This window comes from Ursus arctos, unplaced genomic scaffold (assembly GCF_023065955.2).
Source record: "Ursus arctos isolate Adak ecotype North America unplaced genomic scaffold, UrsArc2.0 scaffold_4, whole genome shotgun sequence".
Lineage (NCBI taxonomy): Eukaryota > Metazoa > Chordata > Mammalia > Carnivora > Ursidae > Ursus > Ursus arctos.
Window position 1 is genome coordinate 70262575 of NW_026623056.1, and position 72089 is coordinate 70334663.

Consider the following 72089-nt stretch of genomic DNA (forward strand, 5'->3'; position numbering starts at 1 on the left):
CATAGAGGCAGGCCATCTAGAATATTGTAGGTGCCTCCTCAGTGATGTGTCCTTGGCCATCACTGCCCTCTCCAGAGTGACCTTTTATACAAATGCGGAGTCTCTTCTTCTAGTGGAAGTTTTAAGGTCATCAGTGTTGTAGTTAGCAGTTTTGAAAAACCTTGTTAAACATCTTGGCCAGAGAGCTTGTTACTGGCTCTGTTTGCACAAGGCATCTGAATGAGACTTGGGAATTGGCAACTCATTAGCAGTCACGATGGTTGCAAAACCAGGAACATGCCTCCAAAAACTGTACATTTTTGTTAATGATACTAGGTTTTCATCACTGACCACAGTCAGCATTGGATTTACTGTTTTAGTTCTCAAGACTTCTGCTCTTTTCTGAAAACAAGAACGTGCTTTTACCTTAAGGGCAAAATGTAAATGTGTGACATGTGCTTGTCCCCAGGCAAGTGACTCACTGCAGATGTAGTGACAAGCTATCCTTCAGTTTGATGGTTGATCAGTGAACTGGATGTGGAACTGTAGGAAATTTGCAATGTTAGGAAATTAGATAAGCAAGATTGTCGCTAAAATAAACCTCTACTTATTAAAATTACTACTGCAGCCAAAGTTAATGGCTATCAAAATTGGGAAAGAGTGTATTCATAGATCCAATTCATTCCCTTAACATTAATTTAACGAGCATTTACTACCCAGTCTCTGTGCGAGGGCGGAGGATACAAAGACGAGGAGGTACTGTCCTTGCCCTTCGGGCATTTTTTAGTCTTTGGCTGAAAGCGATCCTAAATAAACGCTTTCCAAAACAGAGCCATAAGCAAAGTGTTAAGGGAGCACAGAAATTTGGAAACATCTTTTCAGAAGATTAAACACTTAAAGTGGGTCTCAAAAGGTAAAAATAATTTCTGGAGAGAGAATGGAGGCAGGACATTCCAGAAACAGTCAGAGAGCATATTTAGAGGCAGAGAGAAAGGGTTGCACAGGATGTGCTTGGGGACTTAGCTGGAGGGAACATTTCTTTGAAAAGTGTAGTGAGAAATAAAGTTAGTAAAAGTAATTGGGTCCAAATACCCTCCTGATGGGTTTAAACCCCACCCTAAGGCAACATATCATTGCACATTTTTAAGTATGAATGTGACTTGGATAAATGTCTTTGAAAGCTGACTTGGGAGATAGCCTGGACTGTGGATAAAGGTGGGGAGAGTCTGGGTATTGGGGAAGTATGTTGGTCAGCTCAGGCTCTATAAAAAAAACCCACAGACTGGGTGGTTTAAACAACAAATACTTACTTCTCACAGTTGTGGAGGCTGAGAAGTCCAAGATCAAGATAAGGTGATTTGGTTCCTGGTGAGGGCTCTTTTCCTGGCCTGCGGATGTCTGCTTTCTCACTGTCTTCACAAGGTTGAGGCGGCTGAAGGAGGAAGGGGGTGTATGTGTTGCAGGGGAGAACACTCTGGACTCTCTTCTTAGGAGGACACTAATCCCATTGTGGGCTCCCTCCTTCATGACCTCACCAAAGCCCCCCCCCTTTCTGACACCAATGTATCATCACATTGGGGGTTAAGTCTTCAACACATGAGTCCCAGAGGCACACAAACATTGAGGGCATAACAGAATTAGAAGGCCCCTCAATAACCAAGACATTAAATAGCAGGGTTAGAATTAAGGTTGAGACAGGGTGTCAAGAGAGCTCCTAAACAATGTTAATAGATCTTAGATGACCGATTAAATGTGAGGGGGGATAGAACTAAGGGTTAGAGTTAAGAACTAAAACTGCCTGTGTAATGATTAAATTCATAGGCCTAAGACTGAAACTACCTAAGTTCACTCTAACAGTGTGATGTGGGGCTTGATTCTTAAATTCTTTGTACCTTGGTTTTCTGATCTGTAGAGTGTGGCTAGTAATTATACCTACCTCTTACAGAAATTTTGATAGTTAAATGTCAGAAAGTGTATAAAGCACGAAGAACAACGCTTGCTCTTTAGGAAGACACTACATGTCAGATAGTACTTTATTACCCACAATAACAAATAATCATATTCACTACATTTTTGAATGGATTCCTTCAGACTGGTAGCATTTGAAACTGCATCAGCAGCCCCCACACCCGGCTCTAACACCCACACCAGCAGGCCCCCTCCCACCCTCTGGGCACCTACCTTATTTGTCTCACCTAGTAGTTCTTACACCGAATTGCTCCAGAAGGAAAGGGGAAGAGGCAACACAAACTTCCTGAATTTTCTTAGGGCATTTTGCTCATGCTATTTCTAGCATCTCCAGTAATGATATTTCACCTAAATTGACTGATCTGAACAATTCAGCACACACAGACATGTGGCCAAGTGAGGGCTGCTTTCAGACACCAGTTCTTGCTTCGTGGCAGTCTCTCTCTCTCTTCCTGTCCATTAGCACAACAGGAAACCAAGCAGTGAGTAATTGGATAGGGCCTCCTTTTACTTCTAATGAGCATTAAGTTAGTGGTAAGGACTAAGAAGAGGGTTGCTTACCTAACAGTTTCAGATCTTGTTCTAAAGTTTCTTTGTATCTAACTAAGTATGGGATTGGAATTTGGTTTAATGAGCTCTGCTGGTCCAACTACTTAAGCCTTCTTCTCACTGGTTCTAGGGTGTGGCTCAGAAATACACCATTTCTGCAAAAGAGATTAATAATAATATAATATAATATAATATAATATAATATAATATAATATAATATAATATATATATAGAATATGGAGCATTTGCACTTCAGACATGCTGTTATCATTTCCTTCTGTTGACAGAGGAAATTCCTACCCACATCATGCACAGTCCTTTGAACATACAACTACAGTAATATATGACTTTAGCACCTCTGTTTTGAAGAACCAGTTAGGAGCAACGGGGTATATGTTTTCCTTTTTTTCCCTAGGTGATAGCAATGGGCATTTCTAAGTTTTCCTTTTTCCACGGAATGAATTTTGCTGAAACTGGCTTTTTGATGTAAGGAAGGCACTTGCTGGCTTCAGGTTCCGATAAGAACTGTTCCTGGAGCCTATCTTGGTTGCCTTCCAGAATGAGGACATCTAAGATACTTTCTGGATTCACTAGCAATTGTCCTGGTTCAGACAAAACCTTACTTTACTTAGGGAAAATTTGCCCGATTTTTTTTTCTTTTCCCTGTGTTTTCCATTCCTGGTTTTTCCTGTGGTCCATCAGAGTGTGAAGAAATATCCCACAGAAATATCCTTGACAGAAGATCTTGTGCAATAGAAATAAAAAGTAGGAGCCCAGGTATAGGTGGTATTTCACAGGAACTCTGGAAATGGAATCAGGAGATTTGGGATTTGGTCCTTGCCTCTGTGGCTAATAAACTCTGTAGAATGTTTGGAAGTTTCTTAAGTGATTTAGGCCACTTCAGGAGGCGAGACTAGACCAGCAGTTTCTTACAGTGCTTTGTAGATACCCGGGGTTGTAGTCATCAGAGCTGACCTACAGCTTTGGTACAAGTGACAGTTTGGGGGAACTGGCGGGATAGTCACTGAGAAGGATGTGAAGGGACCTTTGCCCCAAGAATCTCCACTGTCGTTCATGTAGAAAGCATCTCTACCTTCATATGTGTTACAACTTATGTTCTTAAAGAATCTTTTTGTTTTGAAGGGCTCTCTTACAATGAAATGAAATCAAATCAAAGCTGTGAGACTCTTGAAGGCCCCTTTAGCACCACATGTTTACTGGTTTTCTATGATATTCATGTATCTCATAGGCTGGGTCATTTTGTTCTCGGAGATGAGACCAGTCTGTGTTGATCTGAGACCGAAATTCCCTGCATACTTTGATAAAAAGCAGGGTAGCCCAGCAGGAGGTGAACTTCTATTTGCTGGAGCTTTGTTCACACAGGTATGAAGATGAAAAGAGAGGGAGGCAGCAAAGGAAATGTGGTTTTCCATGTTAGTAGCTCGACTTCCCCTGCATTTTCTTTTCTGTTAAGGGAAACTCCCCCAATCTCTCTGAAGGGCAGCAACAGTTCACAAGGCACCCACATTTTTGTCTGGTGCTTTTCTGAGAAGCTGTGTGGCAGCAACTTAGCAGGGGGCCCAGAAGCTGCATTTTCTAGTCTCAAAACTATTTGATCAGGACAGAAAGGAACAAACTCCCCACAGCGAGATCGCCAGAAATGTAGTTATTTACCCCATTAATTGTGGGGAGCACTAGGGCTCTTGTACCCACCAGGACTAAGTAAATTTGTTTCAAGAATATTTGCTTTGGGGTGATGGTGGTTGAGATTTGGTGGTATCTTTCTCTGATACAACTAGCTCTCTAGAGAATTGTATGGTGAAGTTAGCAGAGAGCAAAGATAAGAGATGTACAAACCAACATTCAATATTCTAAAACCTTCAACAAGTTATCTAACATTATTGGGTATTGAATCTACTAGGGGCTATATATAGCTTTTGCTTTTTATAGAACACTCAGTATTCAAATAATTTAAGACCAACACCGTATTAAGAGGAAGCATATTGGTAGATAACTCTCTTTGTTCCTCAAAAGATTATTTAAGAAATAATGAAAAGTGGTTCCTCTATGCTGTCTTGGAACACATGGAAACATTCAGAATAGTAGAAAAGACTGTTGGGTGCATTTCCTTCTCTGGAGATCATAACCTAAGCTGACTGTTTTGGGGGTAGTGCTGCTTAGTGGCACCTGCCTGGACGAGATAATGTCAGATCCATGGTTTTCAGATTTATCAAATGAATGCAGTATTGAATAAAATGAAAAATAGTGACCAACTGTGATGGTTGAATTTATGTGTCAGTTGGACTAGGCCATGGTGCCCAGTTGTTTGGTCAACACCAGGCTAGGTGTTGCTGTGAAAGGATTTTTTGATGTGGTTAATATTTAAATTAGCGGACTTTGAAAAAAGCAGATTATACTCCATAGTGTAGGTGGGCCTTATCCAATCAGTTGAAGGCCTTGAGAGAAAAGACCGAGGTTTGCTGATGGGAAGAGGATTCTGCTTCCAGATTGCTTTTGGGTTCAAGACTGCAACATTAACCTCTTTCTGGAATTTCTAGCCTGCCCTGCAAATTTTGGACTTGGCAGCACCCAAAACTGTGAGCCAATTCCTTAAAATCAATCAATCTTCTTTTCTGTATCTATGTGCATGTGTGTGTACACACACACACATATACATATATATGTACATATTCATACAAATATATACACATATACATATTCATTCAAATATATATGAAAAAGTACATATATAAAAAATATACTGGTTTTGTTGTTCTGGAGAACACTAAGTTAATCACCAACATAAGATTATAATTTTAACTTTTTACCAAATAAGGACTCAAAATTAAACAAATAAATAAAAATAAAAACCTATCATCTACTGCTGCTATCACTTTTTGAAAGAAAGAACCACTTTCCACTGCCATAATAGGAAAGATATAATCTCAGAATACATGGCAGTTCTGATGGAATAAATGATATCCTACCACACAGATTATCACACTGCTTTACATTTTTTCTGTGCACGAGTGCAAATGTCCGAGCCAGGTATCAGGAGCTGAGCTGCAGGTGACCCAACTTCTGCTTGTGTGGCAGAATCATCCCACTGTTACTCCTAAGAGAAATATTTTCTCCTGCTACAAGACTGGGAGAGCAATAAGGTGTCAAGACTACAGTCTCCCCCTCTTTCTCCAGACAATACATACAGAATCGTATAGCTGTTTATGAGCCCGGCTGATTCTACTGTCTTTTCTCTTTGGTCACAGATGATCATAGAAACATCTTGCTGTAAAAGCACCTCACAGTTTCTTCTTCAATGAAACCACACTTCCTTTATGTTCTTTTCAGCTCAGATCTGCTGTTCATGCCGGGGGCTGGGGTTTTCCATCGCAGGCTTCTTAAAATTTATGATCCTTTTAGGGTATGAGCTGGCAGTTCCCCCAAAGAGCACCGAGTTCAATGCCACTCTTCACAGATGAGAGCACAGAGGCTAAGAGAAGAGAGGTAGAGTGGTGCCCAGCAGAGACAAAGGAGGGTTAAAACCCAAGTTCTCGAATGCAGTGTAGCAATGGCCTTCCTCTTTAGAACTTCCTCTTCTGCCCCCATCACTTCCCATTCTGTTGTCTCTTTTCCCAAGAAGTGCCCTCCTCCTTTTACATTGCCTTCTCTTTGCTTCGAAGTTGCAGATCTGAAACTGTGTGTAGCTGCGCCTTGGCTTTCCTTCACATTCTGGATACTGACTACTTTCTTATAAACTGCCTTTCGTGTGGGTTAGACACGTCCCTCTTCCCTCTGCTGAAGCTTGATAACCAAGGGACTTAGAAGGGCCTGGCCTTCACAACAGAGTCTTAGTCCACTCTTCAAATGAAAAGAATTGCTTGGAAATTTTGCTCGAGTTAAAGCTACAGAATTCATTTTTCCCCACTACACACTATTTGTAGTGGCTTTTCAAATTTCTCATTTTTCCTATGTTTGAAATTTTATCTACTGGGTAAGGTTTTTATGAATTTCCTTTTTGAGCCACAAATTTATCTGTGTTTCAGATTCGATTTTCAGTAGTGCTTTCTAACTCCAATTGCAAAAACAGCCCTACCCTGTATTTACAGCAACAAAATCTGAATGCAAATGGAGAAACTCAATCAACGGCAAGTCATGGACCCCAATCTCTATCTCCTCTATGTCTCTTGGAACCAGGACCTCTCTCACTCCTCAGAAAGCAGCTAAAGAGCTGCTAAAGAGCACTTCACCACTTCTGCACCTCTGACCCCATCATCTTTTCCTTTTCTCTCAAAGAAAATAGAATCAGCCAGGTGGGGGCTTTCTCAACTTACTCTTCAGTGAATCTCCCTCAAACACATTTATCTGCAGTTTTGCTTTCTCTCCAGTGTGAAAGCCTGAGATGATCCTAAACTTCAAAGACAAACTATTCTAGATGTGCTATCGTATTCTGCCTCTTCAGTACTTTACTCCTTTTATTATGACTACTTCTCCATCTGTAGCTGTCCTGTTAGCATTTACTCATGATCAAATACTTCTCGACTTAGTAACTTTGGATCCACATCCTGACTTCATTTATGGCTGAAACTCTTAAGGGATCACACGCCAGGTCCACTATCCTACCTCTTTACCCACACTTCAATTCACTGTGATCTGCTTTTGCTCCCATAGGTTTATTAAAACTGTTCTCATCGAATTTTTGGTTGCTAAATCCAATGGACATTTTTCAGTCCTTATTAACTTAACCATGGGTGAAATCCTTTTCAGTTGACCAAGAAAGTCTTGTTGGCTTTTGTATCCTTTTGGCCCAAAGCCTACAGGGCTTGTAAGAGTTCCTGGCACATAACAAAGTCTCAATTTGATGAAAAAAATCTAAATGGAAAATAGGCAGAAGCCAAATGGTGAAGGCTTTTAACACTGAGCTCTGAGGATTAATTTTGATTTTATGGGCAATGGTCATCTAGAAAAGTATAAGCAGGGAAATAACATCACATCTTTTGGGAAGTAAACTCTGGGGCAATGGATAGTTTAGAGCAGTGGTTTGCAAAGTGCTATGTAGACCAGCAGCATCAGCTTCACCTGAGAATTTGTTAGATAAAAATTCATAGGTCCCACCCCTGACCTATTGATTCAGAAACTCTGAAGGTGCGGCCAAGTGATGTACATCCCATAAAACTCAGAAGAACCAGTGATTTGGAGAAGAAACAGAGACAGAACAAGTGTGAGTTATCAAAGGCCTGAGATAGTCATGGAGGTGTTGTTAAGAGGGGGGTACATGGAGAAATGTAGTCAATCGCTGGATGAAGGCCTTAGGCATTTTTTGGGTTAACTACTGATTTAGTTGACATGCAATCCTAGTGCTGCCTCTGAAGTCTCATTCACACATTCATTCAACAGATGCTTACTGGGCTGAAGGTCCTTTAGTATAATCAGGGAGCACACAGGCAAAGCCCTGAGCTAAAGTTATGATCTTCATTGTTTCTATTATATCATCTCTTCCAAGATCCCGGTAGGTACAGACTGTGAGCACTTTGAGTCACTAGTGGAGAACAGTGAGAAGATCTCCAATGTCATCCCAAGTGTGAACAACGAACACGGTTAACAGGAAAACGGACATCTACATTACCAAAAGGTTTACGTTCTTTTCAGAATTTTCCCATCATTTTCAGGTGACCCAACAGGCAGACCATGTGGTCCTGAGGGCTCTCAGCAGTTCACTTTTAGAGACCAATTTTATTAAGATCTCAGAGCAAGAGAGCATTGGACATGGACCCAGTGGATGAAGTGAGGAGTAACTGAGTTTTCAGTTACAAGCCAGGGAAAGCAACTAGATGACTTAGGCTGAAAAGGAATTTATTCAACGGGCAGAGATCAGCCAAGAGGCTTGGAAGCCAGCAGGAACAAAACCTACAAGATTCACGGGCATATTTACACAGAGCAATGGCTACTCAACACCAGGTGCCAGGAACTTACCTGCTGCCCCCCCAGATCCTGGATACTGGATGTTTCACCTACTGATGGATACTGGTGCTCTCAAGATGGATCCTTCCCCACCCAGATTCTCTGCTTTGCCATTTAGGGTAGGGTGTCTCAGATGCAAGAGAGGTTGGGATTAAGTTTTTGCTTCTAGAGTTAAAGGTGGTTTGTGCCATTTGAACACTGGAATGGAATTCAGATGCAGAGCACAGAGAGAGAGAGAGAGAGAGAGAGAGAGAGAAAACCACTAATACAAACTTACAAGTCATGTGTAATTTAAGATAGTAGTGATCTAAGATATCATCTGTATCAGATCCCAGAAGTAAAACCTTCTACGAATAACTCAGAATACCAATATATGTGATATAAAAGGACATTATTCTGCCTGCTGTTCTCCCTCCTTTCTATCCAACACATGCACACCTACTTGCTAGGCTCTAAGATACCTGCAAAGAATTCTGGGCCCTATAATGACTTTTAAAAATGAGGAAGAACAAATAATTTTATAAGAATTTCCATGAAGGTTTGGAAACTGGGCAGGAACGAAGGTGATAAAGGAGAAGTAGGCTTGCATTTTACCAACTATTTGCTCTAGCTTGGTGAATGCAGGCTTGGAAAAGTGAAGTGACCAATTTCCCTTAACATCACAAGGTAGTTAATGCTAGACAGGAGAACAATGTCATTTGTGGTCTGGTGTTTTCCAGCACTTTCTCCAAACCAGACTCTCTTGATCTTCATTGCCTCCTCTGGAAAACAAAGTGGTCTGACTTAGACTTTCAAAAGACCTTCAAGGATGATTACTGTTCTCATAGCAACCCATTAAATGTTCCAGTTCTCCAACATCCCTTGTTTGTATTCTGCCTCTGATCTTTTATACAATTGTCCTTGTTTCCTAGTTTCAAGCTATCACAAAAGCATATACATTACTTTAAAAATCATTTGTGGGGAAAAATACTAATTTATAGTCAGATTCATGATGCTAACCACAACTGACCTTGAATAATTTTTATTTTTAATATTCTTTTCAGAGCCAATTTAAACATATTCATAACAGCTTTATTCATATTAGTCCCAAACTGGAAACAACTCAAAATACATTCATACAATAAAAAAAATACTAGTCAGAAAAAAAAAGAGGGCACAAACTAGTGATCTTTGTGTTACTACTGAAGAATTTCAAAGCATCCAGTTGAGTGAAAAAAGCCAGAGGCAAGTGACTATAGTACATCCTCTATGATAACATTTATGTAAAGCAGCCAAGTGCAAGTTACGGGGCTAGAAATCAGAACAGTGGAAGGGAAACGGGGAGTGCAGACACTGGCAAGGGGCACAAAGGTTGATGGTTATCCAGTTGTGTATATTTGTTAAAACTCAAACACCACACTTAAAATGTGTATTTGTTGTATGGAAAGTACACTCCAATTTAAAAAGTTACGCAGACATCTAGTAAGCCACAGGAATCTTATTTCCTGTTCTGGGCTCTTGGGACAGAGGCAATAGCAACTATCAAAGAGAGATTTTCACAAAACATTAAGATAAACTGTTATATAATGATGGTTAAGTATAGATTCCCTAAGCCTGCAAAACCAGACCCTTCTTACAGGTCAACCATTTAAGAAAAAAAAAAAAAAAAAAGGGACATTTAAAAATATACACTGAAGCTCACAGATAACAAAATATTTATTTTATTGTTGTAAAATTAAAAATAGTAGACAAGCATATGTAGTTACAGTTCCAAGGCAGAACAATACAAATATATAAATTATTGCAATTTTAAAAGAAAAAATAGCCAAGTAATGTCTAAAACTCTTTTAAAACCAACTTGTTTTTCACCACTGCAGTTTCATTTTCTTTTCCCAAAGACCCTAGCACAATTCTGTAAAATAAATTTCTAACAGCAAAGAGAGATCAAGTTCAATGACTATAATACACGCTACTCAGATTTAAAACAAGGTAACACACACACACGAACTGTAAAAGTAGGGATGATGGCATTTAACAGACATCACTAGGGAACGCTTTCTAAACTGCCTCTTTTGGAGGCAGCAGAATGGAAATAAATATTCTACACATTTGAAGAAAAAAACACATTTACTAAAATTCCTTTTTGAGGGGTGTGCAGTGGAGGGAAGTTCAACTAACGTTTTTGGGGTGTGAGGGCTCAATATTCATCTTCATGATTTTTTGGTTTTACTTTGGTAAGCTTAAAATAGTATACAAATTCAGTATTACTAAAATGCATTAGTAATTTGGACTCTTTTTAAACTAAAAAGAATAGGGAAAGTATATGTTACAAACTAGGTGCTAAAAAAAAATCTTAGTGCTAGAGACTTGCTATGATTGGTTCATAGCAAGGTGACCAAGTTGCTAAAGGGGTTAGACTAAATTATAACAAGCAGTTAGGAAGGGATGAAGTGAACGCAAATACTGACGTGTAGGACAAGACCTCGTTATTCCACAGTATTAGAACCCTCCTCCCAGATCCTGTTGCTAGTGCCAGAGCCCTAGTACCTTATTATTTTGGTAAATAAACTCTTTCCCACCCTACCACCACAAAACTTAATGTGGCAAGAATAACCTGTTGAAGGTTTTATCTCTTACTGATTCTCACCACAAATTTCCTCAAATAATTATTTCAACCAAGCCAAAGTTAAAAATGCAATTAAACACTGAAATGAAAAGCAATCGCCCTTGCTTTACAGCTGTAGTTGAACAAAAGATCTTTAAAAAGTTTGTAGGGTACTAAACTTTTTATTAAGTACTTAAAAATACTCAAATACTCAGATATCTTACTTTAGCATAAGCAATATCTGTCAGTAAATCAGAAAAAAAACACTATAAGACTTTTACATTGTACCATTTGAAAATTCTCATGTCACAACCTAATTTTATGGTCATCAACTGAACCTCCTTCTAAGCTACACAAATAATTTACTCTTAAAAAGTTATTTAAGTTTAGAGAATATACATTTTGAATTGCATTTTACAATATTTAGTAACACAAGCAGATTTCTTCTAAAACAAAGTAAAACAAAATAAAGTAAAACCAAAATTGGTAAACATTAACACACACAAATAGATCCTCAAAAATTAACTTAAAAAAACCTTGCAAAAATTGACAAGCTTCAACAGTGTAAACAACAAGGTAAAAATATATAGCAACAAAAAAAAGCATTTTAAGCCATTTTCAGTGGTAAAGAATGTGATCAGATGAAAAACTCAAGAAATCTCAAGATGCCTGTCGAGACGCCAACAAAATAGAATATAGTTGACTGTATTTTTAAAATCACTTTCCAACATGAACTTGTTATTTTAAAAATAATTCTTAAGTGTATACAAAAATGGGCACTTTGTGGTGAAATGAGCATAAAATTTGAAGAACTAAGAACGTTTCTTTGCTCCAACATCTAAGAAACTACATGATGGAACAAAACGGCACTATTCTTCTGTCTGCATCACCTGTTACTGGGTCCTAAGTGCATGCCTTATTTTTTTCCTTTAAAAACAAAACAAAACAAAACAAAAAAGACTAATTTGGATATTAAATGCTATGATCAAAGGATGATAATCTCAAATTAAAATAGATTTTTAGCTTAATTAAAAGTCTGAACAAATTTGAAAATTTTAATCTTGAAAGAGAAGTCTTGTGTGATGCAAATGGCTTTTGACTTCAAATTGATTTTTTTAAACTCAATTTGTCTAATTATGAAATCTAACATGAGAAAACATTAGTCTTATTTCACTCCCCTTAATCATACAAGCTCTGAAAATGTTAGTAACAGCTGATTGGCAGTCTTCTACCTCTTGCTGTTTTTGAAACTGATGGTATGTATGAGAGTTTCTTCTAAACTTCCTCAGAAAGTACTAACAACTGTACAGAAGAATAGCCAAGAATGGTAACCAATATTTGTAGTATTTCATGTTCCCTTAAGATAGAACTTAACTCTGTCCCTTATTCTTATTTTAGCATATACAATAATTGCATATTCAACCAAGAAAACATAGGCATCAGTTTACCAAATAGTTGGATAAACTGCTGTACAAAATCCTTCAAGAAAAAATTCTTTTACTACAATATTCATCCAAATAAAGTACTAATGTGAGTACCAGCACCACAGATTTTTTTTTTTTTTTTTAACAGCACCTTTCCTTTGAAGAGCTTAGGTAGAAATATCTAAATGGAATACATTCGAATCCCCAAAGACCTTGGTACATACACAATCCCGCCCAATTGTTCCAAACTCATTAGTAAAGCTACATATTTGCCAGAAACAAAGCAAACACTTTTCTTTGGATTAACACTGCTGCATTTAGGACTGCACCATATGGCTCATACTCTGGAAATATGCTACTACTGATATCAAATGCAACACATCCCAAACTTTTATGACTGTCCCTAAGTGATCTAAATAGAAGCACAAACGTGTGCAAGCACACTGGCTAGTAACATTCTTGATGAATTATGCCAAAAGACAGTAAAGCCAAATTAAAAATTGTGACCTAACAACTAAGCACTTACTAAGATATTTACTGGCATCATCAGGAAATATTTTTATTCAACTTGTAAATTTATAAAGATTTTGATATTGCACACATTCAGTTTAAAGCTTATCAAAACTAAGGCAATGTATCCCCACTCCCTGGACTTTAAATTCATTTTGGATGACTCAAAAAAATCAAAAGAAATTGAAAACATTTTTCAAAAGCTCCAAAAACAGTTACGTCACATACTTAAAACAAAACAAAATCAATTGCAGTATCAATTAATACTTTCAGGCAAATTTAACACATCTAAGCATTACAGAAAGTTGTTTATTACTAGATCAAGGCATTTCTTTGCTTAGTCAAATACTGTTTGTGTTCAAGACTAAAATCTGACCCAAGCCGGGGCAGGCTGCCAGATTTAAGATAGAAGTCATTCATATCTTTATGCATGAAGCTGCCAAGTTAATGGGCTTTTCTTGCAGGTTCTTTCAAGCAAAGTATCTTACCTCATAAATACATTCTAAGCACCAACTAAAAACAGAATTTAGAGCCCATTTTAATTCTTCAGTGGTTATAGCTTTTACTACATAATACATTGTTAAAAAACGTATCAAGCTGTTTGAGATGACCTACTCGTTCAGAATTCTTTGCAAACATCACAGGCAACTTACAAGAATATCCTTTTGAAATGGGCCTATTTTTTTGAATCAGTTTTATTTTTCTGTGTCAAGCAGTCTTCTCTTTACTTTAAATTCTAAAGTTTAGAAAAATACCTCACAATGTTTTCTTTGGGCACTAATTTCAGTGATGCTGACAGAGAATTTGGACAGTTTAAGGATTCCTGAACCTGTATCTGAAGTGGCAAACAGAACTTAAACTTTTTTCAAAGATAGGACAACAATTCTGCAGCACATTCAATTTGACAGATATTACATTTGACTTGGAAGTGAGGCTTGACTTACTCTGTCCAAATTCTAACACATCAAAGTCATTAGATGAAAATAATAATGAAGTAGAAGAGGATTTTTACTTCTACAGAGACAAGGTGACGTATGAAAACTAGATTAGCATTTTCTTTCTGAACTAACTCAGAACTGCTTTTGTTAGAAAAAAATAATGTACTTTTTTTCTTGGATACTTGCTTTAAAAAGTTATTAATTCCTCTTTCATAAGAGTTATTAGAAGTCAAAACAACTCAGCTAGATAGATTTCTACTCCAAAATACATTTATCTTTGGAAAACAAGATAATAGTAAAAAGAGTATTAAGAGAATAAAATGCAGTGATCTGAAATATGGATGAACATATTCACACGGAAAAGTGTAAATATAATATACAGAGGCATTCAAATACACATTTATAAAGAGAATGGAAAGGTACCTAAAATAGCATTTTTATATATAAAATTTTCATATTAAAATATTGCTCCTAATAAATAAGAGGTGTATTATGAATTCCACTTCCCTCTTAAAATTATCTGTAGTAGCTCAGACTAAGGAGTTTTTAAATTTTTCTATTGTTTTGACAGGTGAATTACATTAAAATATGTTTAATAAAATCACATTGTAACAGTAGTCACATGTGGTAAGTTAGGGAGGGCCATTTAGTAATTATGGGAAGAAAGATTCCCAAAATGATTAATCCTAGAAGACTAGAGTGTAACGATCTGCTTTATTTGACAAAGATGTTAAATACTGCCTTCAGCTTTGCAAATTTAATGACCATAAAAAAAAAAAAAATGGACCGTAACTTTCTTCAACTTCTTCAAAATTGGCATGCCTGGCAGACCAACAAATGGTAGGGGCATGAGGGCAAAGGAAGTCAAGTGTAAGTTTAGTTTAGTTGTTTATGGGTAGGTGTGACTTCGTTCCTGTTCGCCCTACTTGTAGACATGGTAACTTGGAATAGTTCTTGAGAAGCTGTTCGATGGCAATGTGGCGGACATGGAGCTCTGAGGCCAAAGAATCTTTTTCTTGAACTTGTTGTGTTAACTCTTCAAAAACTTCTGTAAAGATTTAAAAGGTAGTTGAATACATAAATGGCTTCAATCGGTATCTACTATGGCTTACGGACAGGAAGTGCTGATTAATACCCAGGTTTGGAAACCCCTCTAAGAGGCTTTAGAATCAGACTACCTTCGTTTCTGCAATTCTTGTTCCTACGCTTTTACGAGTCTCAGGCAAGTAACTTAAACTACATTTTAACTTCCTCTTATGTATAACCTCGATATTGACAGTAAGCACCTCACAGGGCTACTGTGAGGAGTAAATGAAATCATACCTGTTAAGTACTTTCCACAGAATAAGCCTTGATAAAAAGAAGTTGCTATTACTATTTACTATTGTTATTGTTACATCAGCTGTTAAGGAAGGGGTAATGTAATCCTTAATCTGTTATTAACCAAATGCGTGATCTCCGTAAGCACCTTAATGTCTCTGAAGTGGTTTCCTCACCTAAATGGGAATCAAATATTAAAAAAAAAAAAAAAGAAACAACTGGGGAATTTGAACATTAACTGTTGTTAGTGTTAGCATACTATTTGATGATGTTAAAAGAATTCCTAGCTGTTTTTCCTTTTTTTTTTTTTTTTTTTTTGGTGTGATAATGGGTTGTGATTACCTTAAAAAAAAAGTTATGTTTTAGAGAAAATCCTGACGTATTTGTTGTATATGTTGTCTGGAATCTGTTTCAGAATAATCCATGCCGGGGGTGGGGGTGGGGCGAAAGGAATGAGTGCAAGGAGAGATGAGAGAAAATTAGCTATGCTTCTGATAATAGCTGAAGCTGGTGAAGACTGGTCAAGGGGTTCACTATGTTATTCTCAGTACTTTTGTTTTTGATATTGTTTATAATTTAAAAAACTTCACAAAGCAGGGCTAATACAACCTTGTGGAACTGTTAGGAAGCGCATGCATACAGTGCCTGGCACAATAAACTGTCAGTAAGAGTAGAGGTTCAGCTCAGAGGTAGAGGTCTCCATTTTTACTGAAAAAAGAAAAACTTATTTCCTCTTGATTTCATAAAGAAGTTGTTTTCTTATTCTTTTTGCTCTGGAAACTCCCAATAGGTTCTAATTCCATTTCCAAATTTAAATGCAGACAAAGCTAATAGTGTCCTGTCACAGGGATTTTCTGTATCAACATTTTCACATGCATAAAACATCGACACTGATTCTTTACCCTGTATTTCCTGTCGGAGCTTTGCTTTCAGTTGCTTTACCTCACGAAGAGTCATCGAAGTCACTGAAACATGAAAATATGTTAATTATTACCACAATAACGTGGGAAAATAAACCATCTACATCACTAATACAACATTCTATTTTTAAAAAAACATTTGCACTTATCTGCTAATACAGTATTCACCAGTATTCTAGGAGTCATTCATTAACTCTGGCACTGTGGAGGACGTGTTCAAATCCTGACCACAACCCACAATAATTTTCCATCACTCCCAGTACACCTCCACCTGAGAACTTTTGCCAGAGAATACTCAATATTACAGCCATTGGATTCTTTTATTTCCCTCTGTTGCAGTTTTTAAAAAAGTGCTAGTAGTCACCCCTCATCAGGCTGATTATAATTAAGCACTACATAATTCATGATGCAGTTAGAAAAACACAGAAGTACCGTGGAAATAGTTCGAAATACTGATTTGTCTACCTCGTTATGTAACCTTAGATCATTCATATGTAGAATCAAGAAGCTGTATAAAATACACCCAAAGCCCCTCTGAGCTCTGAAATCACCTGACTTAGAGTCAATTAAAATTATCTCAGCTTCTGTGAGTTTTTGCAGAAATAAATGCAAACTGAAAGGCTCACTTTTTTCCAACTTGGAAATAAGTGCATACATTACCTTTGTCCTTTAGTGAAATGTCAGATTTTTGCTTCTGAAAAGCCAGCCCCCAATCAATCAGTGTTGTAGGGATGAGCAAGGGAACAGTGTGTGTGAGCCAATTCTTGAAGCTGGACTTCTGAACTATATGAACTCTGAACTTCCTTTTGTCAATTCCATTTAGTTTAACAAATTTAAAGTGGCAAAAGATATGACGGACTGTAGAATTCAAATGCTTTATGACATAATAAGCAGTATTTCAGAGAACTGATAAGAGAATTTAAGACATCTCATTGTGGGGGGGGGGAGGACAGAGGGAGAGAGAATCTTTTTTGGTAGGGGGAGACTCTTAAGCAGGCTCCACACTCAGCATGGGCCTGATGCAGGGCTCCAACTCACAATGCTGAGATCACGACCTGAGCCGAAATCAAGAGCCGGATGCTTAACCGACTGAGCCACCCAGGCACCCGAGACACCTCACTTTTGCTAGGGTGAACCTGTCATTTAAATATACTATAAAAATCTATAATTCTACAGCAAAATTCTTGACATATCACCTACATAAAAATGTAAAAAAACAAAAGCCAACAAAACTGCAATCTTTACCTTTCTCCCCATTTTACTTACATTCCTCTCTGCTGTAACGTGGATGCTGGGCTGGGACATTAGCCTCTGGATTAGAGATTATCTCTTCTTTTTTCTGTGCCTGGTTGTGACTATGAGGCCACAATACACTATTGTGGCACAAAGCGGCACCTGAATCTTGCAACACAGCAAGCCCAAAGTCTGTATTTCCGCTCTGCTCCAATATTCTTTGTGAACAGTTTGAAAGGCTGCCTGCACTTCCATCTATCCACTTTGCAGAATACTTTGGTACTTGGGAGTCAAACTGTGGGAGTAACTTTTTATCTGGCTTATGCCTGAAATTTAACAAGTGATGCTGGGAATTTTTAGAACACTCGGAATCAGAATCCAGATCTTTATTTTGTGCATATTGTACAATCCAGTTTATCTTCTTGCTCAAAATGGTTTTAACTTCTTCATAAGTACTTTTTGAAAGTTTAGATCGAGGACAATCCTGGTTTGCAATCAAATGGTATTTTTCAAAGCAGTCTTTATGGCCCCTTAACGATTTGGTGTGCAAGAGATTAGATTTTGGTACTCCTATAGGGAAAAAATAAGAAACACAAGACTTAATATTTTGTTTTTTAAAAGCTACAATGCGTATACAAAAATCTTAGTAAAACGCGGATATCAGTGGTGGTTTGTAAATTAGTGGAAAAATGCTAAACAATATATGTTATATATATATATATATAAAAACAATATGTTAATAATATAAAATATGGTCTAATAATTTCTGCTTCAACTGAACTATATATTCAGTAAAACTTAATTCTTATAAATAATAAAGGCCTTTCCAAGGACGTTGGTCCAGAGGCATGTTATTGCATACAATTATAAAAAAGTACTACCAAACCAGCAATTAACATTTACAAAATGTTGGCCTTTACAGTATAGTGCTTTCTTCACTACTCTTCCTGAAGCACACACTTGCAAAAATCTCTATTATAAGGCTCAATAACAGAAATGCTTGACAGTTTTTTTCCAATAAATACATAGTCAATCATGTTCTTAAATTACTAGTTATGTTTCACTGGGGAAAGATACACCAGAACCAGAAACATACACGTTAATAAAAGCCTCAAGAAGTCAATGAACTGGTTAGATTTATTTTTTTAAGAAAATGAAAGATCTAAAAATGTTTTCACATTTCTGTTTTAGCTTAATCAAACTTTATCAAGATAATTTTATCTTCTGGAAGAAACACATTACACACAATTATTTTTCATACAGCAGTGAAGTCAATCTGCTAAGATACAATAACCAGTATAATTCTTTAACTCACAAATGTTCATTATATACCGTAAGTAGCAGAAATATTATTACACTTTTCTATCTCCCAACTTTTTTTTTTTTTTTTTTTAAGATTTATTTATTTATTTTAGTGAGAGAGAAATTACGTGAGAGGGGAGAGGGGCAGTGGGAGAGAGACAGGCAGACTCTGCACTGAGTGCAGAGCCCAATGCAGGGCTCAATCTCATGACCCTGAGATCACAACCTGAGCCAAAATTAAGAGTCGGATGTCCAACTGACTGAGCCACCCAGGCGCCCCTCTATCTCCCAAGTTTTAAAGAGAGCTTAAGTATGTCATTTCAATTGTTTTTTAAAATACAGATTATAGAATACATTTTCAAAACACCATACATTTCTTAACACGGAATACATTCATACATTTTCATAAATTCAAGCTATATTATTAAAGTCAAACAGCAGTGCTTTTTATACTGAAGGTGAATAAGGGATGGGGAGCTGAAAATTAATGCCTGCCAGAATTAACCAGTGTAAATCTGCTTAGCTTTGAAAACAGGGTAAGTGGAGAGCCACTCAGGTACTAGGTTAAAAAAAATGTTTTAGCTGACTCCTCAGAAAAAATTACATTCTGCATTTATCCTTTAAAAATTGAAGCTGTAACAATTTTATTAACCGAACTCTAAACTCTGGGCCTACGAGTAAGATAATGAAGTATCTGCCCTTTAATGGTATTAAATCAGGTATAAAAGTGCTTGTATTAATTTGTTCTAAAACGATGTAACATCAGCCAATGGTGGGACCTGCTGAGTTTGCCAAAACCAGTGCTAAATGGCCTTTCGGTTCCTTCGTAAGTAAGCTATGTGAGTACACCTCCCGAACAGCGATAATGTAATAAGCATATGGGAACAGCTGATCTCAGGAGGTGAACTCAAAATATCTCAGCCTTGTGTCTTCCGCGGAGCACAAAAACTGAACTTAAACTGACTTTCATACACATTCTTTTTATGCCTTTGCTACTTGTACTGCAGTTGTGTGTGTCTATGTTTTTGTTTTTTTACCAGTTAATTGTTTGACAGGGTCAAATTTCCAGCAAAATTAAGATACTTAAAGTGCAAACTCTCAAAACTCTACTTGATACCACAGTGTACACTCTGAAGACTGGGTAAAGTGACACAAAAAGGAAGTTCACCAATCTTTACAAGTTTTATTATATGTGTTTTAGACCAGAGATAAGATAAAAAGTAGCTAATACAAATTACAGACCAAATAAATAGCTCCAATCTGCTGTTTGATTCTAATCCTACTGCTCTGGGTAGACAGTAGGGAGGCAGAGAGAGCTCGAAGTTGCTTATTTTACTAAGTGGAAGATCTGTTGAAGAGCCGCCTTACTCTGCAGCCTCCCTCCAGTCTCGCCGCCAGCACATGGCCACGGCCAATCCCTGAAACGGTCAACGGTCTCAGATAGCCCGCGGCCACAGCTCTGATCCACGACGCAATGGTTTAGTGGAATCTAATAAACTGAGTAGATTACAAGTTTCTCCTTCTGCCTATATGAAAGGAAATTCTTTGGCATATAAAAAGAGTTCTAAATTATGCTACAGAAAATACTTTTTTTGCTGTGAATTTTGTGGGCTTTTGGTATTTATTCAGAAACTTCAAAAACTGTATTGATAAAAACTTAAAAATTATATGAAACAACAAATTTTGTGATACACCCAGAGCTTCAACAGCAGCTCCATAGATGTCTATTTGAAGAATAACGTGGGCTTTTGAAGTTAACGATTTTTCTTATCCAATGTTTCTTCTTAGTAATTTGTGGAATATAACTTTTCTTTCTTCAGAAATAATTTTTCTTTGAATTTTTACTTAAATCCCCCAATGAATGCTAGGAACCCAGACAAGAACATGATTACATGCATATAAATAATCTTTTGAGATGAACAGCAAATCAGAGAGCTACGATATTCAATTTGCTGTGCAAATATATAAATGTAACAAATTTCAGATTCTTTGAGACATTCAGGAGAAAAAGTCACCTATAAAAGATATGAAAAAAAGTGTCATGGGCAAGAAGAGTTCTGAATACAGCGAACACTCGCACTTAGATGACCCACGGGCTCCTCAAACAAATGCCTCTTCCTCCACTCTCAGTACCCAAATCCCAAACCTGCTTCTCCTCCTGAGTCTGCACCACCAACTGCTCAAGGAAGAAACCCAGGGGTCCTTCCTTGACAGCTCCTCCCCTTACCCATCCCAAATGTTTTGCTGTCCATTTTAATAGATTTTTTTTCCTGCTGTAAAATCCAGCAGTACAGCATCCCAAATCCTGCTTCACCCACGTATCACCCCTGCCACAACACTGTCGGGTCACCCCCATCTCCTATCTAGTTCTTCCTCCAAGAAGCTTCTTTTAACCAATATACCTGGGTTAGCTGATCAGACCAGATTTCTCAAGTGCCTCTTCACTGGTCTTTATCGCCGGCTGTTAAGTTCTGTGAGAAAGGGGACCGTATCTGTTTTACATGTATCCTCAGCATCATGCCTGGCACATGGTGAGTACTCAAGAAAAAGTCGTTAAACGAATAAAGGAAAATTTAAATTATATTTAAAAAAAAAACCCAAACAAAACTTATTACCAATTATCATTCAAGGTCTACTACAATGAACTTTTGCCCATCCTAGGCAAGGGAACCCGGCTGTGCAGTTTTGCCAGGGTACTCAGAGGTTAATGAAAGAAAGCCATCTTCCAGTGAAGTTACTCCTACATTTCGTTTAATGGGCCATTAGTCTGAAGAACTCATGAGTGGCCCTGATAGAGCGACGGCAATCTTGTGGCATCAATCTGCCAGGCAAAATCATGAACTTCTACTAAGTTGTATAATTTTAATAGAATTTACATGCAGTGAATATATAAGAAGTCTGTTTTATGCAAACTGTAGCTCATTAATACATTTCATTTCTTTAAGCTCCCTAACAATTTAAAACTTGACTGTTTTAAGGCTCAATTTGAAAATGTTTGTTTTATAAACACAGTTTAAAATATCCCACGCAGTAGAAGAAACAAAAAGTATAATACACTGACTACTTCATATTATTTGAACAAATTACTTTTTAGTCTAGCAAAGAATGTTGAGTAGCCCACTTAATTTGTATCCACGATATACATGCCATTTTATAAACTCTTGAAGCGATTTTGTTTTTTCTACTTCATCAGTTCGAATTATTGTAAGAGAAACAACCATCGCTATTATCAGAGATCCCAGTGAGTTTCCCTACTGACTTTTCGATTTTAATTGCATTTACAAGTGTAAACAGCTCTGAGCACTAATTTGTTTCCTCAGCAGCTTTTGAAAGGGAATGGATCTAAATGCAATTAAATGAGTTGATATTTTTGAGGAGCTGAGTTATAAGGAGTTTCCAAACCAGGTCAACAAAAATTGCATTACAACTTCCTTACTAATAAAGAAGTTGAAGGCCAATGTAATTGACATCCTTAACTATTATGAAAATTTCTTTAAAACATACTTCAAAAATGTCCTTGTAATTTTTACTGCCATGAGGTCAATATTAGAGAATCAAACACTTAATTGGTAAACATAATTGCTTTTATTAAAGTACTAGTTTCTTCTGGATAGAGGCCATTTAGAAATTTATATAGACAATATATTTCTATATGAACAGTGGTATTTTAAAAAGTTAAGCTCTTCCTATTCAATAGTTTTCTTTTTTTTTATCTTTTCCCACTTTCTCTCTGATTTTGTTATACCATTCTCACATACTTTGAAAACCCTCCCACTAACCCATCTGGCATGCTATCCCCATTTCTATTCTTTAAATCCCTCTTTAAGATCAATTTACTTTTAAGAAAACTTGGTTAAACCCACAGAAGAGCAAAGCCACTCAAATATAGATTCTTTTTGTCTACCTACCACAGTGGCCCTTTTAAGACAAGGATATTTCCATGCTTATATTTAATCTGCCTTTCGTAGTAACATATTTTTTTCCCTAATAAGGTGATACTCTAAATGGCGCTACAAAAGAGGTACAAAACCCAAACACTTAAGTCCTATTACATGTCCCATCATCCTTGGATTTTACCCCCAGCCTCCTGAAGATCTTATTTGTGATTTGGTGGTAATGAGGTAAGCTAAGCAATCTTTTCTTAATGGTCCACCAGCTGGTCCTGTCAAATAACACGCTTCTCAGCCGACTACACTGATGTTACATGGCTTTATACTTCACACATTTTTGAATCCTATCATCTGGCTGCCTTATGCGTGCTTACTCTCTGTCAATTAGACTTCATTTTGAATTTGATTACTTATTTCATTTCCCAAGCAAAGGGGCGGCTTCCTGCAATTTGCTGCTCCACAGGCAGAGCGAACAAGCTACAACTGGAGGTTGGATGTGGAGCCGTAGTGCGCAGCAGTGGCAGCCTGGACGGCCCGAAGGGAGCGAGCACGTCAGCTTTCACTCCAAACATGAAATGGAATTAGAGAACTGGCAGTATTGGTTTTCCAAACTGTGGGTTTGTGTGTTCTCTCTTAATATTTAAATAAGGCAAGAAAATTTAGTTATGAATTTAAGTTCCAGGCTGTTAACATGCTGTGAAGAAATTTTAAACATATTGCCTTCAAATATGATCAATAATTTCGATTTTATTCATGTAGTACTGCTTTAAAATTTTTTATTTGGAGGCTCACATTTTGCCCAGTTTAAAGAATATTCCAAGAGTTAAGGTGTTTTTATTTGGTGATCTTCTTTGGTTGCTAAGAAAGGGAGGACAAGTAGCTGCACGTTTATATGCTGTCCATATTAAGAAGTAATCCTGAGCTTACGTGTTCATCACAAAAACAGGAGGGGAGCTAAACTCTGTTGTCCTAAGGAAGACTAAAGGGATTAAGAGGTAACTTCTTTGTGAGGACCAGATTCCCATTTCTGACCAAAGGAAGAGAGGAAAAGCTCTAGAAGCAGAGGTAGCACACCCACAACCATACTGCAGACAAGTTTTGTTTAGCTTACAAGTGTTTGAAAAGAAAAAAATCATATCCACTTATAATCTGGTTTCTCTTAAAAACCAAATCAGAAGATCTGGCAGCAACTGGCTAGTCATGAGAAGCAGCTACCATCTGAAAATAGGGCAAGTGCTCTTTAATTCGAAACAGTTCTTATCATTTCCTTCATGAGTGTGTAGGGTTCCTGTGACCTCTAGCAGGCTGTGCAGCCATGTTGGTTAGTGACACTCGTACTGTATCAACACTATGCAGTGATATAAGGTCTGGACTGCGCTGGTATAAAAACTGCTTCTTCCAATGATGCTTTCCTTTTTTCCCCCAACGATGCTTTGACGTCTAACACGACCAGGCTATTCTCCATCTGCTGAGCAAGCAGGAGCAGCCAAGCTAGGATTCAAGAAGAGTTATTACCATTGTATCTACTGCCCATCACAGCCACTCACAGTGGGAAGATGCTCCGATTGTCTATCCTGTCATGGGACTAAAGGTAGGAAATTAGACCAAAGGCGGGAAGGCAAGGAGAGAAAGCTGGAGCACCTGCTTCCTTTCCACATCCACCACAGGCTAGGCTTCTATTTTACTGGTTGTCCTATGTGCCTTAGTGAGTACTGTGGTTATAACAGTGTCTATTCCCTCCCACCTCATGCCTTTAGCGAACTGAGTAGTCACTTAAGAGTGTGTCATATTCAAGTACCAAACATACTGTTTAAAAGTAACAGGTAATTTGCTTATCTCTGCATTTAGCAGATGGAACTGCTAGCAACCACAATACGCCAATATACAGATGGGTTCAGCAACTTGCTTTTCCACATTTTGAGAATCATTGCCCTAAAGAAAGATATACCAACAGGTGGTCTTTAGACAGCAGATTGCAGCTTAAAGATGTTTATTCCATTCTAAAGTTTTGTGTGTGCTAAGAGAAGGATTAAGCAGTTAAACAGCTTAATCCAGTAAATGAATTATAAGGGCAAATTTCAGTGAGCAAGAGTTCAGAGAGAGAACGTTAAAAGATAAACCGCAATCTCCAATGACCAAGGAACTGAGGTCTGGTACTGAAAGGAGATATATAAACTGCAAATGACTTGTTAAAAAGACAACCTCTCAGTGAATTTTACTTTTTTCATTTTAACAGTTGGAACACTGGGGAAACACACCTACATAACAACTGTTTATTACTAACAGTACAAAAAATAACAATCCACACTCAATTCTATTCCCTAATTTAGCTACCTGTTTTTTAACTAGCAGTGTCCAATAGAACTTTCTGTGATGATGGAAAGGTTCTGTATCTGTGCTATCCAATATGGTAGCCACTAGCCACCTGTAGCTATTAAGCATTTGAATGTAGCTGAATGACCAAGGAACTAAAGTTTTAACCTTATCTAACTTTAAGTTTAATAACCACATTGTGGTGAGGCTAGCAAATTGGACAGGGCAGTTTGTCCAGAGGTAATTAAGCAAAAGGGTACTTGGAATGAGAACATGGATGGAAGCTTACTGATGGTTTCACATGGGATACGAAGCTCACAGTAGCATACAAAAAGCTAATACATTAAAATATGTCAAATTTAGACTATAATTTTCAAGTGGCACAATTAAAGGTGCATCATAAAGTTTTAAGTCAATAATCCACTGACCCAAGTAAACCTCTACTTATTCCATTTCCCCCAAAAGAGCTTTAACGGAGTGTACTGACGTTTATTCTAAAATTGTTTTTGTACACAAAGCTGTCATAAAAGACTCCTAAAAAGCTACTCAAATTACCTGTAGTATGACTGAGTTATCAGTTTTAAATATCTACTTATATGTGACACAAAGAGACACTAATTTGCAGAAAACAAAACCCCTAACTTTCCTGAAGTTAAAAAGATACATGCTACTTAAATAAAAGAAACACTGAAAAAACCCGCCTTTATAGTAATACCAGATAAATGGGGGAAAATCATTATGACAAAGTAAAATTATAAGTTCAAAAGCAAGAAATGTGATAGGCATATGAATTCTTTGCCCTTTATCTCCAGAAAGCTTGTCTGCCTGGTTAAGGTTCTGAATGATTTATTTTCTTACAAATAAGAAAAGCAAAATGAAAAGCTGTCCTGCAGCTATTTTAAAGCCTCATTTTTGCATCTCAACCTTCTGCATACATTTGAATCACAGTTCCTGAAATTCTAGTTGACTATTCCTTAAATAAATGCTAAATGGCAGCATCTGGCAGAGACGTATTAGCTAGTGAATTTGAAAGCATGTATAATTCACTCACTACTCTAGGTAGTAAATGGTAAAAGTTCAGTCTGATGGGAAACAATCATTACAATTCACTAACCATTTCATAAAAGAAACAAAAGCTAAAAAAAGCAATAATAATTGATGAGTCATACTGCAAAATGCTAAAATAGAAATATTGTGACTACGTGTTATAATTGCATCATAGTAATTCTAGAGTAGAAAGAACTAAACAAAGGGGTTGGAGAACTGACATACAATAAAATTTTCCTATCATGAAACAAATAGTTTTTTTTTTTCTTAATTGGAAGATTACATGGTATTAATTCAGCAGTAATGGAAGCCATTAAAACAAATGATAGGACTGCAAATTGGAACATGACTCTGATTTAAAACTCTTACCTCTGGGAATTTGAGCTACAATGGAATGGGGATTTAATCAGACATGCATAAAAGATGTACATATAAAGATGTTTCAGTACTGGCAAATTGCAAGGAAGCTGAACATTCATCAATGGGATAGTGGTTAAATAAATTAGGGTACAATGGGATGCAACCTTAAAGAAAAAGTGATAGAATTTTACCTAACATGAAAAAGATGTTCCTTATATATAGTGAATGAAAAGGCTGATTATTAGTTGGTAAATACAGTTTGATTTCATTTTTTAAACACAATTTACTATACATGTGTACACACAGATACGCATACATAATCTACTGCAGAAAATAATTTAGAAGAACATACCAAAAGTATCAAGAAATTGACGGTAGATAGGTGGGACTATGAATCTTAATATTCTTATGGCTTCCTGTATTTTGATTTTTCTGTAATAGGCATAATTTGCTTTTTCAATGAAAAACATTTAAAAAATGCCTGTGAAGAAATACATTCTGGTTTGGGAAAGAACACAGCATTCCTTAGTCCAAGACAAATTATGCTTTAAGTATTGTACTGTATGTTCCAATGGACTAAGTGAAACAATAAAAACTGAGATACTGAAATGGTAAGACACACATGCCTAAAATTCTCAAGTTTTACCAAGACTGTGAGAATTTTAGACTAACAATGTATGTAGCAAGGAAGAGTATTTATCTTCAAATGAAAGCAGTTCTCCTGCTCCAAAGAAAATCATAACATTATAGTTTTATCTGGCAATCCTTGGTGAAGACCCAAAGACCCAAAGTAAGGAAAAAAGACACAGTGAACACAGTTTATATAGGTGATAAAAAACAAATTTCTGTGGTGAAATAATTTTCTGAGCAGCTGCTACACGAGGGACGTGATGAAAGCTAGAGCAGAAAAAAACCTAGTGAAATCAAATCACAGAAAGGTAAACTCAGGGGTACCTGGGTGGCTCAGTTGGTTAAGCATCCGGACTTTTGATTTCAGCGCAGGTCATCATCACAGGGTAGTGAGACTGAGCCGCACCAATGGGCCCCGTGCTCGGCGTGGAGCCTACTTCAGATTTTTTTTTTTTTAAAGATTTTATTTATTTATTCGACAGAGATAGAGACAGCCAGCGAGAGAGGGAACACAAGCAGGGGGAGTGGGAGAGGAAGAAGCAGGCTTATAGCGGAGGAGCCTGATGTGGGGCTCGATCCCAGAACGCTGGGATCACGCCCTGAGCCGAAGGCAGATGCTTAACCGCTGTGCCACCCAAGCGCCCCTACTTCAGATTTTCTCTCTTCCTCTCCCTCTGCCTCCCACCCCCCCAGAAAAGGTAAACTCAATAAATTCAAGCCTCCTCAATGTACGTAAAACATTAAATTATTTTGTCACTCGAGAAGCTGTTCAATATACAAACCAATCACAGGAATCTTTTCAGTAGTATTTCATCTTTTGAAATGAAATGCAAATGAAATCCTTCTATATTTGAATTTAATACTAACATTTGCATCACGTATCACAGGGCTTCCATATTCATCATCTGTGTGATCTTCGCAGCTGCCCCTTTAACACAGGCAATGATGTTATTTATCATTACCTCTATTTGATGCATGTACTCCCAAAAGTTGGGCCGTTGCATACTGGGAGAAAGGAGAAGTAAATGGTGTTCAGAACAGAGGAAACTTAGACAAACAAAGACATGGAAGTGGGAAAGAAAGGGAGGCAACCGGAGTGAGAAAGACAAAGATGGAGGGTAATGAAAGATGAAAGTGACCAGTTGAACAGATATCATAACACATCTTAAATGTCATGTTAGGGAGCTAATAACTTAACCTGAAGAAAATGGCAAGGAGTCAGGGGACAGTTAGTTCTATGACAATGAATGACATGAAGAGATCTGTACTTTAATGACCTTTCTTGACACTGAGAGAACTGGGGGTGTAGGGCAGTGATGGGGATAAAGGGATTAAATTTATGAAATGAATTAAGTGGTCTTGAGGAAATGCTGGTATAAGGAGGAAAAAGGGCCTGGACAAAAGTACAGCAGTGGGAATGAAAAGTAGGGAACAAATGGGACTCAGGGACAGACTGCAAAGAGGGTATGGGTGGAAGAAGTGGGGTAACAGACAGGACCTGCTGCTAACTCATAGGCCTATTCGCCTTTGTGTATCAGAAACTCATCCCTGCCAGGGCACACAGCTTGAACAGCAGAGCCTAGTAAGATTTGTGCTCTACACAAGTACCGACACAACTCTACATGGAAGGTCCTGAAGAACCTGGAACCATTCATTCACTAAGGGCGCTTTTTCAAGGTTTGCTCCTGAGACCATCTGCTGAAGAGTTAGCTGGGATTCTTGTTAAAATGCAAATTTCTAGACTCAACTCTAGACCTATTAAACCAAAATCTCTGCCTAAAGAGCCCAGAGTTTCATGAGAAGAAAAGATGAATGAAATATAAATTGCATGTGTATATGGAAGTAGATATATTCAGTTCAAGAAACCTGAATTCAAGACATACAGAATATCTAGGCGGAGGGGTCAGCAAGCAGTTGAGTATACAGGTCTGGCACTTAACAGAAAGATTTGGTTTGGCCTGGCACTGTGTCTATGGTAAAGTACAGAGGTATGGTTGAAGACACTGCAGTGAAAGAAAGAGGAGTGCAGTATGAGAATAGAAGGACAGAATTCAATGAAACACCAGTATTTCAGGGACCTGTAACAGGTAATGAACGTGGAAACACAGAAAACTGGATAAAAATAAGAAGACACATATTTTATCATAGAACCCAGGGAGTCAAGTATTTCAAGAAAGTGGGAAATGTTAAATGTCAGATTTTGAAAATGGTGGCCAATTATAGGGGTGCTGAAGAGTAAGATGGGAGGACAGACAGAGGAGACCCTGAATGAACACTACCGTTTCAAGAACTATGGTTTAAAGGAAAGAGTGTTTTTGCTTGATTTTTCCTTTGAAATATGGGAGACATGAGCATTTCTGTCATTCTAATTATCCTTTTGGTCAAGCTGGCAGGGTACAGAGATGATAACTGTAGGTAGGTAAGACGATGAGTAAGCATAAGTTAAAACAAATTAAGGAGAGGGCAAATAAATGAATTAAGAGGAGTGGGTGGTAGAAAAAACAGTCTGTAAAAAACATGAAATTTTTCTATATCCAGTCTTAACTGGATTTAGATCTTTTTTTTTTTTTTTAAGATTTTATTTATTTATTTGACAGAAAGAGAGGCAGCCAGCAAGAGAGGGAACACAGGCAGGGGGAGCGGGAGAGAAAGAAGCAGGCTCCCAGCAGAGGAGCCTGATGTGGGGCTCAATCCCAGAACTCCAGGATCACGCCCCGAGCCGAAGGCAGACGCTTAACAACTGAGCCACCCAGGCGCCCCTGGATTAAGATCTTAATTTCTTTCTCAAGACACTTATGGCTGGTATTTATCAGACACAGCTAATAAATACACTAGTAACCTAAAACTGAGTTTTCTGGAGAACTTTCTGACACAGTATATAGGAATTATATTTTATCTATATTGTGTTTATTCTACTTTGTAGTAGAAATATAGACAAAATATTGCTTGACACTGAGTTGAAAATTGTTGATATCCTGAAAATAATCTGAGGAGCCAAAGTAACATAATCAAAATTATAAAGGATACTTTAATAATAATGACAAACAGAGATGTTCTCAGGGCAAATATTAACAGTGTTAATGAGAAAGTGGAAAGAATACAAAAACTTTGAAATATTTTACACCGTCCCCAATACTTAAAGGTCGTTAAGTATTTTATGTTAATTTTGAAATACTCCCCAATGCCACTAACATATGGGCTGTTTTCAAATCAGACTAGCAGTTTTTGTTCCTAAAAATTCATTGTAGATATTATTCCATCAGCTATCCTAAGTTTTAGATATTAAAAATGTCATTTAAGTATATTTGTATGACACTTTAGAGACTGGAAGGTACTTTTACTGTCTATTCAATCTCCACGTTATTACATAGGAAATGAACATTAACTGTGAATTGTAAGATAATACATGGAAAAATATATTAGTGCCTGAATTTATACTTCATAAAGGCAAATAATCCCATATCCTCTTTTAACATGCTATATAATTAATTTATTCTATTGTCTTTTACCTCAAGTAAATTTTGCAATGGTGGGGATTTATGTTTGTTTTGTTCAATGTCTTATCCTCAGCTACTAGAATAATTTCTGGCAGTTGCTTAATTAATATTTACTGAATAACTGGGCTTAAAAAATTGCTATGGACCCAGCCACATAGCTTCAGTTATGAGATTTAGATTTTAATGGGTACACACAAATCATTATTCTGCCTTACTGGTATACAACTGAGGCAGTAATGGCAAAAAGCTATCAGAAATAGTTACACCAGTTTAAAATTATTTGTAAATAAACAGACAATGTTCCCTTATCACAAACTATAAATCCAAGGCTGTGTTTAATGGGTTTATTCCCCTTATCAAAATCCTAACAGATGGTGTGCCAAACTGGTTTAGCATAATTTAAATCCACTCTAACTAGAACTATAGTTAATATCACATTTTGACACTTTTTCAGTGTTAGCTGCTTTGGTTTCAATCACTTACACACTTTCATATATTACTATATTTGAAATTCACACTTAATGTTAATTTCCTTTATAATGTGGAGATTAAATTTAAGGTGCTGTAAAAATACCTTCCAATTTTCAAAGTGCTATACAAATACAAAGATATGTTGTCTTTATATTATATTCAGTAATAAACACTGGAAAATTTTAAGTTTTATTATTAGAACATCAACAAAGGTGTTATAATATTTCTACGTCCTAAATATTTCTAAAATGTTCTATTGATGTAGTTAAGTTCAATGCTCATTATCTTCTAAATTCAGAAACTAGAAAACTCACCTCATAAAATACCTGTTTCTCTTTCCCAAAGTGCCCCAGGCACTTATTAGGGCCGATGAGCAAAAGGGAACACGGTGAGCAATTCCAGGAATGGTGCTAACATTTTCACTTGTGTTTGCACTAACTGCTTCCACTTACTCAGAACCCTATTTCCTCTTGAGAGAAAGACTAATCAGGGTATGTTAGCCTCCATTACCTGGATGGTTGGGAGGACAGCGTTAGAACCATTACCTCATTACCAGCTGACACCTGCATGATTCTGTAGCAAATGTCAGTCTACAGTTCAACTAGCTTATCCTTTCTGGGCAGGAATGGCAAGACAGCCACATGTGTGTGTCCCTTCTCTCCGATCATTACCAGTCCAATCCAAGAGTTCTAAAAACTGTATTTTCTTGACAGATTATTTGTTGAGATTACAATCTATATGGAAACTGCATCATTCCACTCTCTTTGGTCATCAGAGATGTTTATTTTCAGATATTCCACTGAACATGTATTAATCAAATAATATATGGGTAGAAGTAATTTTTAAAAATTACGGGTCTCTTGAGACCCAGATTTTGTTCCTTGCCTCAATATTCACATTTGTATAATTCATCTCTAACTTTGCCTAAAAGTTACTTAATATTTCCTAAATTTTAATAGTTCATGTAGTTTTCTTTGGAGGCAGAAATGATTTAGGCACTTGGTTTTTTAGAATCGGAGACCTTGGGTCTGAAATTGTAAGCTGTGCAATTTCGGACTAGTTAGCTAGGCTCTCTGCTCACTTTCCTCATCAATCAAACTGGGATAACGTAGTACTCATACAGTTATATTAAGAAGTAAAACAACGCACGTAAAGTGCACAACACCTGACAAACGGTATCTATTATTTAGGTAAGTCCCTTATCTAAAAGTGTAAATGCCTTAAGTATTTACCGACAGCTGAACTATCTTCTCCCAACTTGAGAGTGGTATTTCACTTCTTCCAGAGAACAGAGAAACCTATCTTTGTCTTTTTTCTTCACAGGCCAATATTACTTTGCATGCAATAGAAAAATTACCTTTTCTTTTTGGGTAGCTGATTTGTCTTTACCAACTTTCCAGTAACAGTTTTAAATTATTTTAATCACAAAAATTGTATCCCTTTACTGAGAATAGATAATCTTGACCTACATATTGAAGATTTTCAATCTAGACTTATTTCCACATCTCACAAAACATTTTGCGTCTTTGTCCATACAATGGGATGAGATAACATGAAGTTGAACCAGAATGCCATTTTTAAGTATTCTAACAAATCCTTTTTATAAAAGTAATTATGTAATTATAAAATTATGATGCTATTACTAAGATATTCTGGGTTGTATATTCTGCTTCCTTGTTTTCTACTTTAAATTAGTGATTTAAGTAATATGTTTTTATCACTGATTTAAAAAGGATATCATCAAATCCCTTGAGGTCATCATTATGAGCACCAATCACTCTGTTGGGGTGTACAGAATAAGAGAAATGCAATGTATAAAATGGGTCTAGAAACCCTCTTTCTAAACATAGCCCTGTTAAAATTTCTTGCTCTGTGTTTGGGGAAAAATACTATGTTTTTTATCCTTCTGACTGAAATAGAGCCAATTATTGTATAATTGGCTACGTTTTATTTTTTTGAATATGATACAGAATTCTTCTATTGGTAAAATTCATAAAACCTTTAGTAGACTTCAAAAAGATCTCATGAAATTCTGTAAAAGGGCAGCAAAACAGCAGAAAAGTTTCACTGTGAGCAAGTTTAAAGGAAAAGAAATGTAAAGTAAAGCAGTACTCTAAAGTCTCCCTTAGATTGATTCACTCATCAGTCAAATACTTATTCATTACTCCCTGCCAGTCCTTGTGCTACTGCTGATTATATACTAGTAAATAAAAGAGACTCTAAAAGAAATCCACGCCCTTATGGAATTACAAATGGGGGTAGGGAAGCACACCAAACAAACACACAAGCAAATAACTACAGTAAACAATTATAACAAGTGCCATGAAGAAAAGGGTGCTGTGAGGAAAAGAACACTGGGGAGAGCAGTGGTGGTGATGGAGGGGGAAGGGGCAGGGAAGGCGCTTTGAGAAGTAACTTTTTAAGAATTAAGATACAGGTGGGTTCTCTCTGTGGAGCTACCTTGCATATATTTTAGCTAGGCATGTCAGTCTTTACCTTCTCCACACTTGACTTCCAATCCTGATATCTTTGGTTACAGGGATAGAGGGGGAATTCACTTATTTATTCATTCACTCATTCTGAAAAGAGATTTGGATAGGGTAGGAATAATAGATCTGGACATGTAATTTGAAGTCCTTATGGGTTATACAGTAAAGATGTATAAAAATTAGTTGCACATTAGCTTGGGGGAAGAGGGGAAGGAGACAGGAGTTATTTTGCTAGTTCTCATTATATAAAAGGTTATGAAAGCCCAAAGAGTGAGGATGAAAACCCTAGGACAAGGATGCTAACATTAAAAAAACAGAGAAACAAAAACCTATAAAAGATTATCAGGACTAATCAGAAACATTACAAAAACCACTGAGTGAATGGCATCATTATACAGGTGCTGGTCTACAATTTAAGGTTTTAAAATATGACAAAGGTCGAACAGAGAAACGTTCATTTCCCACAGTGGTACAACAGCTCTGACACGAGAGACCTGATCTGAATCCCTTCTGTGTTGTCTACTATCAATGTGACTTTAAGGCGACTTTACTTGACCTCAGAACCTTCATTTCACCACATATAAATGGAACTACTACCACTTACCTCTTAGTCCTGATAGAAGAGCTCTGTTAGCTCTAATAAATGCTCGATTATGCTTAAAAATCAGTTGGCAAAGTGAGGGTTTCCCACATTCCTAGTCATTTCTATAGGCATTTTAGCTATACACTGTGCCACTATATGGGAGAAAATAAATATTAATCATTTTCTATTTAAAACTTAGATGGGCATATACCTCTAGCTGAATTGACGGAACAATAATACCCTTAAGTAACTTGCCCAAGTTCCCCCAGTTAGTAAATGGGAATTTGAATCCCGACGGTCTGGCTCCGGAGTGTCTGCCCCACTTGAAGTTTCCGGGCCTTTGGAGCAGAACCTGTGCTCGCACTGCCATGCTTCAGTCACTCTGCAGCCCCATCCCGAGCATCAAGAACAAACAAATCTGAGCCCCACTGCTTATTATGGCAAGTACTCTTCTTGGAACAAATGGCAACAACTGGAGTTCGGTCTTCTGAAACAGATTCTGGCACAGTAATTGTAAGATTAAGAAATACAAATATGAATTTGCTCTTACTGGTTCCATTTGAGAACCAGTTTGATGCAGGAACTTAGATATCTTGCTAAGAAAAGCCAACTAGTATGTGGCAGGGTCAAGATGCAAGGCCAGGTCTGAGTCCAGGGCCCATATGTTTCATCAGCAGAGCAGAAGCGGAGCAGTGACAGGTGTGTCCAGCTGCCGAAAAGCAATCTTCCTTGTAAAGGTATGAGGAAGGTGGAATTACCCTGTTAGTCTATCATGAACAGAGTCTGGGAGAAAGTAGGAAGAGTTTTTCCAAATTTATAATCTCTAACTTGCTTTATCACACAAGTTCCTAAGAGAGTAAAATACTTGGGAGGGGGGTCTCTTTAAGAGAAAGAGCATTAATCGTTACATGTTATATAGTGAGATAGGTCAGAAACTTGAGAATTCTTACAGCTTTCTGGCAACATGTGATCTGGCTGCATGGCCATCCTCAGAATACAATCCTTCATTTTGCTAAAATCCTTTTTAGTTCTAACTCCAGGATCAGAAGAATCATTAGAGCATTACTTGTTGGTATTAGCTGTAGCTCAAATAGTTTGTCCTCAACGTGGAGTAACTAATTGCTAGAAAGGCCTCTCTGTGGCTGATTTTGCTTGTTGCCTACTCAGTATCCTTTGTCCTTTTCTTTATAAAACACAGACTTTATCTGGAGCAGCTTCTCTTAAAGGGCAATGAAATGTGTAAGAAACTATTAGGCAGGAATTCAGGAAAAACTCCTTTTTAGATGCAGAAGACTACTAACAGATGACCTTCAAGACGGTTAAGTATGTGGTAAGGGAGGTGGAATAGAAAAACAGAAGCAACCTGAGACCTGATCATGGAGCGACCATACCAACTCCAGATTCAACTTCTTTTTATACGGGAGATATAAATATCCATTCTATTTTATTTTACCTTTATTATCTGGATTTCCTGTTATGTACAGCCAGATCTCATTCCTAATGGATATATCTTCCCAACCAAAATTTGTGCACAATCTAAATTTTAAATTCATCCTAGGCTTTAGAATTAGAAAACTGAATGAAGTTAAAAGGGAGGGAAAGTTGGGAGTAACTAAAAAAAGTCACCGAGACAGGGATAAGACTGTAGAACCTGGCTCCTCATAAATGGGTTACCAATTAAGTCCCAAGTCTTCACTATATGTTGTTAGCCTAGATTCAATTATTTTTCTTTAAAAACAGTCTATAATTTAAACTTATCATCAGTCAAACCCACTTTCCACTTCTATCCCTCCCTACTTCTGTCCATAATGAGGTTTACTGTTACTGCCATTTAAAAAGTTTTCAAGTTTATTTAAAGTGACATCAAAAAGGCAGTTAAGGAAAAAGAAAAAAAAAAAAACAAACCCTTGTGTCTGTATTTCTAAATATATCAAAAATAACCAAGTTAGGGGCGCCTGGGTGGCACAGCGGTTAAGCGTCTGCCTTCGGCTCAGGGCGTGATCCCGGCATTCTGGGATCGAGCCCCACATCAGGCTCCTCTGCTATGAGCCTGCTTCTTCCTCTCCCACTCCCCCTGCTTGTGTTCCCTCTCTCGCTGGCTGTCTCTATCTCTGTCGAATAAATAAATAAAATCTTTAAAAAAAAAAAAAATAACCAAGTTAACATTCAAAAGTCACATAAAGTTTTGTATTTAAAAGTGCTCTCTTAAGTTAATACCAATGCATGATGTTTGCAATTATGTGAAACAATAGAAAGAGGCTAATGCCAGATTCAGTTAGCTATATATACAGTTTCCCTATCACAAGGGTGGGGTCCTTTAACTTAAGTGGAAAGATGCTAGTATATCAGAAGCGGGACAGAGGAAGCGCTATTGACAGACTTTGAGTAGTAAATAACCAGTCCTGACATCCAAACCAAATCAGGACTTAATACTGAGATTCAAACTGCTCCCTAACTACTAACCATGTGAACAGTGTTTTGGTCAAAGCACAGAATCAAGGAAGAATGGGATTAAAAGCACTGGGGGGGCGCCTGGGTGGCTCAGTCGTTAAGCATCTGCCTTCAGCTCAGGGCGTCATCCTGGGGTTCTGGGATCCAGCCCCGCATCAGGCTCCTCTGCTGGGAGCCTGCTTCTTTCTCTCCCACTCCCCCTGCTTATGTTTCCTCTCTCGCTGGCTGTCTCTCTCTCTGTCAAATAAATAAATAACATCTTAAAAGAAAATAAAAATAAAAGTAAGCACTGGGTTCACCAGTGCCTTAACCAAGAGAAAAGATATTTTCTTGCTGGAAAGATTAGCAAGGATCTGAATTTGGACTGGCTTCTAGAAAAGTTTCTAGAAAGTTCAACAAATTAGGGGGAGAATGAAGACCGCAATGATGCTTACTAATCAACCATCAAGACTAAAACCTTGCTTGGTGTAAGAGGAACTGATCCAGTCTTATAAAAAATTTATCTCCACAGAAAAGAAAGGAAGTCAATTATTAGAGGAAGGTAAGGATGCTCTAAGAATTATTTGCACGTTTTGGCACAAAATGAAAACAGAGAGTATGAAGTAACAGATCAGAGTCCTGGATCTTTGTCCCCTCTAGTTTCGTTTCTAACTCCGTTACCTTTTACAGCTGAGTTTCATTACTGATTTCATCCTGATTGCCCCGAGCTAACTTCCTCCCAGCCTCAATAGCTTAGGGAAAGATAGTAATGTCATCACTAACTGTAGAGATTTTAGCGTAATGAACTATGATGCATATTGGAGTATCTGATCAGAAATACATAAAAAAAGTTTATAGTGATTTAGGGGCATGGATATAGGCCACAAGTATTAGGAAGTTTATGCATCTGTCTTCTAATCCATAGGCAAATTATTCTACTGGTGAATTATGGGTACAAAGAAAAATCAATCTTCTGGGGCACTTGGGTGGCACAGCGGTTAAGCGTCTGCCTTCAGCTCAGGGCGTGATCCCGGCGTTCTGGGATCGAGCCCCACATCAGGCTCCTCCGCTATGAGCCTGCTTCTTTCTCTCCCACTCCCTGCTTGTGTTCCCTCTCTCGCTGGCTGTCTCTATCTCTGTCAAATAAATAAATAAAATCTTTAAAAAAAAAAATCAATCTTCTGAGCATTTCAAAAGAGTTGAATCCTCAAAGTACACTTCTTAGGTTCTTGAACTAACCAGGAAGTACACAAAATGTAGGTACTATTTCCTTTTAATTACTGTTAGTCACAGAAAAAAGACAATTTAGAGCCATGCTCAGAATACAAAATCTGACAAGATTTGTTATTTCTCTCTCTTCTGTTTTCATTTTATAAATATATGCATGCACACAGCTTTTAAACAGGAGGCCATTTGATTAGGCCAGTTTTGATTTGACCTAATCAGCAATCCCAAAGACAGTAAAATATTTTTGTTTACTACAAATGTGTGGACTCAAAATTAGGTAAATTGTTATTAATCCTCAAGAAACTTTTTTTAACTGGACTCTTAGCAGAGAAAATAGAATGCTTTAGAGCAAATTTAGCAATTAGTAAACTTAGAAACCAGGTAAGAGCAACATTACCTTACTACAAAAAGTTATACCAAACTACTATAAATGTCATGTTTTTTCAAGTTCCTTTTACATTCTAACACTTATTGACTGGCACTGTGCTAACAGCTTTGTAGGGGAAAGAAACCTTAAAACACTTTAAAAGATTTACTGACATAGAATATACCTTGTTATTTTTCAGGTACGATTACTTTATCATCACCTTTTTTTCAATGACTTAAAAACCTGTATATTGATATGAAAACCAAAATTTTGTGGAATTCAGAATTCTCATTCCCCTCTCTTTTCTCCTGTAATAATCTTATGACATTAAGTTAAAATGGTTTTAACAGACTAGCTTGTCAATGCAGTAAATATAAAAATGTATGTATTTGGGAGAACTCACTTCAAATAAATTGAGATGAAAATTTAATTCTAAAATAATTCTTCTTTTTAAAATTCACATTTTAAAATATAAAATCCTGAGTGTATGTAGAGTACAAAATGAAACAGTTCTAATTCAAATTGAGAAGCATCTTTTAAGTTCAACATAACTATTATTTCGACAACATATGACTTACACTTCCATATTAAGATAGATATTATCAGAGGGCGGGGCGCCTGGCTGGCTTACTCCTTAAGCCTCTGCCTTTGGCTCAAGTCATGACCTCAGGGTCCTGGGATCAAGCTCTGGTTCACCCCACATTGGGCTCCCTGCTCAGCAAGGAGTCTGTCTCTCCCTCTGCCCCTCGCCACTGCTCGTGCTGTCTCTCTCTCAAATAAATAAAATACTTAAAAAAATTAAATTAAATTAAATTTAAAAAATACATTATCAGGGGGCACCTGGGCAGCTTAGCTTGTTAAGTGTTGGACTCGATTTTGGCTTCGATCATGATCTCAGGGTCCTGAGACAGAGCCCATGCTCAGCAAGGATTGTGCTGGAGATTCTCTTTCTCCCCCTCTCCCTCTGCTCCTCCCACCCTCCCTCCCCCCAAACTCTCACGCATGCTCTCTCTCTAAAATAAATAAATCTTTTAAAGAAAAATAGATATTATCAGAAATGAAATATTTACAAAAGTGGTACCTGAGGAATATTTGTATATTCTCTATATAATGATAGAAAACCAGTTAAAAGGCATATTTTAAAAAGGCTAGAAATTTATGGAAGTTTAGGTTTCTGTGGAAAAATTCTATCACAGCGTGACCACCACTAATGATGATTTAGTAAGAAGCACTGGTTAGGAAAAGCTGGCTGACCAAATAGCAAGGATAGCTAACTAAGATTCAGGAAAATGGGCTTCTAACATTAGCCCTATCAACTAAAATAACTACTGACAATAAATCAATGGAAATAAGATCATATATACTGGAAACAGATCACTGGGCTTCAAATCCCAGCATGTCATTACTGCTGTGTGACTTCAAAGTACACTTCTTATATTCAAAGTTTAGGTTCCATTACCTTTAAGATGGATAACAGAAGCCATCCCAGAGCTATTCTGGGTTAAGTAAGGTAATGCACGTAAGATGCTTAACACAGTGTCTGGCACCTAACAACAATTCGCCCTCACCACTAGAGCAAACTTGAACAGTCTTATTTGGCCCTCAGTTTCCTTCAATGTAAAATATGGGTTTGAGAGCTGGATCATTTCTAATGCCTTTGCCCATCCAACATTAAAATCTACAATGTAAAAGAATATATAGGGTCAACTCTATTTTCAAAGAACATAAATTTAGATCTTTCACTGTAGTATTATTAAGGACATGGTAATTCAGACGCTATACAAGGATCATATTTTTAAGTGAGCCCTTTTAAATTAATTATAATTACGATACTTATTAAAGCCAAAGTTATATGTATTCCATTTACCCCTGAAAAATCCAAGATCTTCCACCGATTATCACGTTTAGCAACTATAATTCTTCCATACAATAAAACGGCAAAACTACCATAACCAATATAATCTTAAATGGAAAATGAATATTATATAATTATGCTTTTTTACATTAAGATTCTTTTTAATTTGAGTCATAAATATTTTTTAAAGATCAGGGTCTATAACATCAAGATTAAAGAAACAAATCCCACATGTTTCTTGGGGGCAAACTATTAATGTCCATACACACATTAACTGTACACCAATCCATACAAATAGTACATAATAACATTTTTTTTAATATTTAGAGAACTCTTTCACATGCTTTCAGAGATACTATTAAGAAATTTTTACTTTTAAAAAATTATTAAAGGTGTGACTACTGAAATGAGATTATCTAAAAATTTAAAAAGGTTTTTCCAGATAAGACCGCACTAAGGGAAAGAGTTCTAGCTCACCTCAGTCAGGTACCAGTATGGAAGGCCAAAGGAATTAAATTACATTTGCCCATCAACATAAAGAACAAAAGCATCCACACAGGTCTGTTAAACTTGACAACTTAATTAAGGTCTCAAACCAGAAAACATGTTTACTAGTCAATACGCATACTTTGTTTTTACATTAGCAAAAATGGGGTTAGTACTGTGGGAGTTAAAAAAAGGTAAAGATTTATTTTAAGTTCACAGCTGTGAGAACTTCAGCTTCGTTTCCATAAATCCTTACCTTAAACAGATCTTCACACATCACACTTGGCACAATTTCCAGTCACTCAAGAAATTTTATTTTACCTTATAACCAGTTCAGCAAAAGTAAAGTTCATGCCATAAAATGAATCTATACTGTGTCCTTACCCTCAATATTTAGCTCAAAACAAACGTGGCAGAAGGAGAGTGTTTCTTTGTCTGTTCCCAGTTTACAAACACTGCAAATGTTGTCATCATTCAAATCAATGTTTACAAACTGCTCCTCTTCGTTCATAGTGCCCCTGTTAAGAAACAGAAAGGGAAAGTTATGCAATTTCAAGAACTTGACAGTATGGCAATATTAAGAACTTCTAGAAGGATGCTGTTTATCTAATGCAACAGACTCATCAAACAAGCATCGCCATACTTGTACTTCAGTGTCACTCTTACTGTGTAAAGACACTAAGCTAGTAAAACTTAAAGCCTTGCCATCGGTGTCACTATGCCTAAGTGCCTTTTCTGATCCCGTATTTCATTTGGTTGAGGAGGGGATCTGAAGAAAGGCAGTTTGCGGGGGTTCTGCTCTGCCCCATCCCAGGCACAGAAAGCTTAGCAGCGCTGCCGGGGGTCTTTCAACCTACTTAACGCTGTTAAATGCAGGAAAAACGACCTGTTCGGGACACTGCTTTGCTAACTTCATTGTGGGAACCCTTAGATGCGTTTCGCTAACTCGACGTAGCGAGGCTTCCTATCGGAGATCCGCGGCAGGAAAATACGCGTGGAAGCGCGAACACCCGAGGACGTCCCGGCACGGCCGGAGCCGGGGTGTCCAAGCCGGGCTGGGAGGTGCCTTGGGGTCCCCTCGTCCCGGACTTCCTCCCACCCGGGAAGAAGGGGTCCGAAGGCCAAGGCAGCCGGTCAGCCCGGGACTCAGCGCCTCGGGGAGCCAGGCCCCCACTCCACATCCGGCGTTGGGGGCTCGCGCTCGCCGCTCAGGATGCCGCGGACCCGAGTCCGTCTCTCCGTCCGTCGGGGCGCCCCGCGCGGAACAGTGCGAACGGCCGCGGGGCTCGAAGCGCGAAGGTGGCGGTACCGCGGGATCGCGGGGCCCGGGCGGGTCGGGGACCGGGGCGCGAGGTCTTTACCGTCGGCTCCGCGCGCCACAGGAACAGTTCTGCGCGGTTCGGGCTCCTCCACTATTGTTTCCGGCCGCAGCAGAGGCGGCCGCGGCGGAGGCGGCAGCCGCGCGCCCGGCCCCGCCCCCTCCCGCCGGTGCCATCCCGCAAAGGCTGGTGGGGGGATGCGCGGGGAGGCGCGGTCGCGGGCAAAACTGCGCACTGGCACGGCGCCTGCGGGCTGCCCCTCACTCCGCCTGCACCGACGCTGCGTCCTTCGCTAGGATTTTCTCGTGATTCCGCGTCTCTCGGTCGAATCTCTTACGGTTCTCTGGAACGTGACTACTCATATGCCCCCCTCCTCGAGGCAAGTAGATAGAGGAGTCCGTTACCACCTCCTCCTTCAGCGTAGTGGAAACTACTGCCCCCGGGCGGGGGCCGCGGGGGGCGGGGGCAGAAAAGTGACGAATGGATGGGAGAAGGGGACAGAGATGCGTGGGTAGGATTTTGTTCGAAATCAGCAGATTGAAGCAGTAGTATCACTGAACGTCGAGTTAGGTTCCAGTTGAAATATATAATAAGGGAAAAGTTTATATTTCGGGTTTCATAATTTAGGGATAATTTTAAATACAGAACCTTACTTTTTAGATGGGGCTCCCCTCCCCTATAATATGGTCCATTCCTTGCACGCCCACGGGGATAATCCCAGAGCCCCCCCCACCCCCCTTACTTTTAGGACCCGCCCTGTTCTCAAACTCTGGTACTTAAATTCTTTTGCCCACTTTGCTTGACATTTTAAGCCTTGTTTTTTCCTTTTTCATTTTTAGGTTATAGTTCATGCAATACTTTAACTTACATTTTCTATTGTAATCTTCACAACCGCCTAGGGAGGAGAAACAGGAACTGTTCTCTCATTTTGCAGTTTAGGAGTGACTAACTCATATAGTTTCTTAGAAACAGAACTGGGATTTGAACCTGAGGCTGCTGATGTAAAATCACTGTTATTTTCAAAAGCATCATAAGCACCTGTACTGGTCATGTTCACAAATAGGAAACGGGCTGGGTTGTCAATCTGCATGTAACTGATAGTAGGAATGGTTTCCATAGTAAGAAACTTCTAGACCAAACTGGCACTTGATACAAACCATCGATCCCTCAAAAAAGTGATGTGTTCTTGCCGTGCAGAGTGCGGTAGATGAACGAACATCATCATCACCTGGTGTTCTGTTAGAAATGTAGAATCTCAGCTCTTACCCAAGCAGGTTCTGAATCAGAACCTGCATTTTAGCAATACCTTTAGGTGATTCCTATGCACATTAAAGTTTGAGAAGCATTAATTGAAATAGAATAGCCTGCCCCTTTTCTATCTGAATTTCTCAGTCTAGGTAAGTATAACTAAAATGTCTTGCATCATGAATTCTACACATCTTTTCAATGAAAATGCTTTATAAATCACTAACTTCTCTTGTAGTGAAACAAGTTCTTTTCAATTCTCAGAATTATCTCTTTTTCTGTGACATTTTGTCCTGTTAACTCCTTAAAACTCCTGACCCTTGTTGTTACTGTTGTTTTTAAGTCAACAAATCCAGGCCTAATTTACAGAAATAAAATTTTCACATTTTAAAAGTACAGTGAATTTTGACAAACATATACACTGTGTAATCACCACATCACGAACATTTCCACAACTCCCAAATTACTTTGTGTCTCTCCGCATCAAGCATCCCGCACCTCTGATCTAATTTATATCAATAAAGGCAAGTTTTTCCTTTTCTAGAACATGGAATTAAATGGCATATATTCTTTTGTGATTGGCTTCTTTGGGATTCATGATGACGTTTTGTAGTAGTTCTTTTTTATTACTAATATTGCACAATTTGTTACCTCCATGGTTGTTTCTACTTTTGGAATCATTATTATAAAGCTGTTACGAGGGGCGCCTGGGTGGCTCAGCCTTTAAGCGTCTGCCTTTGGCTCAGGTCATGATCCCAGGGTCCTGGGATCGAGCCCCGCATCGGGCTCCCTGCTCGGCTGGAAGCCTACTTCTTGCTTCTCCCTCTCACATTCCCCTTGCTTGTGTTCCCTTTCTCGCTGTCTCTCTCTGTCAAATAAATAAATGAAATCTTTGAAAAAAAAATAAAGCTGTTATGAATATTCATTTAAAAATCTTTTTGTGTACTCATGTTTTCTTTCTTGTAGGTAAATACCTAGGAGTGGAATTGCTGAATCATATGGTAAGTGCATATTTACTTTTAAAAGAAATTGCCGAATGCTTTCCCAAGCAGTCATTTTCGCAGTTAGTCCTGTTATGTCTTCTTGATGAATTAACCCTTTTAACACTATACTATTTTTCCTTTTATCTTTGGTAGTAGTTCTTCTGAAATCTATTTCCTCTGATATTGATATAGCCACTCCTGTTTCCTTATGATGAGTGTTTCCATGTGTATCTTTTCTTCTCTTTTTATTTTCACCTCCCCTGTCTTTACATTATTACATATTTTGTAGACAAACATAGTTGTGTCTTGCTTTTTAAATTCAGTCTGACAATCTCTGTCTTTTAATTCGTGTGTTCAATCCATTTATGTTTAATGTAATTATTGATATATTGGGTTAAGTCTACCATCTTGCTATTTGTTTTCTATTTGTCCTATATGTTCTTTGTTCCTTTTACCTTTTTGCAGGGTTTCTTTGGATTAGTTAGGTTTTTTGTTTTGTTTTTCTGTTTAGTATTTTGTCTCCTCATTTTATCTCCTCTACTAGCTACATTTTCATTTATGTATGTATGGATGGATATATTTATGTATTTGGGGGCTGGAAAATATCTATGGTTTAGTAGATTTATCTTTATCTATCTATTTATCTTATGTATCTATCTATCACAATCTACCTGAAATAAAACTATACCATTTTATGTAAAATGTAAGAAGCTTACAATAATATATTTCTCTGCTCTGATCATTTTTTGTCATATATTTTACTTCACATGTGTGATACACTCCAAATACGTTGTTATTTTCTTAATAAGCTATATTTTAAATAAATTGAATAATAGAATAAAATAACCTTTATATTTAGTCACATATTTACCAATTTCAGTATTCTTCCTTCCTTTGGTTATATCCATATTGCAGCTTGTATCATTTTCTTTTACCTGGAGAACTTCCTTCAAATTTTGTGTAGTGTTACTCAGTTGGTAACAATTTCTTTCAGCTATCATTTGTCTGATAATGTCTTTATTTCACCTTCAGATTTAAAGGAATCATTCTGTATGTATAGAATTCTAGGAAGATACATTTTTGTCTTTCAGTCTTTGAAAGATGCTGTTCCATGTTCCTCAGGATTGTATTGTTTCTTATGAGAAGTCAGCAGTCTTCTTAATTTTTTCTTGTGTGTGGAATGTGTTCCCCCCACCATGCCCCTTGTGCTTTAAAATTTTCTCTTAATTGTCTTAGTCAATTTGGTTATGATGTGTCTTAGTTGATTTTCTTGTGTTTATCCTGCATGGGGCTTGTTGAGCTTCTTGAATATGGCATTGATATTTTCCATCAAATGTAGAAAAAAATTTGTTTAATCTTCCCTTATATTCCAGGATTGTTGTTGGATTGATTGATATTATCCCAGAGATCACTAAGGTCCTGATCATTTTATTATTCAACATTTTCTCTCTGTACTTGAGTTTTTACAGTTTCTTTTGAAAAATATTCAAGTTTACTGTTTCTTCTACAGTGTCTAACTTTATTCTTTTGCTTATCCAGTGAAAATTTCATTTCAGATAATGTATTTTCAACAAAAATATTCTGTTTAGTTCTCTCTGTTTAGTTTACATTTATTTCCTCAGTCTTTATGCTTTTTTTTTTTAAACATTGGCTATGTTTTTAATAACTTTTAAAATCCTTATCTGTTAGTTCTATTATCTCTGTCATTGCTGACTATATTAATAGATTTTTGGGGCACCTGGCTGGCTCAGAAGAGCATGTGACTCTTGATTTTGGGGTAGTGAGTTTGAGCCCTGTGTGAATGCAGAGATTACTAAAAAATAAAAAGAAAAAATAAAAATATATTAACAAAATTTTTCCCCTCCTGGATGTAAGTTATATTTTCCTGCACCTTATCTGGTGTACCTTGATTGGATGCTGAACATTGTAAATAGGACATTGTTGAGTGTGGTAGGCGGAACAGCTACCCAAAGATGTTCACGTCCTAATCCCTGCATCCTGTGAAAAAGTATGTAACATAGGAAAAGGGATTTTGCAGATATAATTAAGGTTATGGACTTTAGGATGGGGAGATTATCCCAGATTTTTGGGGGTAAACCCAGTTTAATCTAATGAGCCCTTAAAAGCAAAGAACTTTCTCCAACTAAAGTTGGAGAGATATAGCAGACGGAGAAATGAAAGTGATTGGAAGCATGAGAAGGACTTTAGCCACCATTGCTTTAGGAGCAGAGACTGGACCCCAGCTGATAGCCAGCAAGAAAATGGGAACTTCAGTCCTAACACTGCAAGGAACTGAATTCAGCTAACAAACTGAAAGGGTTTCGAAGTTTATTGAAAATCCTGCCAACACCTTGATTTCAGCCTTGTGGGATTCTAGACAGATGATTCAACTGAATCACGCTACTTGGACTTTTTACCTACAGAACAATGAGATAATAGGTGGGTATAGTTTTAAGCCATTAAATTTGTGTTAATTTGCTGTGGCAGATTATAAAACAAATACATTGAGTGTCTGGAATTTTAATGAGTGTTGGGCTTTGTTTAAGGAAATTGTTATCTAGTAGTGGATCAGCTTGATCTTTTGAGGCTTGTTTTTAAACTTTGTGAGGGTCTAGATTATCCTTTTGTTTTAAGGATTTTCTAGTCCTTTCCTAAAGAATTTCGCTAAGGCTTTCTATTGTATGTTGCAGGTCATCAACAAAGTTACTATACTCTCATTGGATAAAACCCAAATGACTCCTTTCCTCTGTGAGTTCCAGTAGTCGTTCAGATTATAGTTCCCCAGTAATTTTTCCCCCCTCTTGTAGTTAATTTTTGTCCAGTCTCTTGGAGCCTCACCCTGCACATGCACAGCTTAGTATTCAGGCATGGACTTGAAGGGTATTCTGGAATTCTTTCTGTATAGTTCTTCCTTTCTAGCACTGCTTATTGAAAATTCCAGACATGTCACACTCCCCAAACTCAGTCTTTGTCTCCTCAGCCCAGCTTTGCATCTCCCTATGTTGACCATGGTCCAAAAAGTACCTCCTGCATTAAACTGGGGTAATTGTAGGGCTCATCTCATTTTTTTCTTTTCCATTTGTGATCACATTTTTGCTTTCTTGTGTTTCAGTGTTTGAAAATAGAGATTTCATCTATTTCCCCCAGTTTTCTAACTCTTAACAGCTATTCTGGTACTCCTTACTCCGTCCTGGCTAGAATCCCTTATTTTGTCAGTAGAGCCTTCATTCACCAAATAAGAGCTTCTTCACAGGATCTCTTTGCTTCCATCTAGTTTTTTCAGTTCCCCCTTCACAGTCCATTCTGAGATAAACACAGATGGAATCCTCTTCCCAAAAACTTGTCATGACTTCCTCACTTTCTCATAACAGGAATACATAAATCTATTTAGCATTTAGATGGTTACAGTGGGCTTCCCAGTTTACCATCTTATTTGATAAAACCTGACTTCTTTACTTGGGTAGTCAAGGATTTTTATCTTTAACTGCCATCCTTTCAACACTGGTAACTCAATAGAGTGTGCAAAAATGTGTTATAAACTGTAAGGCAATGTACGAAGAGTGGGTGTATAATTGGTTCTTGACCTGAAACAGATATCACCTTGACTTCAGGCCTACCGCAGTTAGGAATTCTTTCCAATACAAGTAACAGAAAACCTGGTTAACAGCATCTGAGTGAAGTAAGGTTTTATTTGTTTCACAGAACAAAATCAGAGGAACCAACTACTGGCAGTTGTTCACTGGCTAATTGTGGTCAAGACCATCCTCTTTGCAGCTGTTCTGGCTTTCCTCTGAAGGGTGCAGAATGGCTGCCCTACAATTAGGTAACATATTTTCTAACAGACAAGAAGATAGTGATGGAAGGGGTAGGGGAATTTGGAGGGCAAGCTGCCTCTTTCATTTTTGCCAGAAAGGAAAATCTTTCCTGAGAAACCCTGGCAGATTTCTGGTTATATCTGATCACCAGAACTTATATGATAATAGTGGATTCCAGAAAAGTGAGTATTTAGATTTTTCAGCCTCTGTGACAGAAGGCAAGGAAGAGAAATTAATAAACCAACAATGACTGCAAGAGAGTTCACATACTTTACTAAAAATCACTTTGATATGTGGGATGATGATAATAATACTTATCAATCAAATGAATGTCTGCTGCAAAAAATTCTCTCATCTTCTCACTTTTCTGAATCCCCACAACTCTTGTTCATGCCACTACTCTTTTTGGTATTTTTTTCAGGCAGTGTTTCATTTTAAAGCATTCAGTATACTTAGTATATCTACCCATTCATCTCTTACCCTCTGTCTTCGCTTCTCTTCACGTGTTCTTTCTTTCTCTGTTGTTGGAGATGTGCTTCCGGTTAGCCTGGAAGATGGGCACATGCTGCCACTGGCTTAGAGCCTTTTAATACCATGACTCTGAAGGTACCAGAAACTCAAGATATGGACATAATTTATTACACTGTCAGTTCTACTTCTTCATACGCTCCCTCTATCACGTGACCTTACAATTCACTATATTGGGCAGAATATATTTTCCCACTCCAATGGAATGTTAACAAATATGACATGAGCCGAGACCTTAAATGTGCTTGTACGGTTTAGCTGGGCTTCCTGTGTCTCTGCCACATGGCACAAGAATTTCACCCAGATGATTGGTCCAAGGAGCAGGAGAGATGTGGTGCCGACCTGGGCTTAATCCACAGCCTAAAGCTAGGTAGGCCCCGCTGACCTGGAGACCCAGGATAGATGCTGGTTGCTGTAAGCACTGAGTTGTGGTTTGTTTTGTTATGCAGCATATTGCAGTGATAGCTGTTAATACAGTGGGATTCTAAATGGCCAAGTTTAATCTATGTGCTCATTCGTTGAATTAGTTTCAACAGCTGGTACATTAATTGTCCAGGCTTGGATTACATTCCACTTCTCCTTTCCGCTCCACCTCCCCAAATAACTGAGGTTGGTCCAGAAATGGGGCTACAGGTGGGGCGCCTGGGTGGCTCAGTCCTTAAGCGTCTGCCTTCGGCTAGGGTCATGATCCCAGCGTTCTGGGATCGAGCCCCACATTGGGCTCCCTGCTCAGCAGGAAGCCTGCTTCTCCCTCTCCCACTCCCCCTGTTTGTGTTCCCTCTCTCCTACCTCTCTCTCTGTCAAATAAATAAATAAAATCTTAAAAAAAAAAAGGAATGGGGCTATAGGTGTTAAAATTTGATCCTATGATATGGGAGAAGAGTTACTCCAAAGGAAAGTGGTTGCTGTTATCAGAAGAGGAGAGTTGGTTTGAAAACATAATAAACAGGCAGAAACAATCATAATCCACCCTAGTGCTCTTTATACTTTGGTATTGACTGCTAGATTTTAAGCTGATCGTGTGCAGGAATTCTGCCTTACCCATCTTGTGTTTATTTCAACACTTGAAGTATCTTACAAATGTCTTGTATCAGTTAAGATTAGGTTTCACCACAAGTTTAACATAAAACCCCCAAACAACAGTGTCTTTAAAAGATAGGACTTTCTTCTTTCGCATTAAAGTCTAGAAGTGGGCAGTCTAGGGCGGGTGTGGTGGCTCTGATTCGCCAAGTCCTTGGGCATTCGTGAGGCTTCCAGCTGTCTTCTCGGTCATCCCTAGGAGGTGAGTCTCATTTTTGTGTGCCAGACACAGGCTCTTTCATGAGAACCACGTTGCAAACAACAGGCTGGAGGAAGGTGAGAGGGCAGAGCACGAATACGGGCCAGCTGCTTTGTAGGAACATGTCTCAGAAGCTGCCACAGAACATTTCTGCTTACGCCTCACTCTTGTGGTGGCAAGAGCCTAGCTGAAAGGGAACTTGGGGATCAGGTCTTTCTACCAGCGTCCATGTGCCCGGCTAAAAACCAGGGCTTCTAAAAGAGGGAGCCAGGGATATTGGAGTAGGCAACAAGCGATCTCTGCTACAGTGCTCAATTAATATTTGTTGTAGGAGAGTGTGAGTGGATGAATCACATATTAACAATTAAAATTGGTTAAGAAACACTGCAGAGTAAATTTTCGTCTTAGATGCAAGGCAGGCGTAAAGAAGATATTTAAGGTTAAAATGCTTACTTAAACTATTTCTCATTTTTAGGAAGCAAGAAAGCAAAAGTGGGTGATTTGTTTTAGAATTCTCCTTGCTCTGCATGCAAACTGAACAGTGTGGCAGGCTAATTTCAGTGTTGTTGATCCATTTTCTGAAAGTCTAACCGTACAGTATTCTGGACAAAGTCTAGTGGTGCTGTATTGGAATCCTTAACTCTAAAGAAAATGTCTCTCTTAAAATTATGTCTCCTCTTAAGCTTAGACAAGCATCCCTTTGAAAGCTTGGGATACAAATATTTGCATTAAAGGGATTTACCACCTATAGTTTCAGTAATGCTGACATTATGGGTTAGACGTCTGCTGATCCATTGTCCTGTTGTGCAGGCAGAACAAACCAAACCTATTTTCCAGTCTGTGGATAAATTCACTGTTGGCATTGCTGGGAGGAGATTGGGAGTTAACTACCAAGCTATTGATTCTTTTTTCACTGTGGGCCAAATCCAGTCTTTAGTAATGTACACAGTTCCCACTGTTAAATTCAAGGTGATAAAAGGAAAGTTGGGGATTGATGTCTGAAGTGAGAGAAGAGTCTGTTTCATAAAATTTTATTAGAGGTTTATTTTTATATTTCATTATATAAATATCAGATGTCTGGGTGTGGAATACCCCAGCAAGCATTTGAAATCCAGACATGTTTCTGAGTTAACTGTTGGTGTGCCTATTGAGTTAGATATACTTTAACATTTCAGAATTTTACATTTTAAATTTTCATAATTTTCTTTAATTCTGAAAGATTTGTTGAGGGGAGATAATAGCATTGAGGGTAAGTGAGAAAGTAAACAACTTTTTGTGTTTTGGATTTCTGTTAAATGTACTTTTTCATAAAAGTTAAAACATTAAACATTTTATTTTATTTATTTTTCTTAAAGATGTTATTTGTTTATTTGAGAGAGAGCTGGGGGAGGGACAGAGGGGAAGCAGATTCCCTGCTGAGCAGGGAGCCCGGTAAGGGGCTGGATCCCAGGACCTGGAGATCATGACCTGAGCAGAAGGCAGATGCTTAACCAACTGAGCCACCGAGGTGCCCCAACTAATTAAACATTTAAAAAATTTTTCAATCAATCATCCATTGAACACATTTTTATTAAATGCTCATTATATGTGAGATATCATGCCAGGTATTAATTATACAGTAGAAAGGAAAACAGTCCCTCCTCTTGAGAAATTTATCACCTAGTGGGAGAGACAGGTATTAAGTGATTGCTTTTGGACTGGAGTTTTTAATGATATTGAAATATACTTGCATTTTAATTGCTGTAGCACAGTAAAGATGTCTGAGTACCACATTGGGAAATACTATTTGTCTGTCTTTTCTTCCGTTATTCTTCTAAATCTTACATGTTTAGTAAGGATTCATTTATCTATAATCTTGTAGGAAATGAGGGATTCCATCATAGTTTTTTTTTTCAATAATTGGAAAATAATGGTTTCAAAACTTTAAAAATTTTAGCTATTTTGAAAGAAAGCTACAATAGAGTGAATGCTTATGTCCCCCGAAAGTTCATAGGTTGAAATCCTAACCACCGATGATTGTATTAGGAGGAGAAGCGTTTGGTGAGGTAAGGTGAGGTGAGGCCTCTGATCACCCTATTTAAAGGTGTCCACTCAGTCCAAATTTATCCTAATCTTAAAAAAAAACAAAAATTTATCCTAATCTTAAAAAAAAACAAAAACACTTTATCACTTATATATATGTATATATAAAATATGTATATATATGATACGTATCTTATTAATTGTTATACTTATTATTTATTGTCTATTTTCCCCCTCTATACTATAAGTTCCATGACATTTGGAAGTTGTGTTTTTTTCTATGATATACTCCAGGGATGGAGAATAGTGTTTGTCTGCCACATTGTAGGTGCTCAACAAATATTTGTTGAATGAATGAATGAATGAATGATTTGAGAGTATGCAGACTCTTTACGATCTTCTATATATCATGCTGTTAGTGAGCTCTGCAAATACTGGGAGTTACAGCCATTTCTTCTTCTTCCATGTAAACAGAACCCTCGTTTTGTTTATTTAGTAGAGTAGGGCAGGGAGGATGCATCTTTGTTCTCTGTTCTCTAGCCATAGAGATTCTATGCCAGTTGTGAAAATTCCATTCTTCTTTGTTCAGCCTAACAATGGACAAGTGACCCAGTCTTGGCTTAGTGAGAGGTAAGCAAAAGAAGAGAGTAAGATGGAGAACCTCTGGGAAGAAAAAAAATTGTTTTTTTTCCTGCTCACTCCATTTCTTTTTACGTTGGCTGTTCTTTATTCTTGTAATAGTGTGATGTTGAGGCTTTAGCAGCCATCTTGTCACCATGAAGGCAGACATCGCTGACATACTGAGGTTGGAAGACGGAAAGATAGAAAGAACCTGGACTCATATGACATAATTGAATCACTTCCTTTTAAAGTGAGATAATAAGTATCTACTTTATTTAATCCACTTTTTTGTCTGCTATTCTGTTACTTGTTTATTGCAGCTGAAAACATCCTAACTGATAGAGTAGAGGTATTTTTAGTAGCTGCTAAGACTAATTGGCTGCCATACTGCTACTCATTTAGCCATTTATCCATTCGCTCATTAAGTGTATGATATACCGGGCTATATATGCAAAACTTAGAGTGAGAAGTTTAATGAGATACAGTTCATGCATATCATCAAGGAATTGACAATGGGGGTACAAAGAAAGAGTTATATAAATAGCGTCTGAGTTACAAAGGTATGAAAGCAATATGGCCTTCAGTAGAAGCCATACTTTGAATTCTGAATTTTGATCTTTTCCTGGGTTACTGATATGTGGTGCCGACTGTGTCATGACACTGGGCAGTAGCAGTCACCATGGCTCCTAGTCAGCCATGCGATCACCAGGGTAAACAACAGATACACTTACAACCACTTTGTCCTCATATAACCATTCCGTTTTTCACTTTCAGTATTCAGAAAGTCAATAAATTTCACAACATACTCTTTATTATTACTTTATTGTAAAATAAATACACTTTATTATAAAATAGCCTTTGTGATTTTGCCCAATTGTAGGCCAATTTAAGTGTTCTGAACATGTTTAAGGTAGGCTAGGCTAAGCTATGGTGTTTGGTAGGTCCATTTGATTAAACTCATTTTTAACTTAAGATATTTTTAATTTATATTGAATGGGTTTATAGGGGTATAACCCTATTGTAAGTAGAAGATCTGTATCTAGTGTATTGTTATCACAGAGCAAGTGTTTATTAATGTTCACATGCAGTATAACTAGTAGAACTGCTTAGTCTTCTGAGTAGACCAACATGGGAGAGGTGGCCCATCCTATCATCTCTGCAATGGGTCTACATGGATTTTACTCTCAGTCACCATTTGAGGGAGGCTTTTCTCTATTACCAAAGAAGGAGTAGCACCAACGTAGGCAATTTTGACCATATTATTTATTTCCTATTTATTCAGACATTAACTCATTGGTGGAGAAGATTATAGAGTTAAGGAATCAGATGAGATAGTGGGAATCAGGGATAGTTTGCCTCTTTCTCCTCCATGTCCATCAATGGGTCCTTCTTAAACACCCAGGAGAAAGGAACTGACTATGGTTAGAGTGTGTTAACTTGTGGCAGCTTAAGAATGCTGCTTGCTACAGGCTATTGGTAAAATTTTCATGTATGACTAGGGAATAAATTAGAATTACAGAGTGTTAAATATTTCAGTTTAATCATCTGGAAAACTATAGTGGTTGTTTTTTGGTTTTTTGTTTTGTTTTGTTTTTGTTGTTTTTTTTTTGTCTGCAAAAACAAAACAAAACAATAAAGCTTTGCAGCTTTATCATCCAAAGCTAGCTATCTAGTCATTGATATATTGAACTTTTTTTACCCCCCAAAACCATTCAGTGTGCAAATGCTAATATTAACTGCCAAATGAGGATGTGGGCTCTATACCTAGAGTTCAGTAAGGAAAGTTGACTGTATCCAGCTCCTTTTCTTAATTAAGTTCAAATGACAAATGCATGTATGCTTAGGATGAGTCGTAATCTCTGTAAAGTGCATTATATAATATTGGCTTCACTGGCTTTCATTTTATGTTAGGCTCATTATAAGTTTATATAGGAAAAAAGCTTATATAGCAAACTCAAGAAAAGGTAGTGATTCAGGGTAATACACTAATTTCTGACAGATTTAATAGGTAGATTAATATCTGTGTCCATGGAAACTGTTCAGGAGCTACTCTTGGTTTGCTTTATTTATTTAAAATTTATGCTAAGTACCTTTAAGTCTAAGAATTCTTAACTTTTTTGTCTCTGTTTTGGAATGTTTTTGGGATTTCCATTCTTTATTCTTGTCTGCTCTGGGTCACTGACTTCTCTAATGATATTTGATGGTTTTCTTTGTTTGCTTTTGCTTTGTGAAGTATAATAGCTAGCTGCAGTTAGCCAAATGTAGAAGAGAGGTTATAATTTTCATTTGTGATACATGTAAACTTATTTTAAAGAGAGGAACCACTTATGTATGTACCTCAGAAGAAAATAAAAAGTGGAGGATATAAAAAACGTGAGAGGTAGTAAAGCTAGCAACTATGCCTGAACCAAAGTGTGTTTTGATTTTTATGTCTTTCTTCTAAGGAGGTCAAAGTATTTCATGTATTATTTTATGTTTGTGACACTCCTACTATTGTATAGAAGCGAATGCCGTCTCTGTATTGTGGCATTGAAGAGTGACTTATCCATGGGCCGGAGATGAGAATGATTCCACAACCAGTGAATTTCCCATAATCGTGAGAGACATATTTATCCCATATATGGTATCCTGTATTGTGAGCCGAGTTATTGCAATGCCCACCGGGGTGCTCTCTAAAAATTCTGACTCACAAGACTTCCATAGGGTATACCTGGCTTCAGATTCATTTAGAGGAATATAGGCTAGGAAATGGAACTTGCTAGAAGGGTGGCATTTAGCATCCCTCTTCAGAGATAAGACTTCTTACAGCACTCCTCACACTGATCAAGGGGCATAAATTCCTGAGTCCCTGCAAGGGGCCTGTGAAATTATGAGAATCATCACACTTAAGGAGCCCAAAGCTTTGATTTCCCACAAGGTATTTATGGTCCATATATAGTTTCTTTCCTGCTAGATGCAATTTGTCATTTTTTTATCATAAGAAATATTGCTTAGTAGTACCACTTCCATTCTACCTTTTTCAGGTTTCTGGAGAAACAGTGTTATAAAGTTAACCCAAGGTCATGTTTGTTCATAAAGGACAAAAGGTTTTGATAATGTTTACCCACAGTTAATGCAGCCTCTTTTATACTATTAAGACTAGGTTGGATGCTTAGCAGATATCCATCACTAATCTAGTGATACACTTCCTGTGGTCCTTTAGAAGATAGAGTGGGTTACATTTAATTTTATATCTAAGAAAATATTTTTCAACTTTGTTATTTTAAAAATAAAATCTTATTATACCATATTCTGTATTTACAACCATAAATAGAGATAGAATTAACTTTTGACATGCCAGTAGTACAGATCTAACAGGGGAAAACACAGCCCCACTTTTTGGGATTCGCACTGAGTTAAAATGTTGTAATCCAAAATGTAACCACTTCCAGCACATAATCTGAACTCTCTACTTGCATCTAAAAGGGTGCAGGCAAGGACAGATCTTTTCAGGCAGACAGGAAATACAGGCACACCCCAAAAGAACTTCTCTCAGTTTAACATTTTCCAGCAGAATGTTAGTGACTTATAATACCTAAATGTCATAAAATGTATGTATCTCTCAGCTCTGCACATTTAGGACAAATTTATACTCATTCTCCTAAAATGCAGTGTGATGTACATTTTGTGAGGTATAATTTACATGTAGTAAAATGCATCTTAAGTGTACAATTAAATAATGAATCAGTATGTCCCTGTAATCCACACCATTGTCAAGATATAAAGCATATCTATTACCTTAGAAAATTCCTTTGTACCCCTTCCTGGTCAATCTCTTTTCTTTCCCTCTACCCTGAGGCAACCACTATTCTAGTTTCTATCAACATCAATTAGTTTTATCTGTTTTGAATTTCGTGTAAATGGGATCATAAGCAAATGTTGTCTTGTGTCTGGCTTCTTTTGTTCACCTTGGTTTTGTGCTTCATCTTATTATTATATGCATCTCTAGTTCAAGTAAATACTTGGAGTAGAATTGCTGGGTCATAGAGTAGAGGTATGTTTAACATCATAAGAACCTACCAAGCAAGCGTCCAAAGTGCTTGTACTATTTTGCATGCTCAGCAGCAATTTATGAGAGATCTGGTTGCTGCACATTCTTTCTTGCATTAGGTGTTGTCAACCTTTATTTTTAGCCATGCTAGTGTGTGTAAAGCTTCTGGAAGAAAGAAACACGGGCATATCTTTGTGATCTTGAGGTAGGTAAAGATTTCTTACAGAAATCACTAACCATAAGGGGCGCCTGGGTGGCTCAGTCGTTAAGCGTCTGCCTTCGGCTCAGGGCGTGATCCTGGTGTTCTGGGATCGAGCCCCGCATCGGGCTTCTCCGCTGGGAGCCTGCTTCTTCCTCTCCCACTCCCCCTGCTCTGTTCCCTGTCTTGTTGGCTGTCTCTCTTTCTGTCAAATAAATAAATAAGATCTTTAAAAAAAAAAAAAAAGAAATCACTAATCATAAAAGAAACAATTGAATAATTGGATTTGTCAATATTGAAAGTTTCTACTCTTTGAAAGACACTTTATGAGGCTGTCACGATCCTGCAAGTGGTTAGGCTTCTAACTCACCTCTAGAGCAGGTTTTTCAACCTTGGCGTTATTGACATTTTTGACTGTTTATAGCTGTTCCTGGGGACTGTCTGTCTTTTGTAGGGTGTTTAGCAGCATCTCTGGCTTCTACCAGAAGTGGTGCTACCGGCACCACCTTCAGTTGTGACAACCACAACTGTCTCCAGATATTGCCAACTTTCCCACGGGGAGCAAGCCCCCCATCCCCAACCACCGGATGCTTGTCTCTGCTTTCCCCACTGAGAACCACTGCTCTGGAACTTATCTTAACTATCTGCCCAATTTCAATACCTAACTCACCTTCTTGGAGTCCTCTGGACTTTAACTGACTCAAGAATGGACTGGAAATCTTTGGAATGCCCCGAACCGAAGAATTTCGGTTAGCAACCCTTATTACCTTAGTGACCTACACTCAGCATTAAATTAGAATCAGAGCATGTCTCAGATTGAAGGCCAGGCATGAGGAAAATAGCAGTTCACTTTGTTACATTCAATTTAGTGTTGAAACACTTCAGTCAATGATTTATTATTTTTTATATAAAATATATCGTAGTTCCCCAAGGAGAGCTTTTAATCCTCTTAAGAATGAAGTAAACAACTTTATACCTATCGTAAATATCATTTTCATAAGCCCTAAAGTCATGCAAGGGAAACAGGTAACGTTTTATTTTCTTACAATTGAACTCTGTTTCTGCTGTATGCTCCATTTTTCCTGATGCTATAAAACTGTACGTTGGCATTTCTAGGTGAATTTAGTCTTTGTCATACTTTTTCAGTCACTTGAAGTTTAAAATCATGTCATTCCTGGATTTTACTTTTTCCTCCTCTTCTTCAGGGTGACACTCCTGTCCCAACGTTTATTTATGATAATGACAGAATGGAAGCTGGGAGAGGAGGTCAGAGGGGGAGGGTGTCTGCTTTCTAGTGGTCATGGTATTTGGCACTGTTCCAAAGGCCACCTCGTGAAATATATGCAGTTGTAAGGCCTCAGTTGTATGATTCACACTGGCCTTTGGGTTACAAATTCAGGCCCCTTTGGCCCTTGACTAACATCCGAGCCCTGCTTGGGGAAGTGGGGAAAGTGTATTTGTCCACTTCTCACTGATGAGCTTAAGGTAGAATCAGAGCTGTCGTCGGATATCATACCCAGCCCTGTCTAATTGTTGGCCTGATGTCATTTTAGTGCAGAGAGACCCACGGCACCATTTCTTCCCTGACGCTAGGGCACCAACTTGATGTAATAGATCTGGAACTCCACACTTTCCTCCAGTGTTCTCTCTGCCCAGGCTACACACCTGGAAAGGAGGGTCATATTCAGATCCTCCCTGTATATTCAGCCCGGGTGGGGAAAGAGGGAGGGGGCATGTCAGAGATTTCCCAGGGAAGATGAAGAGGAGTTATTCATATAGAAAAGGATAGAGATGTGTTTCAAGCATGATTTTCAGCTTCAGTAAAGCAGTGGAGGTAGGAAATATTATGGTACATGTCATGGCATTTGTTTTCTGTTTTGATGATCTAGCATCGGAACACACTTCCCACATTGGGGAATTTTTTATTTAATTAAACAGAACCCATATCCAGTTGTAGAGGCTGGAGGTAGCAATGTGAAGCAATAGGCATGTGACTTAGGCCCCATCAATTAGATGTGCATTCTCCAGGCATTGAATTGAAGGTAGTGAGACCAAAAAACACTGATGACACAGAATCCGTTCTGGTGGGCCAAGCAGTGGTGGTAACAGCTGTGTGCCCTCCCTTCCTTTTCTTTCCCTTTTTTGTCTTTTCTTTTTTTGTTTTTTTTTCTTTTCTTTTCCTTTTCTTTTCTTTTCTTTCTTTTAGATATATTTATTTATTTTAGAGAGAGAGAGTGAATGCAAGCAGGGGAGAAGGGGCAGAGAAACAGGGAGAGAGAATCCTGAAGCAGACTCCATGCTGAGCACAGAGCCTTATGTGGAGCTCGATCTCAGGACCCTGAGATCATGATCTGAGCTGAAATCAAGAGTTGGCCACTTGACCGACTGAACTACCCAGGGGCCCCTGCATGCACTTTCCAGGGACACTGGTGGCAGTGCTCGTGTCCACCAGCACAAGCTGCAGTGTCTAGGTGTGGAGAAAGAGGTGGTAGAATTTCTACTGGACCAGTCCCATGGCATCCATTTTATATTATTTAGATTTTGTTATATTACATACCACCCCAAAACTAAGTGACAAGTAACAGAGACTCTTTTCTTGACTAAACTTTAGGCAGGCTCCTCTGGTCCTCTTTTCAACTAGGCCTCAACTTTAGCCTATAAAAACAGCAAAGAAACTGATGAAATTAGTGTTAGTAATATATTTTATTTAACCCAATATATCCAAAACATCATTTCAACTAATTAGTATAACGTTATTAATGAGATACTTTACATTTTTTTTAATGCTAAATATCTGTTGTGTAGCTTACACTGTCAACACCTGTGTTTGGACTAGCCACATTTCAAGTCCTTAATAGCCATGTGTGGCTAGTGGCCACCACATTGGACAGTTGTTTTACTGGGACTGAGTCTTTGATAAGGACTGGAAAATGGATTCATTAGTAGAGTGAATGGCATTTATGATTTTCTCCTAAAGCAGAACCTGAGACAAGCATTTGGGACAAGGTAATCTATTTGAGAAATGATTCAAGGGAACCATCTAAATGTGCGTTATTAAACCAGTTATTGCTGTGGGCAACTGGTGCTCAAAGCCATTGGGGACCCCCTCATAGAACTGTGTAAAATGGGCTTTAGACTTTTCTCTCCATAGTATGGAAGACTGGGGCATTTGTCCATTGACTCCCAGTCCTCATTGGTTGAGGGTTGCTTCCGTGGGTATTAGTCCCTCATGTTTCTGGAGTGTTCCTCATAAGGCTGAGCAATGGATATCTTCAGAACCAGTCCTGTGGTAGAAAACGTGAGAGATAAGACAGACACTTGGAATGGAGTTTTGCCATAACATGGGAATTGTCTATCACCAGTTGGAGTTGAATTGGAATCAATGATGGACTGGCACACGGCAAAACACTTACTATGCATGTATTGTATAATACTTGTAAAATAGACATTAAGTAATATCGCCCCCTAAGTGATAAAGTTTTTCTATACAAATGTGACTCATAACAAAGCCTATGAAAGACATGTTTTGGTGAATTTTTCTAAGGGAGCTCTCTAGAGATTTTTTTTCCCCCTTTTATTGCTTATTTATTATTTTGGAAATTTAGACAAATCTACAAGGTAGGTTTTGATTGAACTATCTTTAATCAGTTCTTTTGAAAAGGTAGCACTGTAAACTTTACATTAGAATCTCATAAGAATATGGTATACTGTTTAAAAAATGCATATTTGGTATTGTCTTTAATATATCCTCTGACCTTCAGAAAGAAGTTTCCAATAAACTTTGTAAGTTCACTTACTTCCATCATTCACTGCTGAATTTCTAGTGCAGAGTTCATTTTCAGGTCGTTTATTAGTACAGCAGATCCTCCGTAAATGGTAGAGACTGAACACATCACAGACTGGACAGCTCCCATTATCTGAAATAGCTGTAAGCTGCTTTAATGTTAGAGATTTGCTTTAAAGGATTGTCCTTTGGAAGTCTGGCTGTGGTTGTTTGTGAGGCAGAACAAATTATAAAATGATTATGGCTTCAGAGATGTATGTTTCTAAATGATTGCTTCACCAGTCCATAAAATGTCTGCTTTTAAAAAACAGGTGAAATATGGGAGCCTTAAGCGATTAGATCATTGGGATATTATTAAAAATGTCTTTATAGGGCTTGGATGCAAGGCCATTGGGGTATATAACTTACCAAGGATACTGACAGGAAGTCATCAGCATAAAGAAAGAAAGGCACGTTTAACAATGAAAAAGAAAGGCCTTAAGAACAAAATAATAAATAAAACTAACTTAGAAAAAGAATTGAAAGGGTATAGTCCAAACTGTTAACTGTGTTTTCCTCTGTAAAGTCCCATAGAATTGGGGGTACTCAAGGGTAACGGAGGTAAGACCGAAGAAGCTTTTTCTTTTTTTCTGTATGCTTCGGTATGTACTTGAATTTTAAAGTACAAAAACATGTATACAATTGGTGCAACTAAAAATAATCTTAAAAGGGAATGTCACTAATAGACTTACTTCTCGGTTTTATCCTGCTGTTTTTACCTCTGATCTAACTTTCAAGTCTAATAACATGCGAGAAATATTCACTAGGCATGTACTGAAGAAGGGAGGGAATCTTTAGAATGTTTGATATTGTCAACAGTACAGTTAGAGATACATTTTACCTTCTCAACATTTTCTTCAAAAATGTAAATTTTCCTATTAAATATGATTTTATGCCTGTCAGACTCATTCTGTGCTGTGAAGGCCATGGTGCCTTGTGCATTTAATAGGCACTCAACAGAAGCTTTTTAGAAATAGCAATGATGAAAAAACTACCTGAAACAGAGAAGGAATATTTGACAAGAAAGGGGAAACTAAGTTTTTAACATTTTGCTATTTTCCCCTTTCATCTCTTCTTTATCAATATTTAAAAGTTATTCTTAGAAAAATAAAAGTGTTTGTTCTTATTACAAAAGTGATACCTGCTTTTTTAGAAAGTTCTATTTGGGGTCCTGCTTGGCTGATTTCATTGGAGTTGCCTCTCTCCCTAACATTTGGCTGAAGGAAAGGGGTTAGGTGGTTGCCATATTTTGACCAGCTGCCTTCCCATTCCTGATTCCAGCTGATTGAACCAAACAAAGAGCCCTGATTCAAGCTGAGCCAATCAGCTTGCCTCTTGTAAATTTTGTCTGAGAAAGACAAAGACGTAGTCAGGTGATGTGGTTTCTGGAACTGTGAGAACAAGAGCAGCAATGTTGGGGTCCTGTGTACTGATCTACGTACAGAATCAAGGGAATGGTGCAGGTACCCAGAAGGAAATAGACACGAGATGATGTTCTCAGAGAGAGAAGGGACAAAGAGAATTGTTATCTGGTCTTATTGCTTTCAGATTTAAATTTCTTTTTTTTTTTTTTTTTAAGATTTTATTTATTTATTTGACAGAGAGAAAGACAGCCAGCGAGAGAGGGAACACAAACAGGGGGAGTGGGAGAGGAAGAGGCAGGCTTCCAGGGGAGGAGCCTGATGTGGGGCTCGATCCCAAACCCTGGGATCATGCCCTGAGCTGAAAGCAGAAGCTTAACGACTGAGCCACCCAGGTGCCCCTCAGATTTAAATTTCTTGTCAGACCTGGCGCTCATTTCTGCCTTGGTTATATGGGATACTCTTGAATACTGGCTTACTTAAGTTAGACCGGTTAAGCTTTGATTTTTGCAAAAAACCTTAGAGAATATCTAAGAAAATAAAAATTGCCAGTAAAACTATACCCATTTGTAAAGTTCCTTTCCATCTCTTTTTTTCCTATGTAAGTGTTATACTTATGCTCTATTAAAATTTTGTCTTTTTCACAAAATTGGGAGAATTTTCACATTTTGTTAATCCCAACCTGGTTAAAGCCAACTCTCAGTTTATCAGAGTCTGTTCTTGTATGGCTGAACAGGTCTGGAGAAAGAAAAACACCTTCTTGCTGCCTGGTTTCGCTTTTCATTCATTGGTACTAACTACAAAGGGTGCTGATACTCTCTGGCAACCACACTGCATTTCTCTACTCCTCTAGTCCTCCAGTCCTCCCCACACCCATTGCCCAGACACTATTTTCTTCTTCCTTCTTTCTCCTCAGTTTCTCTCCCCACCCACCCACCTCCCCCATTATTACTCTGCTGAGACCTTGTTTCCTATTTTACTGGGATATTAAAAGCCACCAGAAGATACTTCAGCATGCTTCTGCCACCACATCCCTCCACCCTCTGCTTGCTCTGTGCCCACATACTTGGTTTTTCATTATTTTTCTTTTAAGATTTGTTTATTTATTTTAGAGAGACAGAGAATGAGAAAGAACAAGGAGAGGAGCAAAGGGAGAGGGAGAGAGAGAATCTTAAGCAGACTCCCCCACTGAGTGGAGCCTGACACGGGGCTCAGTCTCAGAACCTGAGATCAGGACCTGAGCCAAAACAAAGAGTCAGCTGCTTAACTGACTGAGCCACCCAGGTGCCCCCTGTTTTTCATTATTATGAGTGAACTTTCCACAGTCCTAGTTAAAGCCAGTCCCTTCTACTCCCTTATTAGTTTCCATCCCCTCTCATGTGTTCAAGGACATCACATCAGCAGTTGGCTTCTCCCCTCTATACAATCATGTTTCCTTTTGTTGCTTGCTCATTTTCATCAGCTTATGCAATTCTATTATTTCTCGTATTTTACGGAGACAAAATTTTCCAGACTCTATCTGCCTTCAGTTACTGGATCACTTCACTGCTATTGTGAAAAGCAAACCTTTTCAGTAGTTATAGCTACTTGATATCTGCAATTTACTTGTCTCCCATTTTCTAATCAAGCATTCATTCTCATGGCTCCTACAAAACAGCTTTTGCAAAATTGCCGTTGACTTCCATATAGTTAAAACCAGTGCTTGATCTTAGTTTTCATCTTACTTGAGCTCTTGGCAGCGTTTGAGAGTTGATCACTTTTCCCTTAAATATTTTCTTCCCTTGACTTTTGGGGCACTGGAATCTCTATTGACCCCTCCTTTTCAACTCTCCTTTGCTTTGTGCCCCATTCTCTGGGCCTTGTTTTATATCCCCAACCCCAGAATATTGTCATACCCCAGGCTCAGTCTCAAATCACTTCCAAGCCCAGACCTTTTTTCTCATCTCCAAATTCACATACCCAAACACTTACTCAGAATTTCCTTTTTGATGTCTAATAAACATCACAGATCCCTGATGTCCAATGACTGTCAGAACTCAAACCTTAGAACCTCAAGCCTTACAACTCTCTTTCCTTCCTTCCTTCTTTCCTTCCCTTTCTCCCTCCCTCCCTCTCTTTCTTCCTTCCTTCCTTCCTCTTTCTTTCTTTCTTTCTTTCTTTCTTTCTTTCTTTCTTTCTTTCTTTCTTTCTTTCTCTCAATATTATTGAGATATAATTCATATAGTATACAACTCAACCATTTGAAGTGTACAGTTCAGTGGCTTTTAGTATACTTATAGAGTTGTGAAACCATTATCATAATAAATTTTAGAACATTTTTATCACCCTCAAAGGAAACCCCATGTACCTTCCACCCAGCTTTCACCCCCACCCCCCGCCCTGCCCCAGCCTTAGGTACTTTCTGCCTCTATAGATTTGCTTGTTCTGGACATTTCATGTTAGTGTAATCATACAATATGTGGTCCTTTGTGACTGGCTTCTTTCAATTCACATAATGTTTTCAAGGTTCATCCACAGTGTACTATGTATCAGTACCACATTCGTTTTAATTTCCAAATAATATTCCATTATATGGATATAGCACGCTTTAGTTACCCATTCATCAGTTGATGGTCATTTGGGTTCTAAGCACCTTTTGGCTATTACTAATACTCCTACTATGGACATTAATGTACAAGATTTTGTTTGCATGAGCATGTTTTCATTTCTTTTGGGTATATACCTAGGAATGGATTTGCTGGATCATAGAGTAACTCTGTGTTTAACCTCTTGAGGAATTGCCAGATTATTTTCCAGAGTGACTTGGAATTCTTTTCTATTGGCACTCATTCCATTGATCTCATCCAGTCAATGGTTTTAAATACTGTGTGTATGCTGAAGACTCACAAACTTACATTTGCAGTCTAGATAGAGTGTGCCCCTGGACTCCAGATCCATATGGGCCTTTTATTGCCCATTAACGTGTCCATCATTATCATTGCAGTCCTGATTTTCCTTTTTACCTCATACCCCTCACCTCAAGCCTGCTTTTTCTCTTGTCTTTTTCCCAATTAGTGATGATTCTATTCTTTCAGTTTCTTGGGACCAAAAAACCTCACTCAGAGTCACTTTTAATTTCTCTCTTTCTGTCTCAGCCCACAACTAATCTCTCAGCAAGTCCTTTAGCTTTACATTCAGAATACTCTCCCATTTCTTCTCTGCACTAGCTCTTCTGCTACTATCCCAGTCCAAATCTCTGTCACTTCTCTCCTGCATTATAGTAGGAGCCTCCTAACTGGTCTCCCTGCTCCAGCTTTGGTTACCGTTCAGTCTATTCTTGATAGAGCGTTGTAAGTAAACTTTTCAAAATGCTCCAGTGGCTTTCCATTTCATTCAGAGCAAAAATCCAAATCCTTCAAATGGCCTGTGAGGCTCTGTGTGATCCAGCTCCCATTCTATTTCTGACTCCCTGCTACTGCTCCACTCACTCATTGTGGTCAAGCCATGCTGGCCTCCTTGTTGTTACTGTGACATGACCAGCAGGTCCTCATCTGGGGTCTTTGCAGTTTCTGGTCTTTATAACCAGAATACTCTTTCCACTGGTATTGGCATGGTTTACTCCCTTACCTCATCTTTGCCCAAATGTTCTCTTCTCCATGAGACCTTCCCTGACCACCATGTTCTCTCTCTCTCTCCCTCTCTCTCTCTTTTAAGATTTATTTATTTTATAGAGAGAGAGCCTGAGTGAGTGTGGGAAGGGACAGAGGGAGTGAATCTTCAAGCAGACTCCCCACTGAGCATGGAGCCCGATGCAAGACTTGCTCCCCATGACCCATGAGATCATGACTTGAGGCAAAACCAAGAGTTGGAGGCTCAACTGACTGAGCCACCCAGGCATCCCTGACCACCATGTTCTAATCTGCAACACCCATCGCCCAATCCTGGCACACCTATCTAACCATCCAAGGCTTTAGTTTTCACCGTAGGATTCATCATCTTCTAACATACAAAACAATTTGTTGATTTTGGTTATTTATTTCTTTTTCTCCCTTTTAGAATGTAATTTCCGCAAGGGACGGGATTTTTGTCTGCTTTATTCAGCAATTTATAGTTTCTTTAGTAGTCCTTTACACATACTGAGGTTCTGTTCAATAAATATTTGTGGAAGAAATTATTAAAAATTTCAAAAACATCATTGATATGGACTGAATGAATGTCTGTGTCCCTTCCAAATTCGTATGTTGAAGTCCTAACCCTTTGGAGGTGGGGCCTTTGGGAGGTGATTAGGTTGAGGTCATGAGGGTAGAGCCCCATGATGAAATTAGTATCCTCATAAGAAGAGGAAGGGAGGCCAGATCTTGCTTGTTCTCTCTCCCCACCATGTGAAGACACAGTGAGAAGACAACCATCTATAAGCCAGGAGTGGGTCGTCACTGAATCTGGCAATACCTAGATATTGGACTTTCCAGCCATCAGAACAGTGAGAACTAAATGTCTGTTTTTCAAGCCACCCAGTCTTCGGTATTTTGTCATGGCAGTCCAAGCAGACTAAGACAATCATTTTTAATAACAACTTGTAAGTTGTTTCTGCCATCATTGTCTCATTCATATTCCCTTTATACATCTTTTATATCCCATTTTTCTCATACATGCTAGTGGTATTTGTCATTTTCAGCCCAGGGGCTGGCTTTCTCTGGATGCAGGCATATACTTGCCAGCGCAGGCTGGCAGTGCCAAGGAGTTAACACTCCCAGGATCAATCCTCAACCTACCATCCTCCTGCTTCAGATGGCACTACACTGAAGGGTGTTCTAAACAGTGTCTTAGAGGCCCCAGAGGGACTGAACTCCAGTTGATGTCCTCATTGATGCATCCTTGAATTGATTTCCTTTCTTGCCTTACCTTACTTCTCTAACTCCCTACTGATGCTTCTGCCTCATTTCACAAATGAACTATTTTTTTTGTGTGTCTGCTTCTGGGGGAACCCAGCTAAGATAAATATCTTTGTAAAGAAATCTCTGCCCCTATATTTATATTTCTTAAGGTTATAGTTCTCTGAAGGGATATACTGAATCAAAAAGTGGATTTTTCACTGGCTTTTGAGTACTCTGTGTTAAAATCTTTATATTTGGAGAATTATACTTTATGAGTCTTGGTTGTAGGTGAGAGTTTATCTCTTTCTGTAGGGCCTAGAAACACCATATATTCACTTTGTTAGCCTCTTTTGAAACTAGGGCATAAGCATGTGACCCCAGTTTGGCTACACAAATGGATCTTCTCCTAGATAATGTTTGGCATGCAAAGAAGACAGGATGGGGAAGACTGTTCTCAGGTGGTATTGACTATTTTAACAGCTTCCAGTTTCTGGAGCCTGCATTGGTGGTGGTGCCAGCAGCAGCTACTAGCATCCAGTACTGGAAGAGTAGAGAGTACAAGAGCAGTGCTGTTCTGTAGAAATGTGAGCTGTATATGTCATTTAATACTTAGTAGTCTGGGGCGCCTGGCTGGCTCAGTCTATAGAGTATGTGATTCTTGATCTTGGGGTCAGGAGTTCGAGCCAAACATTGAGTGCAGAGATTACTTAAATAAATGAATAAATAAATGAATAGATAAATAAATAAATAAGAACTTCCTAGTAGTTTAACTTAAAAAAAAAAGGGTTAAAAAATACACCCAGGTAGTTAATTTTCAGAATATATTTTATACCCAAATATTATAATTTCAACATGTAATCAATTTAACAATTTGGCTGAGAGCTCAGAGGCAGTGGGCAACTATGTCTTCATATAGGATCACATCCTTGCTGTGCTGTGATTAATGCACTGGTACTGATCTCAGAACCACGGAGCCCCCTTCTGTTGCATCTCTCAACAATTCAATATTCTTTCAGTATTCTCATTTTATGCCTTAGTTGGTTTCTGTTATTTGCAGCTAAGTATCCTCTTGATATACAAATTTAAATAAGAAGTTTGTGTGGGCATAGGCATTTAAAGAAAGGAGAGGGTTTGGGATTGCTTATCAGTCTTTGTTAGGGGTTATTGTAGATTGGATTATTGTTCAACAAATACCCCCCCCCAAAAAAAAAACCCCCACAAATATTCTCCCACTGTGGGTAGAATATTCTACCCTGCCTTATTGATGTTAAGCTCAGCTATATAACTTGCTTTGGCTGGTGGGATATTAGTGGATGTGTTGTGAGCAAAGATCTGAAATGTGTTTGTATGATGGTTGCCTGAATTTCTGCCATTAGTATTTCTGCCATGCCCCAGCTAGCCTGGTAGTCCAAGGAGGATGAGAAGTATATAGTACAACTTGACTACCCAATTGAACCCAAGCTGGATCAGCCAGTTTTTACCAACCTGAGCTTACAAAACCAAGAATAAGTGGTTATATTAAGCCATCTAGTTTTGTTATGCTCCATTATTGTGGCAATAGCTAAAGGTAGTGAAGGGGAGTGAACACTCTTGCTAGTAAGCAGTGGGTCTCTGGCATACTATGGTATGCACAGTATGGTGAACAGAATAAATTAAACAATTCATCCTAGAATATAGTGCTAATTGAAGGAAGGCTTTGGGCGACCAATTAGATTCTGTTAGAGGCCAGTAGGAAGAGCTATTTAAGACCTATAGAATATAGTGTTTACTCTTAACATTTCCATAAAGCTTAAATAAATAGATATACTAATGCAAATCATATAATTTCCTACTTCAGGCATGGATTGAAAAAATCAATGACTTTTTTGACTCTGCAAAAAGAATATCATATTTCTTGTAGAAATATTTTGACTCTGCAAAAAGAATATCATATTTCTTGGCTCTCTTGGTTGAGAGAGCCAAAACACACACACGCTCATTGAAACTGAAGCTTAAGTTCAATATTGGTTGAATTTACAGCCTCGTCATGTGCCTGATAGGAAGTCTGATATGAAGGTATTGATCAGGAAGAAGTAGGATGGTGAGAATGGAGATTTTATTATATGGGAGGAGCTTCAACTCTCCATGAGTTTTGTTGCCAAGTAAAGCAGCCCTCCTTGATTCTCTGATGGTACTCTTTTGCCTTTGCTTGAAGACACTTAACAAAACTTTTATCAGACCCATGTAAGAGATTTACTTGGCCAGGGGAAGCTAATTCTTCTTCTGTCCCACCCTTACACCTCTCTTTGTCTCCCGGGTTTCAACTGTTGTCAGATCCTAGCATGCACTGGGAACTAATTTAAAAACAAATCTGTAGGATATAAGAATACCCACAACAGATTACAAAACTTTGTATCAGAAAGTGTGTGTGTGTGTGTGTGTGTGTGTGTGTGTGTGTGTGTGTGTGTTTATGGAATCTTAGTGATTAATGCCTAAAGGGAGCCAATGGTTTTAGATCAGGCTGATTTTAGCATGATGGGGACACTTACTGAAATTCTGGATTTGATGTGCCTCTTCAAGCTGGGAGTAATTCTAATTGTTTTCTTGCTCAGTTGACTTGTCTAAGAAACAAAGCCTCACACTGTGTTTGAATCAGAAACAACCAGTGGCATTATTATTCTAAAAGCTAGCAGTTGTTGGGCAAGAAGAGCAAACTGAACTGATTTCTCCTCACTCAAAGTTTTTATAATATGTATAGATGAGAAGAAAATAGGGGGAAAAAGGAGGAGAGAATAAATTGGGTTTTTTTTTGATGATACAAGTGAATAAAATCAGACGTGTTACTCATTTGACAATACTGTTTGTTTTTGATTCATTAGAAAACTTTCAAAATTTAAAATTAGGGAGGACTCTGAGGGGAAAGATTCATTCACTCATTCATTCTTTCATTAAAGCATGTATTGAATACCCAGTATGTTCACACAGTATTCTAGGTACTGGAGATACAGTGGTAAAAGCTAGGCCAAGGAAAATTCCCTCCTATAACTTATATTCTAGGGGAGGAAGAGAGAGAATAAGCAAATAAATGGAAACATACAGTATATCAGAAGGTAATCTGTGTAAAGAGAAAAATAAAATCAGGATAAATTAGTTTTACCAGGGTGGGTAAGGGTTCAGTTTTTAAAAAGAGTTATCAGGGAAGGTGTCACTGACGATGTAATGTTTGAGTCATGGCATTGAAATAGCTGTGTGCATTTCCTGGGCAAGAATATTCTAGGTGAAAGGAATATGAAGGGCAAAGGCCATGGATATGACAGGCTTGATGGAGGAAGAGAGTAGTTGGAGTGGAGTGAGCCAAGGTGATAATAGTAGAGAATGAGATCAGAAATATAAAGTCAAACCACTTTGGATTATTCTTTTACCAATTAGATGAAGAACAGAGGGTTATACAGTAAGTAGTAAAAGATTAGAAGCCAACACTGATGTTAGACATGGCCCGATGTCCTTCATCAGCAAGTGGAAGGGATATATTCAGGATCCAGTCTATCCAGTTGTAAAGGCAGAAATAAGTAGTTTTGTTAATTTTCACCTTGCCCCTTCTTGCTGTGTTGCATTCCACTCTCCTGGGGCAATACTTCAGATCAATTGACTGAAGAGGAAAATGTGTAAGTCTGGTTAAACATGGTTCTGCACACATTTGCACCAACCAGGAGTAGAATGCTGTGACATCATTTCTTCCTTTAGGAGTGGCTTTGTAGGACAGTGAAGAAAGAACATTCTCCCAGTGGACATGAATTTAAACAATATGTCTTATTATCCACTTTGTCTGATAGGACAAAGCCCGAGGTATCTATACTGATTGATGGGCCATGCTAATGGTATAATCAGATTGTCAGGGACCTAAAAGAAAGAGAATTCTAAGACCAATGACAAAGGATTGGGGGAAGATATCTATGGATGAACCTCTCAGAATGGGGTTCCAGGTGTGACTAAATGTATCCTTATGTGAATGACCAACAAAAGGCCACTGGGAATGAGGTTTTTAATTATCAGGTGAGCAAGGTGACTCACTCCATTTATGCTGCTATGGCTCTCTCCCAAGCCTCCTTAGTACTTGATCAAAGTAGTTATGGTGACAGGTATTAAAATACGGACTTTGCCTCAAAAATCTGACTTTGCTGCACTTGCCAGCAAAGCTACCAACCCTGAGCTTGCAATATAGTATCGTACCCTGGGGAGGTGGTTAGACCTCCCCTATCATGGAGGGGGCTTGGACACCTTAGATTTTAATTTGCCTTTCCTCCCAATTTTTTCTCCTTTTGGCATCATCATTCATGCACTGAGTATTTTATACACTATTATGATATTTCACCCAGCCTTCCTCTAACCAAGGAAGTTCATTTTACATTTGAAAGAAGTGGGGAAAATGGTGACTGAGTGGTCTGAGGCACTCCAAGGCCCAGAAAGAGTTGGGGTCTAACTACAGTTTCAAATACAGCGTAGATGAGATAGGCCACCTTATAAGTAGATGACTGTCTTATAATATCTTTTTAGCCGAAGACCAGTATACAGTATTATCTCTCTCATAGATTGAAAATATGGGTCTGGAGACAGTAGGGTGGAAATGAGAATGGAATCCCAATTGTACCTAATAAACCACTTGCAAATTTTAACCTCCCATTCCCATTCTTTTGGATTGAGTTTGAATGTTTTAGTATTGAATAGCAGGATATTTCCACCTGGGAAACAGATTTTGACATCTGAAGCTCACCCTGCCTCCTGGCTATTTAAGTTTCCTCATGCTGCAGGGTAAGTGGGCATAAAGGAATAATGGTTGCTAGCTGGTTAGTCCTATCAAAGGTCCCACCACACACACTGGGTGCAGAGAGAAGCATGGATAAAACTAATCTTCTGGATGCCCTCCTAGTACTGCCATGTTCCCTGGCCTAAAATAACTTGATGAAAGCCTAAATCAACCCTTTATCAGAAGAATCAGTAGCTCAGATACACTAGGACTGAAATTTTAAGTCACCACTGGTTGAAGGGCCATAACTGCCTGGAGTACTGGTTGGAGCCCCTCCGTGAACGAAGCATGGAGAAGGGAGATCGTGAGTGCTTTCTTTTCTCACCTGAATGCTTTGGAGTTTATCAGGGACTTCCTTTCTTCAAGGGCCCTAAACTTCAATTTTTGCTCCCCATTTCCATGAGCCTAGGAAGCTCTGCTCATCTTTTGAGACTCCACTGAGAATTAGCAAATGCCATGGGAGAAAAAAACCACTCCGTCAGGTTCACCTCTCTGCACCTCCTTCCTTTCTTGGATTTTAACTGCTCAAGTCCTTATAGCCTTTGTGGCTTTATGATATATTCAAACAGTTTTTTTTTTTTTAATTCCCTTTTTCTAGTTTACTCGGTAGGGTGGTTGGTCTGAAACAAGCTGACCTGTTACTGGCACACTCATGGAACCATGTTTCGTTCCTTCTAGCACTAGTCTCAGTTTGCAATTGTAAGCTCATTTCATGATCATTTGCTTAATTCCTGTCTTCTCTACAACATGTAATTAGATACCACACCTGTTTTTGTTCATGGTGGTATCCATGGCCTAGTACAATGCTAGGCACATAGCAGATACTTAATATTTAGGTAGCTAATGAGTGATTGAACACTGGGCAAACTGCTTATTATTAACACCTAAACACTTTTTA

At 38.1% G+C, this 72089-nt stretch overlaps 1 protein-coding gene across 2 annotated transcripts; it reads right to left on the minus strand.

Annotated features, from left to right (window-relative positions):
- Positions 1-10131: 10131 nt before the first annotated feature.
- CUNH21orf91 (chromosome unknown C21orf91 homolog) lies at positions 10132-41829 on the minus strand. Of its 2 annotated transcripts, XM_026482120.4 has the most exons (5): positions 41692-41809; positions 40715-40848; positions 17417-17953; positions 16133-16195; positions 10132-14958 (listed from the first exon to the last, which is right to left on the minus strand). In XM_026482120.4, the coding sequence occupies exons 2-5, from the start codon at positions 40839-40841 to the stop codon at positions 14792-14794; spliced, it is 894 nt and encodes a 297-aa protein (XP_026337905.1). In that variant the 5' UTR covers positions 40842-40848; positions 41692-41809; the 3' UTR covers positions 10132-14791. The 2 variants fall into 2 exon arrangements, with proteins under 2 accessions (XP_026337905.1, XP_057162870.1); XM_057306887.1 differs by having other exon boundaries at positions 10132-16195; positions 41692-41829.
- Positions 41830-72089: the final 30260 nt, after the last annotated feature.

What these genes read in the sequence shown, in the direction of transcription:
- CUNH21orf91 (XM_057306887.1), bottom strand. Translation starts at nt 41,825, where the DNA reads ATGGCACCGGCGGGAGGGGGCGGGGCCGGGCGCGCGGCTGCCGCCTCC. An exon ending in TGTGGCGCGCGGAGCCGACG is followed by an intron (nt 40,849 to 41,691) that starts GTAAAGACCTCG and finishes GTTTCTTAACAG; the next exon opens with GGGCACTATGAACGAAGAGG. An exon ending in TTTTGAGCTAAATATTGAGG is followed by an intron (nt 17,954 to 40,714) that starts GTAAGGACACAG and finishes TTTTCCCTATAG; the next exon opens with GAGTACCAAAATCTAATCTC.